Below are 72,089 nucleotides of genomic sequence, written 5' to 3'. Positions count from 1 at the left end.
GATCTTAAATTCGTTAAACCATTCAAAAACACGACCCTAAGTTAACTTACACCTTCTACATTAGAAAGTTAAAAGTAAATTTAGGCCCCGCACAATATAAATTAAACGAAACCTCTGTGTGCTACCTTGTTCCACCAAATCTGACATCCTGCAACCTAACGACACCGCACGAATAAAACTGTCCATTTCAACCGTCCATTGTAGTCATATCAGAGTGAAACTTCTTGGCTCTCCGTAGTCAGCCTGACCACCTAGATACTCAGTAATCTGTAAGGAATCCTATCAATTGGAATATCGATAAGGTTAGCGATCGAATTTCAAGAATAATTGTTTTTATTAAATTATCAATCCTTCTAGTCAATTAATATTTTCTAAAAGTTACTTTTGAGTCTTTTTAAAATAGAAAATCATAAAAATGGAGCAACAAAACACCCTTGCTTCTATGCAAAAATCATGCTTAGAGGAAAGAGGAGGACCAATAAACTTAGGAACCGAAGGAACTCCTGAAATCAGTTCACATATGATCAAGCTGGTCAGTATGATCTGTAAATTTCAAGGATTATCGACTGACGATCCAAACTTTCACTTAAACAAATTTATCAGTCTGGTTGACTCTTTTAAGAAGGAAGAAAACGAGAAAAACCTTTTGAAACTTCATCTTTTCCAATATTCTCTGTCTTCACACGCTTTAACATGGTTTGATGAGCTTAACCTGAATTCAATACATTCATGGGAAAAATTAGCCACTAAGTTTTTAAATAAATTTTATCCACCTTTCCTGCAAACATGTTTAGGAAATTACATCACCAACTTTTCTCAAAAAGAAAATGAGTCATTGTGTCTAGAATGGAATAGAGTAAAAGTGATGCTTAAAAGATGTCCAAATCATTCGTTAAGTCAGGCAGACATAATCTGCATGCTTTACAATAGTTTGACCAAGGATGATAAGTCTCTCCTAGACATAGCCTCGCAAGGCAATTTCATGTCACGAACAACAGACGAAGCATGAGATCTTTTGGACACAATAGCTGCACAACAGGAAGATTGGAATAATGAAACTGCTGAGAAGGATGACATCTTCGCTCATACGGTACAAATGCTGGAAACCAGGTTACAAGATCTCACCCTCGCTCTTCAAAGTTTACCAATTCCTAAAAGTACTGATGCTACTAGAACCAATCTAAGGTATCCTTACCCTAGATGGGCATATAAATAGCAGAATAGCTCGGACTTTAATATACTCCTCCCACTACACCAACCTGCTACCCTCTCCAAGGAAACTTTAGTTGAATTTATGAAAAAGCAATACGAGATAAATCTTCAAGTCATAGAATGCCAAAACAAGTTTGATACCTTGATAAAGACTTTTGAAGAGTTAATAATCAATTTTCAGCTTACGCTTAAACAATTAACCACTAAAGTTGAATTAGAGAGTAGTGAGTTTAATGTCCTAGTAGTAACTAGGGGTGGGAAGGAAACAACTGTTAACATACCCATACAATATTTTTCTGATAAGGAACCTGTGCCAATTGACACAGTTGTCAATCCACCGGAACCTATCTCTCCTAAGGCCCCGAAAATTATTCCGCGCGCCTGCATACCTTTTTCAGGTAGGCTTAGGAAGGAAAAATAAGAAGCGCAATTCGCTAAGTATTGGGATATTATTAAGAATTTACATTTGAATGTACGACTAGTAGATGCTTTAGTAGAAATGCCAAACTGCGATAAATTTTTCAAAGAACTACTTTCAAACAAAGAGAGATTAAGAGAGATAGTTAGCTTGCCCTTAAGTGAAGAATGCTCATTAGTGCTACAACATGGTATTCCCCCTAAGTTAGGAGATATAGGAAGATTTACAGTACCTTGCTATCTGTAAGATGTCCAAATTAGCAATGCGTTAGCAGACTTAGGAGCCAGTGTAAACCTAATGCCCTATCCATTATTCAAAAAGCTAGGATTAAAAGACTTACGACCAACCAGAATGACTATCCAACTCGCGGACAGATCAGTTAAGGTTCCTCGAGGAATAGCTGAGGATGTCCTAGTAAGAGTGGATAAGTTCGCATTCCCCGTCGATTTCGTGATTATGGATATTGAGGAGGACAGAAGGTCCCACTCATACTTGGCAGACCATTCCTAAATACTGCCAAGGCCGTAATCGATGTTTACGAAAAATCATTGAAGTTAAGAGTTGGAAGTGAAGAAGTCACATTTAATGTCGATCGACTCATGAGCCACCCCCGCGAGGAAGATATCTGATAATGCTAAAAATGAACACATATTTCATAGCATTATCCTTCAAGAAAGACAAGCTTTTGGTTGCAATTGTTCTATTTACAAGTGATATCCGTTTAAATAATAAAAGGTGAAGACAAAAGACAGATTCGACGAATTAAAGATGCAAATGATCAAATAGCTAAAAAGTACAAAGTACAATCCAAGTGGTTCAAATTATTGATGAGAAACGTCTAAAAATGGCAAGAGTACAAGCCGCAAAAAGCAAAGTACAAGATATTAAATTATACGAAAAGGCGTTCGAAAATCTGAAACCGAGACATGAACCAACTTTCAGCGCGCAACGCAACGGAACAAAAATTACAAGTCAACTAAGCATAAGAATATAATATAATATATAATTAATTATATATATTATTATATATTATAATTATAAGCAGCCCACGTTTAACTCAAAGGGATGAGCTGGAATCCAAAGCTCCGTGACTGCGGAGCTGTGAAGAGGAAAAGTACCGCACTCGCGGAGTTCAACAGTTCAACGTCGCGCATTCTGATCGATTTCACTCACCTTTTTCTATCTATATATCTACGATATATTTATATTTATATTTTAATTATAATTTTAATTTAAGTTTAATAATAATATGGTTATAGTGGCGAATGTTTTAAGTTTGTAAGTCAAAGTTTTGTCCGTGTAACGCTATGCTATTATTAATCATTGTAAGTTATGTTCAACCTTTTTAAATTAATGTTTAGTAGCTAAGTTATTATTATACTTATTTAAATCGAAGTAATCGTGATGTTGGGCTAAATATTAAGATTGGATAATTGGGCTTTGTACCATAATTGGGGTTTGGACAAAAGAACGACACTTGTGGAAATTAGACTATGGGCTATTAATGGGCTTTATATTAACTAAACGATACCTCGTTAATTTAATATAAATGTTACAATTTGACGTATCTATAAATAACCACATACGCTTAATCGGGTACGGTGGGCGGGATATCTATAAATACCAATAATTGTTCATTTTACCGGACACGGGGATGGATTAATAGTTAATGGATTCATTAAAATAGGGGTGGATTACATTCAAGGGTAATTGGTGTAATTGTTAACAAAGTAGCAAAACCTTGGATTACACGTAGTCGATTACCTGGTGTATTCATTAAACAAAGTATTAAGACCTTGTTACAGTTCGAATCCCCAATTAGTTAAAATATTTGACTTCGGGTATAAGGATAATTTGACGAAGACTCTCGCACTTTATAATTATGACTGATGGTCTATTATGGACAAAACCAGATGGACATATCGAATAATCCAGGACAAAGGACAATTAACCCATGGTAATAAATTAAAATCAACACGTCGAACATCATGATTACGAAAGTTTAAATAAGCATAATTCCTTTATTTTATATCTTATCGCACTTTTAATTATCGTACTTTCTAATTATCGCAATTTTATTTATCGTCATTTTATTTATCGCACTTTAAATTATCGCACTTTTATTATCGTTATTTACTTTACGCTTTAAATTAAGTCATTTGTATATTTAATATTTTACATTAGGTTTTAATTGCGACTTAAGACATAAAATCGACAAACCGGTCATTAAACAGAAAAAACCCTTTTATAATAATAATACTACTTATATATATATATATATATATATATATATATATATATATATATATATATATATATATATATATATATATATATATATACAAATATAGTTTAAAATAAAAATATAGCGTTAAACTTGGCTAGCTCCCTGCAGAACGAACCGGAATTACTAAAAACTATACTACTATATGATTAGGTACACTGCCTATAGTGTTGTAGCAAGGTTTAGGTATATCCACTCTATAAATAAATAAATAAATAAATAACTTGTGTAAAATTGTATCGTATTTAATATTATTTCGCAATAAAAATATAACTATTTCGTATACACCTCGCATAACATCAAGTATTTTTGGCGCCGCTGCCGGGGAACTCAACAACGCCGAAAGCGAAACGCTATAAAAAATATATTTATCTATTTAGGTGTTTTAATTAAAAAGTTTATTTTTTTTAGAATTATAAAAATATAATAAGTAATTGTTAAAATATAAGTTTTTATTTAAGTTATATTTTATAAAAAACTAAAAACAGAAAATATAAATTAAAAGTAAAAAAAAAAATATAAAACGTTGAAACTGCACGAATTTGAACCTACGCTCGTTTGAATTTGCATCCTCCGCACTCGCGGAGTTTTTGGGCAGAAGACATCCGCACTCGCGGAGCCGTCTGACATCTGCGACCTAGTACCTCATTTATTACGAAATTAGGGTTAAAAATTAATTATTATTAATTATAATTAGGGTTTAGTAATTTAATATAAGCAGTTTTAAGTTTTAATTAAATTTGTAATTTTAAGTTTTAATTAGTTTTAATAATTTATAAAATTAATAGTTTTATAAAATAATAATATAAAAATAATATTTTTATAAAAATAAATAATTTTATCATTTTTTTATATTTTTATAAATTGTATCTTTTTAATCGTTTAATCGTAATTTATATTTTTATCGTTCGTAATTAGTTTTAAGTTAGTTTTTGCCGTAGTTTATTTTTATTGTTAGATTTCTAAGATTTGCCGTAAAATCCCTTAAGTGTTTTTTCTTTAGATTAAGATTTAGACGCCTTAAAATTTACGACATCGCTTATCGATTTAGTTTTAATAGATTTTAGTACTTTTTAAGTTATTGCCGTTTTGGATATAGAATTTCTTTTAAGCTTTAATACCTTTAGACGTAAGTTTTAATATTTAGTTTTTAGACTTTTGAGTTTCGACGCTTTACTTTCTTATTTTTATTTTTCGACCTTTTATTTTTCGACGTTTTTCGACGCACTCTTTATTCTTTCTTATTTCTCGACGCTCTAGTTTTTAGGACATAGAATTTTCTTTATTTTGTTTAAACTTCAACGAAAAATTCTTTTAAGTGGTTAAATTGATAGACATCCAAAATTTTCTGGTTCGTAGTAATAGTTGGATTTGTTAGTGGCGAGTTGTGGGCTTCCAATTTAAAGGGTCCTGGCTACCTGCTGCATCTATTGGCTATTCGAAACGTGGGCAAAATCAGAAAAGTCTATTAATATGATAGCTTTATATAATTTTTATTTTTATAACTAATAGGATATTCAGTGAATGCACCGAGCAAAACGTTCACCACCTTTCATACGTTCACCACCTGTAACTCGATCAAGACATCTAGCCAATATTGTCGTCGTTGATTTTTCTTTTGAATCATCATCTAGTCGACCAAGTAGACCAAGTACACCAATTCAAATTACCGATAATCCATTTTTTGAACCCAACCTCACAATTGAAAATCCGGAGGATATTCAGGGACAATTCAGAGATCCTGAACCACTGATCATTCCTCCTGAACCACAAATCACTCATCCAGATATTGTCGAGGAAGAAACCATTAAGTCAGAATCCTCTAGTAATTCAGATTCAACAATTTCAATCATGGAAAATCTGGAACCTCTAAGTATGGAAGACCGAATGAGAGCTAAACGCACTGGCCAAGGTCATGCAATTACTCAACTAGACATTAATGCTCCAGATTATGAAATCAAAGGATAAATCTTACACATGGTAACTAATCAATGCCAATTTAGTGGTGCGCCGAAGGAAGATCCAAACGAACATCTTCAAACCTTTAATAGGATTTGTCCTCTATTCAAAATCAGAGAAGTTGTGGATGAACAGATCTATCTCATGTTATTTCCCTGGACTTTAAAGGGAGAAGCCAAAGATTGGTTAGAATCGTTACCTGAAGGGGCGATTGATACATGGGATGTCTTAGTTGAAAAATTTCTTAAACAATTCTTTCCGACATCTAAAGCCGTAAGACTTCAAGGAGAAATTGTTACGTTCACACAAAAGCCAAATGAAACTTTATATGAGGCGTGGACAAGATTTGGAAAGTTGTTGAGAGGATGTCCGCAACATGGTTTAGACACTTATCAAATAGTACAAATATTCTATCAAGGATGCGATATTACTACACGAAAATACATCGACATAGCAGATGGTGGTTCCATTATGAAGAAAACCGCAACTGAAGCTTACAAAATTATTGATAACACTGCTTCCCACTCACATGAGTGGCACCAAGAAAAAGATATCGTTAGATCATCTAAAGCGGCTAGAGCCGATTCTAGCCATGATTTTGATTCCATTTCCACAAAGATAGATGCTTTCGAGAGACGAATGGAAAAGATGACTAAAGATATTCACTCAATACAAATTAGTTGTGAGCAGTGTGGAGGACCACATTTGAAAAAAGATTGTCTCAGTATTGAACAAACAATGGAACAAAGAGAGAATGTTTCATACATGAACCAAAGGCCTGGAAATAATTATCAGAATAATTATCAACCGCTAAGACCAAACTACAATCAAAATCAGAATTATAACCGAAATGTTCCATACAACAACCAACAAGGTCCTAGCAATCAACAAGTATCTAATAATACTTACAATCAACAAAGACCTATTTTTCCAATTAAACCACCACAAACCGATGATAAAAAGCCAAATTTAGAAAATATGATGTCGAAGCTAGTTGAATCTTAAACGCAGTTTTTCACATCTCAGAAACAAACCAATGAACAAAATACTCAAGTATTTAGAAATCAACAAGCTTCTATTCAAAATCTGGAACAAGAAGTAAGCAACCTAGCAAGGTTGATAGGTGAAAGAAAACTGGAAAGTCTACCTAGTAATACAAATGCTAACCTCCGGAATGAAATAGCTAAAGCCATTACCACAAGAAGTGGTATTACAATTAAACCAGCTGAAATGCCTGTAATTTCTGATGACTCTATTCCTTCTACACAAGAACCACAATCTGATCAAGAAAAGGAAACATACCCGATAGTTGAAAAGGTTAATGAAGATAACACAGTTAAGGCTAAACTTTATGTTAAACCATACCAACCACCACTTCCTTACCTGAGTAAAATGAGAAAAGAAAGACTTGAAGCTGAGCAATCCAAATTCCTGGACATGTTTAAACAAATAAATGTCAATCTTTCTTTCATTGATGTGATTTCAGGAATGCCAAGATATGCTAAATTCCTGAAAGATCTAATCACAAATAGAAAGAAAATGGAAGAACTCTCGGCTGTTACTATGAATGCTAATTGTTCTGCAGTGTTGTTAAATAAGATACCAGAAAAACTTTCAGATCCAGGAAGTTTCACAATTCCATGTTTTCTGGGTAGTCTTAGTTCAATAGAAGCATTGGCAGATTTAGGTGCTAGTATAAATTTAATGCCGTATTTACTATACGCTAAACTAGACCTTGGAGAATTGAAACCAACACGAATAAGCATACAACTAGCAGATCGTTCAGTAAAATATCCTAGAGGGATAATGGAAAACATGCTAGTTAAAGTTGGTACTTTAGTATTTCCAGTAGATTTTGTTATTCTGGACATGGAAGAAGATTCTCGAGTTCCTCTTATATTAAGAAGACCATTCTTAAACACGGCTAAAGCAATAATAGACGTGTTCGGTAAGAAACTGACCCTAAGTATAGAGGACGAGAGTGTTACCTTTTCTGTTAATAGAGCCATGCAACAACCGCAATCTGCAGATGATACATGTTATTATATTCAAACTATAGATCCACATGCAGAATTGTTAGAAGAATTTCCAAAATTACAAGGAACAGGAGAATGTTCTTTAGGAGAAGGAACTGAACCAATTGATGAAGCTGAAATGTTAGTTGCACTCATGGCTAATGAATACGAACCAACAAAAGAAGAACTTCAAATGTTAAAAGAGGAAGACAGATATCGATACAAATCATCGATAGAAGAACCACCAATATTAGAGTTAAAGCCACTTCCAAACTATTTGGAATACGCTTATTTACATGGTGAATCTAAATTACCTGTAATAATATCGTCTTCTCTTACTGAAAATGAAAAATCTTGACTCATTTCTATGCTAAAAGCTCATAAACCAGCTATTGCATAGAAAATTCATGACATTAAAGGCATAAGTCCTTCGTATTGCACACATAAAATCCTTATGGAAGAAGGTCATAAAACATATTTGCAACGCCAATGAAGACTAAATCCTAATATGCAAGATGTTGTTAAGAAAGAAATTATTAAACTGCTTGATGCAGGATTAATTTATCCAATCTCTGATAGTCCATGGGTAAGCCCAGTTCAATGTGTACCTAAGAAGGGTGGCATGACTGTAATCACAAATGAAAAAAATGAGCTTATTCCTACTAGGACTGTAACAGGATGGCATGTTTGTATTGATTATAGAAAATTAAATGACGCCACCAGAAAAGATCACTTTCCCTTACCTTTCATTGATCAAATGTTGGAAAGATTAGCCGGGAATAGTTAATATTGTTTTCTTGACGGTTTCTCCGAATATTTTCAAATTCCAATAGCACCCGAGGACCAAGAGAAAACCACGTTCACGTGCCCTTATGGTACTTTTACTTACAAACGCATGCCATTTGGACTTCGCAACGCCCCTGCAACCTTTCAAATGTGTATGATGACGATTTTTCACGACATGATAGAAGAATGCATGGAAGTTTTCATGGATGACTTTTCAGTCTTCGGTGATACTTTTGAATCATGTCTAGTTAATCTTGAACGAATGCTTATTAGATGCGAGCAATCAAATCTAGTACTTAATTGGGAGAAATGCCATTTCATGGTTAAAGAAGGCATCGTTCTTGGTCATAAAATTTCAAAGGAAGGAATTGAAGTGGATAGAGCTAAAGTAGATGTAATTGCTAAACTTTCACATCCCACCAATGTTAGAGGAGTTAGGAGTTTTCTAGGGCATGCCGGTTTTTACCGACGTTTCATATAAGATTTTTCTAAAATTGCCACTCCTATGAATAAACTTCTAGAAAAGGATGCTCCATTCATCTTTTCGGATGAATGCATCAAATCTTTTAATATTCTTAAAGAAAAACTCACTAATACGCCGATCATGATAACTCCAAATTGGAATCTACCATTTGAACTCATGTGCAATGCAAATGATTTTGCAATGGGAGCCGTTTTAGGACAAAGGATTGAAAAACGATTTCAACCTATTTATTACGCTAGTAAGACGTTACAAGGAGCACAAACAAATTACACAACTACTGAAAAAGAACTCCTTGCTATTGTCTTTGCTTTTGACAAATTTCGTTCATATCTCGTTCTAGCTAAAACGGTGGTCTATACCGACCATTCTGCTCTTAGATACCTATTTTCAAAACAAGATGCCAAACCACGATTAATCCGTTGGATCTTACTCTTACAAGAGTTCGATATTGAGATCCGAGATAAAAAGGGAGCAGAAAATCTCGCCGCTGATCATCTTTCTCGTCTTGAAAATCCTGAATTATAAGTTCTAAATGAATCGGCCATACAAGATAACTTTCCTGATGAATATCTTTTGAAGATCGATTATAATAAAATTCCATGGTTTGCAGACTATGCAAACTACTTAGTGTGGATTTCTTGAAAAAGGGTTGTCGTACCAAAAACGAAAGAAATTCTTTAGTGATATAAAACACTATTTTTGGGAACATCCACATTTGTTTAAAAGTTGTCCCGATGGAATAATCTACCGATGTGTATTCGGAGATGATGCTAGTCAAATCTTAAACCATTGTCACACAGGACCAACATGAGGGCATTACGGGCCTCAACTTACAGCAAGAAAAGTTTACGACGCTGGATTCTATTGGCCTACAATTTTCAAAGACGCACACCTTCTTTGTAAATCCTGTGATGCTTGTCAAAGGGCCGGAAAAATAAGTCAACGTGATGAAATGCCACAAAATGTCATTCAAGTATGTGAAGTATTTGACGTTTGGGGTATTGACTTTATGGGTCCATTTCCAAAATCTCATAATAATCTCTACATTCTCGTTGCCATTGATTATGTATCTAAATGGGTGGAAGCACAAGCTCTCCCAACTAACGATGCACGATTTGTAGTCAACTTCTTAAAACGTCTTTTTGCTAGGTTCGGAACACCGAAAGCTTTAATAAGTGATCGGGGTACTCATTTTTGTAATAATCAACTTGAGAAAGTTCTCAAAAGATATGGAGTAACTCATAAAATCTCCACTGCTTATCATCCACAAATAAGTGGACAAGTTGAAAATACCAACGGAGCTTTAAAACGTATTCTAGAGAAAACCATAGGATCAAATCCGAAGGAATGGTCCATGAAATTGGAGGATGCACTCTGGGCTTTTAGAACAGCCTATAAAACTCCAATTGGAACCACACATTTTAAACTTGTTTACGGAAAAGCATGTCACCTTCCAGTAGAAATTGAGCACAAAGCATTTTGGGCTTTGAAGACATGTAATCTTGATTTACATGAAGCCGGACATCTACGGTTAAGTCAACTAAACGAATAGAAGAATTGAGACATGAAGCATACGAAAATTCGTTAATCTATAAGAAAAGAACGAAGAAATGGCATGATAAAAGAATCAGAAGTTCAAAAGAATTTAAGGAAGGAGACAGAGTTCTTCTTTTCAATTCACGATTCAAGCTATTTCCTGGAAAATTGAAATCTAGATGGTCTGGACCATTCATAGTCAAAAGAGTTTTCCCATACGGAACAATAGAGTTAATAAATTCAAATGGGATTAAATTTAAAGTTAATGGTCACAAAGTTAAACATTACATACATGATCCAATGGAAGTTGACAATGAAGTCAATCATAATTTCACCACCCAAGAAAACCCTCAGAATGAAAACATAAATATGTTATCAACAACATATGAAAAACAAAAATTGGAAGACGGGGAAGCTTCAAATTGGAGTGATGAAGAAGAATTCTTATACAAACCTCCCATTCCAAGAAACGAAGAAAAATGTGAACAAGAAGTTTAAGTAGAAGTGAAAGAACCAAGAAAAGATCACCCGAAAAAGGTTAACAAACCAACTCTACTTACTAAAGTAGGATACCCTGGAGAATTTATCATTTCTTGCTTGCTTAATGATGGTGCTATATATAATGGACTCGTAGATCTAGGAGTAAGTGCAAATGTTATGCCTCTTTCCTTTTACAAAAGATTAGGTGTGGGTAAATTAAGACCAACAAGAATAGGTGTTCAATTATTTGATCAAACCATAAAATACCCGGTTGGAATAGTCAATAATTTACTTGTTAAAGTGGGAAGTTTGACCTTTGTTGCAAACTTTATAGTTATTAATATAGAGGAAGACCTTGATATTCCTCTAATTTTAGGTCGCCCATTTTTAGCAACAACCGAAGCGTTCATTGATGTAAAAGAAGGTAGAATGACACTTATGGATGGTGACAAATCGGTTACCTTTGTGAACCGAAAGTTTAGAACTTCACCAACCAAAACTGTTGAACCAATAAAAATGCCTAAGTGTGGGGAAGATGAAGAAACACCTAATAATAACCCGATAACAAAGAACCCCGTTGTTGATACGAAATTAGATGAACTCGTTTTTAACAGTTCAACGAAGAAACTTTATAAACGAATTCAAGATGCTAGGATTAAGGGAAACTTTAAGTTATGTAACCGATTAGTATCCAATTTTTCGCCTAAAGAAAAGGCAATGTTAGTTGAATTTGTGGAAGTTACAGAGGAAATCAACAATTGGCTTGAAGCAAAAGTCAGAGATATACAAGTTGTTGATAGTCTAATTGAAAACGAAGTTAATCACAATTTCGACACCACAGCTAACTAAGTGTGGGGAGAATCAAATCTTTTAAGGATAATATAATGCTGTCTAGAGTTAGATTTTCTGTTCTCGTGTAGTTTCCGAGAATGGAATCCGAATAGTCTTTCCCTAGCAGACCCTAAAGAACTAGTCTTCTCCCTCCATTTTGAATTTTTATTTTTTTTAGGTTTTACGAGATGAAGAATTCATTTGATCTGAACTATGGTCTACTACTACACGCTTTGATTACTAAACGTAATAATAACATCTTCCCGAGTGAACTAGTATCATTCATAAGAGGCAAAATGGACGAAGTAAGGAGAGAACTCCGGAACAATCATAATAAGATACATTTTGGTAAAGGAAAATCAAAATCCGCAACAAAAAGAAGAGCACGACACCTTGAAAGATGTCATAAATGCGGAAAATGGTCACACGAAGGTAAATGTTCGAACAATTAAACATATTCAAATACCGACTTTGTTACTCTATGCAGAGAAGGACCATTCTTATGTTTAGAAGAAAAGTTATTGAAGAATCGAGGTTACGCTTATGTAGCTATGGAAAACCAAATCACACGACTCTCCTATGAGTCGGCTAAAGCAGGTCTCTGAGAATTCTTTCTCACAGGTAAGTATGTACAGTTTTGATTTGTTTTTATTTATTGCTTTTAACCTTTTGATAATAAACGTTGAATCATTCGCTATAAAGTATTAAATTGATATTCAATAAAATTTGGTATGCGAAACCGAAATTATTGATATCATACAAAAATTTATTACATCACTGCGAAATTTACCGTTTATTCTTAAGGTATAAATATCTTTAATCAATCAATCCAAAATATTTCAGAAATTCGTCAGGAGTAAAACTAGGTAAAAAAGCTAAAATTACTTTACCCAAAAGAGGGGCGTATATTTTTGATAATATTTGATTGATTAAAGTGGGATAAAAGACCAAAAATATTTTTAATTTTACTTTTACCTTGTTTTTAAAATTAATATATAAATATTAAATTATTATTGTAAATCTTTATAAATCAATATATTTAAGTTTTTAAAAATTAATATTTTCAATATAAGTTTGAAAAATTAATGTATAAAAATATTAATAATATTAATATGAATTTTTAATTTTATGCATTTTAAATTTAAGTTTGGTGTGAATTTAAAAACAAAAATTTACTTTATTTCATTAAGTTAAAAATTTGATATTTAAAATTCGTCGTGAGTTGAAGACTAGGTCGTTGAACCGAAATTGCTTTACCCGAGGGTGGGACGAGAAATTTTGTTATCATTATTTTTAATCTTATTGATTTAAAGTATGCCAAAAATATTTAAAAAACCCGAAAATCTTTGCTTTTAAAACAATCACTTTAAAATGAAAAATTTTAAAATTTTGTCGAGGAACGGACTAGGTAAATGTTCCGAGACTACCTCTACCTAAAGTAAAAGGAAAAAAAATGTTAAAAATTATTCATTTAAATTGTTTTAATAAATTAAGGTTTTTTAAAAAATAAATATTATGTATATATATGTTTGTAGTTTATCTTATGTACAAAACAGGGTAAAACAGCGCACTTTCAAAGACTGTCATTAAGTTCAGCAAAAGCTATTAATTTTGACGACAAAATGAAAAACAAGTGTGATGTAACAACAGACAGAATGAACAAATGATGTGCACCATTTATCATTCAACACAAATAACAATATGTTTGGAAACTTTGGTAAAATTTAATCATTTTTCTACGCTAATCACCCTCAATAATTTAAATTGCTACTGATTTCTTGCAAATGAGGGCATTGCAAGATCTTAAGTGTGGGAAGGGGTTAAATTTTTTTGGATTTTTAAAATTTTAATTTAAACATTTGGTTACCATTAAAAATACTAGTAACGCAGTAGTTGTATTAGAATCTAGTGCTCTCGGATAATAAAGAACAGCCCTAGTCTTATATACTGACTACCCACTTCTAGTAAAAAAAATTAAATTTTTTTTTTAAATAAATGAATTCAAAATCATGTTTATACATATTTATGAACGATAAAACTAGGTGTTAATACCGAAATTGTCGTTACCTCGTAAAGGACATAAATTGAGAAATAACCCAAAACGCTTGAATTCATTAAAAAATGGAATAGAGGAGAATAAAAAGGCAAAGAAAGAAAAATAAAAGCCAAGTGTGGAAAAAATTTACCAAGTTATTTAGAACATATATCACATATTTTTGTACAAATAATTGAAGATACTTTTGTTTTGGACAATTTTATCAGTTTTACCCGATTTCTTATAATATATTTGAAAGAAATGTGCCACTTGATTTAAAAGGAAGTAAATTCTTTCGAGAAAAAGACACGCACTTCTTGATTTAGGTCAGGAAGTTGTCGTCCAGACCAGTTGTAGAGTCTACGAAAAACCTTGAAAAGTTTTCTCGAAAATCAGCTGGAAATCCACGGACCTCAGCATCAAACAGGGTCGCCAAGTGGTCAGACTTATCCTAACCATGAGAGGATCTGTCTCGTACAATGGGGGGCACCATGCAAATTAGCTTATAAGACTAATAAATCAGATCCCCAGCAAGGATAATCTCCTTAAAGATCAAAAAAATCAGCTTTTAAGCCTGATATTACTCAATCCTTGGGATTAACCTTAAAGATTGAGAATTACAAACTCATAGAATTCGATGATATCTAAACTCGAGCTTGAACGAGAAAATATTTTGATTAAATTACAAACCGATTTGTTTTCTGAAACCCTATTTTCAATGCGTTCATTACCATTGAACGTAAAATCCTAAGAATTCACCGGAATTCATTAGGTCACTTGATCCAAATCGGGTGCCAACCGTAAGAACGGTGGTTGCATAGCATGGTTGAAGACAGGACCTTATGCCAGACCAAAAAACTATAGGGTGAACTTTACTATTGCTCCTACAAAGGATAGTAATTGCATCTGACACGATATAGACCATAATCAAAAGCGTGTCACGGGACATTGCCTTAACAGTTGCTTGTTCAACGCTTTCCTTTACAACTGGACGGTAGTTTACCGAAAGGTAATATACGAAGCAAGTATACTGGACGTGTTGCTTTCCCAATACAAGGTTAGCAAGTGGGTGACACAAAACCATAAGTTTTAAGCTAAAATTTTCAAATCTGAAACCCACAAACCCTACAAAAACATTTTGCAAACACCAGTGAAGGGTTATTCCGGAAAACTTATCTAGGGTAAAAACTAGATTGAATTTTCAAAAGATCAAATATTTTCATAAAGATCCAATTTCCTAACTGATCTAAATTTTATAGTCATGTGGGACTGTAAACTACAACGTTACTATCATTGTTCATACCGCCGTATAGAAATCACTGATGTACAAAGTGTGAAGAATAAAGAAGTGATTCAAGTATGTTTTTATTTCAAGTTCTATATTGCTTGAGGACAAGCAACGCTCAAGTGTGGGAATATTTGATAATGCTAAAAACGAACACATATTTCATAACATTATCCTTCAAGAAAGACAAGCTTTTGGTTGCAATTGTTCTATTTACAAGTGATATTCGTTTAAATAATAAAAGGTGAAGACAAAAGACAGATTCGACGAATTGAAGACGCAAATGACCAAAAAGCTAAAAAGTACAAAGTACAATCCAAATGGTTCAAATTATTGATGAAAAACGTCTAAAAATGGCAAGAGTACAAGCCGCAAAAAGCAAAGTACAAGATATTAAATTATACGAAAAGGCGTTCGAAAATCCGGAACCGAGATATGAACCAACTTTCAGCGCATGACGCAACAAAACAAAAATTACAAGTCAACTATCCACAAGAATATAATATAATATATAATTAATTATATATATTATTATAAGAAGCCCACGTTTAACTCAAAGGGATGAGCTGGAAACCAAAGCTCCGCGACTGCGGAGCCGTGAAGAGGAAAAGTACCGCACTCGCGGAGTTCAACAGTTCAACGTGGGCCTATAAAAGGCCGTGCATTCTGATCAATTTCACTCACCTTTTTCTATCTATCTATCTACGATATATTTATATTTATATTTTAATTATAATTTTAATTTTAATTTAAGTTTAATAATAATATGGTTATAGTGGCGAATGTTTTAAGTTTGTAAGTCGAAGTTCTGTCCGTGTAACGCTACGCTATTATTAATCATTGTAAGTTATGTTCAACCTTTTTAAATTAATGTTTAGTAGCTAAGTTATTATTATACTTATTTAAATCGAAGTAATCGTGATGTTGGGCTAAATTTTAAGATTGGGTAATTGGTCTTTGTACCATAATTAGGGTTTGGACAAAAGAAAGACACTTGTGGAAATTAGACTATGGGCTATTAATGGGCTTTATATTAACTAAACGATACCTCGTTAATTTAATATAAAGGTTACAATTTGACATATCTATATATAACCACATACGCTTAATCGGGTACGGTGGGCGGGATATCTATAAATACCAATAATTGTTCATTTTACCGGACACGGGGATGAATTAATAGTTAATGGATTCATTAAAACAGGGGTGGATTACATTCAAGGGTAATTGGTGTAATTGTTAACAAAGTAGTAAAACCTTGGATTACACGCAGTCGATAACCTGGTGTATTCATTAAATAAAGTATTAAGACCTTGTTACAGTTTGAATCCCCAATTAGTTGGAATATTTGACTTCGGGTATAAGGATAATTTGACGAAGACTCTCGCACTTTATAATTATGACTGATGGACTATTATGGATAAAACCAGATGGACATATCGAATAATCCAGGACAAAGGACAATTAACCCATGGTAATAAATTAAAATCAACACGTCGAACATCATGATTACGGAAGTTTAAATAAGCATAATTCCTTTATTTTATATCTTATCGCACTTTTAATTATCATACTTTTTAATTATCGCAATTTTATTTATCATCTTTTTATTTATCGCACTTTAAATTATCGTACTTTTATTATCGTTATTTACTTTACCCTTTAAATTAAGTCATTTGTATATTTAATATTTTACATTAGGTTTTAATTTTGACTTAAGACATAAAATCGACAAACCGGTCATTAAACGGTAAAAACTCCCTTTTATAATAATAATAATACTACTTATATATATATATATATATATATATATATATATATATATATATACAAATATAGTTTAAAATAAAAATATAGCGTTAAACTTGGCTAGCTCCCTGCGAAACGAACCAGACTTACTAAAAACTACACTACTATACGATTAGGTACACTACATATAGTGTTGTAGCAAGGTTTAGGTATATCCATTCTATAAATAAATAAATAACTTGTGTAAAATTGTATCGTATTTAATAGTATTTCGCAATAAAAATATAACTATTTCGTATACACCTCGCATAACATCAATATAAATCTCACTGATTCTTTTCAAGAACTCGTCAACGAATATCTAGAGGATACAATGGATATATGCGGTCAAGATCAAATTTCTAAGGATCTGTTCTTTACACCTCCTGAAGAAAATCTCGACACCCATTTAGCCATAGATCCTGGTCAAAATAAATCTCCCCTCTCTGAAAGTAACTCTCTCGGCAAAACTATCCAAATAGCACCACTAGGTCAAGGCATTCCCCTACCTCTATTAAGGAGAAGTACGAATGAAGAAACATATTTCATTCCTATATGTCTGAGTATAACCTTTCGCAACCAGTCGAGCTTTATATCTTTCAATAGTACCATCTGGTTTGTGTTTTATCATAAATACCCATCGACATCCCATTGGTTTCTTTCCTAGAAGCATGACATATTTTTCCCAAGTATCATTATCATTCAAAGGTTCCATTTCAACCTCCATTGCTTTTTTTTAGTTTTTTGATTTTAAAGTTTGTACAACAGAACTTGATAGTAATAATGTACCGTCTTTTGGGATTATAACATTGATATCCTTTTGGTTGACACCATAACCTACTATAACACACTTTTCGGCACATGGATCAAGTTTTGTACGCTCATGTTTTGGAACGTGAACAAAGACTGAGCACCCAAAAACTCGAGGTTTAAGATTAAGTGAGGACGGTAGAGTAAAAAAATTGAGATAAAACGTCCCGAGGGGTTTTTGTGCCAAGAATCTTAATGGGTAACCGGTTTATAAGGTAGGTTTAAGTAGCAAGTACTTCAGGCCAGAAAATTTTCGAAACGTTGGATTCAATTATTAAAGCTCTACTCATTTCTAGAAGTATTCGATTTTTTCGTTCGGCTATACCATTTTGGTCCGGGGTATGGCACATGTTGTTTGATGAATAATACCTTTTTCTTCATAAAAAAGTTTCATGGATGTGTTAACAAATTCCCCCCCCCCCCCTCCCCCTTCCCCCTCCCCCATTATCCGATCTTAAAATTTGTATATTTTTGTTAAATTGGGTTTGAATCATTTTATAAAAGTGACAAAAATTTTCAAATACTTCTGATTTGTTTGTTAAAAAATAGATCTGGGTCATCCGAGTACAATCATCAATAAAAGTAACGAAATATCTGAAGTTTTTTCCCCATTAATCGGAGCTGGTCGCCACACATTAGAATGAATTAAGGCAAAAGGTACATCTTTTCTAGTATTAGTGAGTTTAAACGTACTCTGGTGGCTTTTTGCCAAAATACAAGTTTCACAACTTAAAATAACATTAGACGAAAATAACTAGGAAATAAAACACGTACATAGCCGGCCAAAGGGTATCTCAATCTCCGATGCCATAACCAAGCTTCTCTCGTAGGTGTTCCGTGAGCAAGTAACACGGTACCTCATTGAGAAACTTCGTTAATATAATATAGTCCCCCTTTTTCTGTGCCACGTCCAATCATAGTCCTCGTTCGAATATCCTGCAAGATGCAGAATGTCGAATACATGAGGACTTTAAATTTAATTCTTTTTTACATGACTTACCGATAACAACTTATGAGACAAAGCTGGAACATATAGACAATTAGGTAATTTAATCGTTGGTGAAATTTCAATAGTTCCACCACTTTCGACATGAATAATCTCACCGTTAGCGGTTTGAATTTTATTTCTTTTAGGTTTAGTTTTTAAAACAATATCATTTTTATCAAACGTCATAGTAACCGTTGCTCCAAAATCAAGAATCCATGAATCGATTTTAAAACTTTTTGAGACTATATTGGCTTCGGATTAGGACACTTCATCATTTTTTATTTTAGTCAAGACGGAGTGATTATTATGGCAAGGAATAATAAATTCAGGTCTTTTCATACTAGTTTTTAGTTTTGTTTCAGGTCCATGATATGGCCAAAATGGACGGTTTTTATTTGCGCGGTGTCGTTAGGCCGTGGCTCGCCAGGATCAGCCACTCGTGGGAGAGGGTACCGTTTTAAATTTATATTTAGCGGGGCCTAAATCTTACTACTCCTTATAAGTAAGGGAAGTATGACCTAGAGTCATATTTTTGAGATATCAGTAACATCGAACCTATATTGTAGCCTAAGATAGTTAGGGAGTAGTGAATATTTATTTTGGGATTTTCTAATTTATAAGATAGATAAAGTAAATGCGATAAAATTTGTAATTCAGATAAGGTTAAAGTAAGTGCATACTATGACTTCATCGGTTATTCTGCTGAGATTATGGAATGCTGGCTCATGAATATGCAGAGGCCCTGTATTCATTACACTGGTCCTAAACGCCCCTGTTATAAGACATGTCACTGGGTACTGTGTTAGGCTTGAAGATTCTGAATAGACAGCAACGTCCCTTACCCCCGACGCCCGTGCAGTCTGACTATAGGCATACACATTCAGACGGCTCATCCAATTGAGCGACTCAGTTGGGTGACGTATTAACATTCCAAAATGGCCTAAACTTTCTTATGCATAATAGAATACATGGTTTGCCATATCCGAGAGACGTGATGTGTTTTAATGCTTTCGTTAATGATTGGTAAAAGATAGTTAGGCCCTTAAAAAGAGTTCAACCATAAAGAACACCATGGCCAAGTCAAGTCTGACTTCCATGAACACGTTTGGTTATCCTAACGGTCTAATCCTTTATGTGTCTAAACAAACAATTCCTTAATTAACTAAGAATCCCTCAAGCGGGGTGCAATGCTTGAGACCGCGTTATGGTGCAGTGTACTGGTCAACACTAACCGTGTTCCATGGCCTTACTTAGCAGAGGTACAGCTTACAACAACCGATGTGCTTCAGCGTGCACGTACGAAGTTTATATGCTTGGTGACTACACTAGCATGGTCTAGGACCAACAATGTACTAAGGGTCTAGTCAGATGTTTCACTACGAAAGAGTCCTCAATCAGAATCCAAAGCTCGATAGACTTACTACAACCGGTGTGCCTCGATCGATCTTACGTTGTATCTGATAGACTTCTCTTACCAAGGGGTGACACAGATAGTGTACTCTGAATTGGGGTTCGCGACTTCCCAATAACAGAGCCTATAACTACGTTCTATTAGTTGGAAAAGCGATTGAGTTTAAAGCATAAACGGAAAGCATTTCAACAACATACACAAAACATAATATTATTTCGGCATTATAACTGCTTACATCATAGCATACACTAAAGATAACTACTCGCTAATCATGGCAATAATATCATAAAACATTATATAAGATAAAGGATAGAAGTACCAGTAGATTAAACGAGTTCCGAATACAAAAGTGACAACTTCAAGACTCCAGACCGCTCCTAATACAATCTTCAGCGTTCGCCTCCGGGTACTTAATTTCCCGCTCGGAGGTGAGAAGGCCTTGAAAGTATGACTAATATTGTACAAGAGAGAGAAAGAAGTGAATTGAAGTGTGTGTTGGAATGAATGACAAAGATCCTTTAAATAGACTTGAAAATTACCAAATACGCCTGGCAGGCCGTATGGCAGGCCGTATTTGGCAGGCCGTATGCAAGGCAGGCCGTTTGGTGGCTCGTGTGGTGGAACGTATATTGCAGGCCGTTTCCATACTGGCAGGCCATATGGCAGGCCGTATGGCAGGCCGTATGGTAGGCCGTATGGCTTGCTGGTCATCCTCAATTCCCTGGAGCGTAACTTGATTTCTTGTCTTTCACCTTTTTCGCTCTAGAATCTTCGTTTTAGCTCCGATTCTCTTGATTCTTTTTGCACCGTCTTCGTAATTACTTGTTCTTCACTTCTAACCGACGAAGTGGGTATTTTGCCGACAAAGTTCGAATCTTTCTTGTTTTTGGGCCTTAATACCGGGGTGAAAACGTGACTTTTTAGCCGATATCAAATATCCCACACTTAGACTTTGCTTGTCCTCAAGCAAACTCTCATTTTAAAGAATCTTTTCGGTGTTTCTTTTCTAATAGCCTAAGCGGTTTGCTTTTATTATAAGAGCAAAAAGATAAGGTGAGTCATCTATGTTAGGACTGAAATTATCTCTGCAAGCATGCGAGGAGATTACATGACATAGGCTAGCTTTCACGGGTCACTCAAATCACTTAAGTGTTTAGGATTCCCTATAGATCTAAGAAATGAATACACTCATAGCCAGTCATGCTGCACCCATCGTCATAGGCTTGATAAAGACTCAAATCCTTGCTGCTAACGCAAGAAAGGTAGTAATCTCAGCTTTACGGGTTATTTGTCAATGATGGAAAAGAATTTTGGAGTGGTAGTGAAGTTATTTTTGAAGGGTGAGATAAAAGGGTAATGTAGTCTTTATACAGACTTTTATTCGGATAGATAGGAGTGTTGAAGTATTTTGAGAAGCACTTTTGAACTTTTCTTCATTTGATAATCATTTTTGGTTGAGTTCTCTTCGGCATTTCTCTTATTTAGTTCTGCTCCTTTTTTCAGAACTTCATCATTTTTTTTTGGAGACTTCATCTCGAGAAACTTTTTGCCGGTAAACTTTTTCAAGACCTTTGCCATGATACTTGAGCGGTTTATAACATTGGGTTTTCGGAAGGAATCTCATTTTCTGGGTTTTTTGAGAAATAGTAAAGGTGATATGGATGTGGTGGTGGAGTAGGAGTAGTGGAGGTGTGGAATGCTTATGTTTGACAAATGGGTAGCTATTTTGATTACAACCGAACCACGCTTTGCTGCTTGGAGATGTAGATCTAAAGCAAGTTCTGATTCTGAGCACAGACATCGGCACTCTCAACGAAAAATAGTGAAGCATTAAAGATGAATGCTGGTCTTATTTGGGGTGCCTCACCATAATCAATTTAGGTCGATAATGCCTTATTCATGCAATGCTCTATTAGAGATTTTAGTCTAACAAGAATTCCACCTTACTTAAGCCTTATTTTTATTGACAAACGTTTTAGGTTTTCAAAAATACTTTTTCGAAAAGGGTTTCTTTTGCAAAAAATTTGAAATTTGGCTTAAGGACTTGGAATCTTCGTAATGGGTTATTATGATATAGCATAAAAAGATACCAACATCCCACACTTAGACGAACATTGTCCTCAATGTTCCTAGTGTATCCCACACTTAGGAGTTTTAGTTGAATATTTGGGATTGTTTGTCTAGTGTTTTGATTGGGTGTTATCCCACACTTAGTGATAAGCTAGGATGCGGTATAGTTTGAATCTTGAGCTAGTAGCGAAAAGAAAGAAATACCCCTAGCAGATGCGGCTGGTTTCCTTGCTTCTTTATCGGCTCATTTGTCATCCTTTATTCTTCTACTCTACTTTATTGCACGGGTTGCCTCCCGAGAAGCACTTTTGTTTAAGGTCGTTGGCTCGACCGTAGTGATTCTTCAAAAAGCAAACATTCCTCATTGATGGTTGTGATCTTGGTCTTCTTGAGGGAATGTGAGTCTTGGTGGATAAGTTCTGAGAAAGTGTCGGACCAATAGTGGTAACAAGTCCGGTACTTCTCTTGAAGATCTTCTGAACGATAAGTAGTTCGCAGTTTCGGCTCTTAATAAGTCTTGAAGTCCGATGAGAATGTGATCCACAGCTCTGCTGGTTGACCCATGAATGTCAATCATGGTAGCAGTGCTGGTGTTGATTATTTCTCTGACGGGATGCTCATTTCGGAGGTCTTCAAACAATGTCAGAAACTGTATCTTTAGAATTTTGAAGTCTTCGAAACAGTGATCTCCACAGTAAAAGTCTGTAGCTTTGCACAGATTAGTTAAGAGACGAAGCTGGAAAGAAGTGAACAGCAATCCTAATCCGAGTATTAATTTCACCGTCTTTGAGTATATCTCTCGACATCCAGCTTTAAATACGAAACTAGGATCTGTGGATTCGTGGAAGATACGTGATAGCTACTTCATAACATAGGTGGCAATGTTGACTCGATCTGGTTCAAGATGATAGAACAGATTGTTTCGTCTTGCTTCCTCCATAACAGCGTCTTGTAACTCTTTGATAATCAGATCAGCGTGGTGATCAATTGTTAAGTAAATCACTAGTCTATCTGGGGTGCTTTCGAAGTTATCTCTATCCAGAAGAGTGAAAAGGCTGTGAAGATCCTCAATCATTTGCAAATCAGAGTGATAAGTCGGGCGGCCGGTGGAAAGATCCATATGCTTCCGGATGAGAGTCAGTAGTGCTCGTTCTTTTCGTGAGAACGGAAGTGCAGATCCGGCTAAGGCATTATAAACCTTAGAGTAAATGATCTTCTAATCTCGACAGAATCTTGTCTCAAGAATAGTGCGAACCACTGAATTATGCTCTCGTTGCCTTTCTTCGTGATAGATATGATCGTGAAGAGAATTGATAAAGTCTTGAATGCGTTCTTCTAGGATTTCAACATCATTGTCTTCTCTTCGGAGATAGAGGTGGTGCTCTTCTCTGATAGCCATGATTCGTTCTGTTAAGCGTAGCGAAAAATCAATGGTTGACTTTTGGATGGCTTCGAGAATGTCTTCAAATTCATCGGTATCATTAATGAAGGTAATCATGTCTGCATGTGTAGATATAACCGGAATTTGATCTGAAGAAGAGTCCGGCTCCCCATGATCTACTTTGATTGGAGAGTGTGAGTTAGTCAGAATGTCTTCGTGATGCTCTTCCTCGTCATCATCGGTATTCGGTTCCTCTAAGGATGCGTCTGATGAACGGGTTCCTTCAGTATTCTGATTCTCCACTTTGATACTTACAGGATCAATTTCTATATCCTTAACCTCAGCCTTGTCGTTCTTCTTCTTGAAGCGAATGATTAAACTGTGATCTTCCGTTTCAAGCCTCATTATTTCTTCATGACGCTCAGTGCTTGGAACGGGTGTTGTCACAGTTTCTTTTACGTCTTCCATTTCCTCTTCCTCTTCAGATTCCTCCTCATCCTCTATTTCTTCGCTGGGACCCTCTTCATCCATTTCTGGGTTGTCTACAGACTGTGATTCGACACCCATCTCGATATCATCGGCTGATGGTAATGACTCATCATTGAAAGTGATCCGTCTGGTGGAAATAGCAAACATCTCTGCCTGTCCAGAAAGATCGATTGGTCGGTCAATTTTGAAGGTAACGCTCTCCCCATGTGATCGTAAGATCAAGGTTTGATTATACACATCAATGACAGTCCTAGCCGTATTCATGAAAGGTCTTCCTAACACTATTGGGGTGTGTAGGTCTTCCTCATTATCCATTACTACAAAATCCGTAGGATACAAGAATTTTTCGACTTTCACCAAGACGTTCTCAACTATGCCCTTAGGATATCGAATTGTATGAACAGCAAGTTGGATTGTCATTTTGGTTGGTGACAAGTCTCCTAACTCTAATCTCTTGTAGAGAGAGTAGGGGATTAGGTTGAGACTTGCTCCTAAATCTGCTAGCGCATGAATGGTTCCAGATTGGTAGATTGAACACAGGAAAACGAATCGACCCATATCTCCTAGCTTAGGAGGTAGAGAGTTTTTGAGTAATGCAGAGCATTCTTCACTTAGTGGAATTTTGTTAGAGTCTGGTATCCTCTCCTTTGTAGAAAGAAGCCTTCGGATGTATCTCTTCTGGTTGGGAACTTTGGACATGGTGTCCAAGAATCTTCCATCTAGTTTGAAGGAATCAAGCTTGGATGGTTCTTCTTGTAGCCTTCCAGGATAAGGTATGCGAACTGGAGTTTCAGGGGTCAGCTTCTGAGTATATGTTGATTTGTTCTTGAGCCTAGTTGACCTTCTCCGTGGTTCTTCCTCTGAGATTACGGAATCCATTTGCTTTGCTTCTTCTATGTGGGGATTCTGGATAGTATTACTTGGCAATCTTCCCTGCGGTCGGGTTTCAAGGCGTTGTGATAACTGTCCGAGCTGCGTTTCCAAACTTTTAAGCAGAGCCAATTGATTTCTCATTAGTATATCCGTCTGATCTTGTCTGGTTTCAGTTCTCTAATTTAGCTGTTGTTGTCCTTGGATGAACTGAGTTAACTGATCATCAGCTTCGAGAGTGGGGTTAGCTGCTTTTGTAATCTGGGTGGTAGGGGAATTTTCCTCAACTGGGGGACCAGTGAGTGGAAGTGGTTGATCGTAGGTCAATTGAGATTGTTGGGCTGGATAAGGTGGATAGCGATAGCGGAAAGGTTGATTGCTTCACTGAAATTGATTAACCCTTGGTGGTTGATTGAATCCGGGATTTGGTGGACGAGCTGGGTATTGAACGTAACAGATTGAACCGTCAGGGTTTTCGTACTTAACTTGATAGTCTTCAGTAGGTTGTGGGTTGGTACAATTAACACAAGCCTGAGCTTGGTTAACCTGCTGCGGTTGCGTCTTCAATTCTCCGAGTTGCTTGGCAAGAGATTCCATCTTATCCGTGAGGGATTTGATGGCCTGCGTTTGATTGTTAAGTGCAGAGAGTGGGGCAGATGATGAAGTTGTTTCACCACTGTTCCAGTCATGATGATGCATCGTCATGTTCTAGAGCAATTCCCATGCTTCATCTTCGGTTTGGTTCATCAGATTCCCTTGAGCTGTTGCATCAATCGTCGTCCTATGATTTACCGTAAGACCATTGTAGAAGGTACAGATTTGGGCTGACCGTTCTAACTGCTGATTAGGGCACTTCTTCAGCAGGGTTTTGAAACACTCCCATGCAGTGTAAAGAGATTCATCATAACTTTATTTGAAATTAATGATGTCATTCTTCAGTTTGGTTTGTTTAGAAGGAGGGAAATATTTAGTTAGGAATTTAGTCGCCATCTCCGTCCATGACGTGATGGAATATTTTTCCAGTCCTTCAAACCAAGTTTGAGCATGATGAGTGAGAGAATAGGGGAACAAGTATAGCCGGAATATATCTTGTCCTATCCCTGGCTGTTTGTAGGAGTTCGAAAGAGATATGAATTTATCATGGTGAGAATTAGGATCGTCATTCGGTAATCCACGAAACTGACAGCTATTCTGAATGAGCTGGATGATGTGATGTTTTAACTCGAACGAGTGTCCTTGAATCTCTGGAAATCTGATTGGTCCTCCTCGACCTTCAATCGAGGGTTTTGTGTTTTCTGCTAAAGTAACGCGTAATGCTATTTGGTTTTTGATTCATGCTTCCTTGCGTGCTTTAGAGATTATTGCGTCTGGATCAGGTACGAATAACAGCGGCCCTGGTCTAGATCGGGTTTGGGTCATACACTAGGTATGCCTTTTTGTTTTTAATTTTCGCAAATAAGATAAATTATAATAAGCTAAACTAATCTAATTCTAAGGTAATCTAATTTAATCTAAGGCAATCTAAGGTAATCTAAGGTGGTCTAATCTAAGGTAAACTAGAGTAATCTAAAGTAATCTAATCTAATTAACTAACTATCCTATGGTGGAATATGTTTTTGGTTCTGGCTACTGATTCCCTGGTATTTCGGTAACAAAGTTCCGCACAAACTATTCAACAAACCAAGTGGCCAGGCCGACTACGGAGAGGCAGGATCCTTTTGGTCCCAATATAATTGGCGACTGTTCGGAAAATCCAATAACCAAGTCCGTGTATAATTGTCTTTCTTAGACACCACTAAATGCTTGTGAATAAGTTTGATAGAGAGCAGTATTGCCTGATACCAGTTCCCCAGCAGCGGCGCCAAAAACTAGTAGATCTCTTGATATGGCTGAAATGGACGGTTTTTATTTGCGCGGTGTCGTTAGGCCGCGGCTCGCCAGGATCAGCCAATCGTGGGAGAGCGTACTGTTTTAAATTTATATTTTGCGGGGCCTAAATCTTTCTACTCCTTATAAGTAAGGGAAGTATGACCTAGAGTCGTATTTTTGAGATATCAGTAACATCGAACCTATATTGTAGCCTAAGATAGTTAGGGAGTAGTGAATATTTATTTTGGGATTTTCTAATTTATAAGATAGATAAAGTAAATGCGATAAAATTTGTAATTCATATAAGGTTAAAGTAAGTGCATACTATGACTTCATCAGTTATTCTGCCGAGATTATGGAATACTGGCTCATGAATAGGCAGAGGCCCTGTATTCATTACACTGGTCCTAAACGCCCCTGTCATAAGACATGTCACTGGGTACTGCGTTAGGCTTAATGATTCTGAATAGATAGCAACGTCCCTTACCCCCGACGCCCGTGCAGTCTGACTACAGGCATACACGTTCAGACGGCTCATCCAATTGAGCGACTCGGTTGGGTGACGTATTAACATTCCAAAATGGTATAAACTTTCTTAAGCATAATAGAATACATGGTTTACCATATCCGAGAGACGTGATGTATTTCAATGCTTTCGTTAATGATTGGTAAAAGATAGTTAGGCCCTTAAAAAGAGTTCAACCATAAAGAACACCATGGCCAAGTCAAGTCTGACTTCCATGAACACGTTCGGTTATCCTAACGGTCCAATCCTTTATGTGTCTAAACAAACAGTTCCTTAATTAACTAAGAATTCCTCAAGCGGGGTGCAATGCTTGAGACCGCGTTATGGTGCAGTGTACTGGTCAACACTAACCGTGTTCCATGGCCTTACTTAGCAGAGGTACAACTTACAACAACCGCTGTGCTTCAGCGTGCACGTACAAAGTTTATATGCTTGATGACTACACTAGCATGGTCTAGGACCGACAATGTACTAAGGGTCTAGTCAGATGTTTCACTACGAAAGAGTCCTCAATCGGAATCCAAAGCTCGATAGACTTACTACAACCGGTGTGCCTCGGTCGATCTTACGTTGTATCTGATAGATTTCTCTTACCAAGGGGTGACACAGATAGTGTACTCTGAATCGGATTCCCGTGACTTCCCAATAACAGAGCCTATAACTACTTTCTATTAGTTGGAAAAGGGATTGATTTTAAAGCATAATCGGAAATCATTTCGACAACATACACAAACCATAATATTATTTCGGCATTATAACTGCTTACATCATAGCATACACTAAAGATAACTACTCGCTAATCATGGCAATAATATCATAAAACATTATATAAGATAAAGGATAGAAGTACCAGTAGATTAAACGAGTTCCGAATACAAAAGTGACAACTTCAAGACTCCAGACCGCTCCTAATATAATCTTCAGCGTTCGCCTCCGGGTACTTAATTTTCCGCTTAGAGGTGAGAAGGCCTTGAAAGTATGACTAATATTGTACAAGAGAGAGAAAGAAGTGAATTGAAGTTTATGTTGGAATGAATGACAAAGACCCTTTAAATAGACTTGAAAATTGCCAAATACGCCTGGCAGGCCGTTTGGCAGGCCGTATGGCAGGCCGTATGCAAGGCAGGCCATTTGATGGCTCGTGTGGTGGCACATATATGGCAGGACGTTTCCATACTGGCAGGCTGTATGGCAGGCCGTATGGCAGGCCTTATGGCTTGCTGGTCAGCCTGAATTCCCTGGATCGTAACTTGATTTCTTATCTTTCACCGTTTTCGCTCTAGAATCTTCGTTTTAGCTCCGATTCTCTTGATTCTTTTTGCAACGTCTTCGTAATTACTTGTTCTTCAATTCTAACTGACGAAGTGGGTATTTTTCTAACAAAGTTTGAATCTTTCTTGTTTTTGGGCCTTAATACCGGGGTGAAAACGTGACTTTTTAGCCGATATCAGTCCACGTTTACTTAAAGCATTTATAGTTTGTTTAATCCTAGTTTCCTTAAAGATTTTTGGCCCAAACCTATTTGGCCTGAATGGCCCAGAACTTAGTCCACTAAGGTAGCAATGTGTACTAGACTGTATACTAGTCTGATCTGGCCCATTACTTTTATTATTATTTTGTTTTGGCCCATCACGTTTATTTAAACACAATAACTTATTAAATCCATTAACTAATCTACTAGTGGTGTTCCCTAGATCAGATGTGTGAACCTGTTCCCTTTTTCCCAAGTCAGAAAAGTGCAGCTGCTTGTTTTTCCTAAAACCAAACTCGTGACTGAGTTTTCCCTTTCCCAATTTTTGCTCGTGACTTTTCTTCATCTTCCCTAGATTTGTCTCTTGACTTATCTTATTAGGGTTACAATCTTTAAACAACGAGGAAAAGGTTAGAAAACTTATCTTGTTCGATTTTGGGAGCAGCAATATCTCAAAACTATAATTCGGATTAGGTGGTGGTTGATGGTGGTTTAGCTACTGTCGCCGCTGTTTTTCCCAGTTTAGTCCAAAATCTGGAAAACCATTTGATTTCTAAGCATTGTTCCCTTGTGTGTCTCTTTTTTCCACACTTGTTACACACTAGCTTTGATTTATCAGCCTTGGATGTTGATGGTTTAGCATGGTGAGAATAGGAATTGGAGGTTTGCCCTGACCGATCGGGTCTATTTGCTGCCAAAAGATCCGATGCAATTCCTTGATTAGAGTCATTCATTGTTTGCCCTAAAATGTGTTGGTGAGCCACCTCATTTCTCACAGCTGCATAAGCCTCTTCTGATGTTGGTAACAGATCTATTTTCAAGATTTCTGTCTTAATTGTATCATACTTTCGATCAAGAGCATTTAGAAACTGAAAAACTTTCTGCTCTGTTCAGATTTTGTTATATATCATGATGTCAGTGGAACACTTCATGAGATTTGGATCTCGTCTATCGATTTCTCCCTAGATTCCCTGCATCGTGATCCATAAGTCTTTGAGAGACATGTTGGCTTGCTTGATATCATTAGCCTTTACATGTAAATCGAAGTTTTGAAGCTTATCTTTGCCACTACTATAAGTGGTTAAAAGAGCATCTCAAGTGACTTGGCCGTAGGAAATTCAGTCAAGTTGCTTGCTAGGTTTGGCTCAATATTTTGGATCAACCAAGAGAAGACTATTAAGTCTTCTTGTTACCACTAATCAGACTCATCACTACTTTCTGCTGGGGGGTTTGATGTTAAGTGTTTTAGGAGGTTTTTTGATTTACCTCTACAACCACTTTGATCAAGCGGGACCATAAAGCATAGTTTTGACTCAACAAGCTAATGTTGATTTCTAAGCTATCAGATAATTTGGGTTGTGATTGAAGGCTGTTTTTTAAAAGATCAGCCATTTGGTTTGATAATTCATGACTTTGACTGTTGTTGGTTGGGTTAGATCGAGTTTCGCTACCGTCGAAAGACATGGCAGCAACTCAATAGGTAAGTGATGAGATTAAAAACGTGTTGCTATGATCCAAGATCAGCACACCCGCTCTGATACCATGTTTTCAAGTAATTTAAATGATTTGAAGATGTATATTATGTATGAATCTATTATTTCAAACAGAAAAGTGAGTATACAAATGCATATGAACATGCTTTTATACATAAAATGGCCTAACAACTATTTCTAGTTGAAGTACGGATCCAATTAACATTTTGGAACCACTTTTACATAAAAGGGAAATATGCTAGTTCAAGAGCCGTTGACAATGCTGACTTTGTTGTTGTGATGTTGACTATGATGTTGCCTTTGTTTCCTTGTGACCATCTATATTTGAATATGATGAGAAAGAACTTTCTCTAAGCTAAAGTCAAATTACCATAAAAGGAAATTCAGGTATGTTATTATTTTGTTAATAATCTTTAACAAGTTGATGAGCAGATCTTTGTTTTTAAAGTGAAGAAGTTATCGGAGAACGCCATTTTGCCTACTTGAGGCTCCTCACTTTCTTCTGGTTACGATCTCTCGAGGTACTCTAAGTTGATTTGTTTGTTTTATCATTCGAACATTTTATAAAACACTTGTTACGCAAATATGAAACTTACTACTAAACCAGTTTTTATTTGTGTTTTAATTCAATGCCATTGAAATTAATGTACTAGAAAGGGGTCAAGCATTGGTTCCAACTGATTTAAGCATAGCTGTACAATAACGGGCAGGTCATTTGGTTAAACTGTGTGCACCAAATTGGGTTATAATGTGTGTCAAAATGGGTAAAGTTGTTTTCTTTTTTTGTTTGTTTCATTATATACTAAAATGGGTAAATTTGTTTGTCAAAATGGGTTATAATGTTTGTCTTTCATCATATACAAGATGATGCTCATTACAAACAAAAATCCCAGATCGACCCATTTACTCACAAACGGTCAGATTTGTCACCTCTAATGTAATGTTAACAAGAGCCTGGGTGCCATTTACAAAAAACATGTCCAGATATTTCTGTAACCTGACTCAGAGTGTGTTTGCTCATGTGAGTGTGAAAGCATCATACAATATGACTTAAATTTGCAACGCTATGTGAATGTTTTCATAGTATTAAAATAGATAATAAAAAAATGGGTATAATATGTCGTGTTCAACAGTATGTCAACGGTTGCTCCTCCGAATTTGTAACAGTATACATGTATAATATGTCGTATGCAATAGTATTGTTAGGAATTTTATAAATCTGATAAGTCAAATAAGTCTTAGCTGAAAAGTATTTTGAGTCTGTATTATTTGAGTCTATATATTTATAGTCTGTAATATTTAGAGTCTGGAAGATTGAAGAACACAGACTCTGCTCAACAAGAAACACAAATTCGACTGGTGCTGAAAAGAGATAAAGATCAAATTAAATATGCGTTATATAATTAAAGATAAGAATGAACAGATTTCATCTAAACGAATATCTCTGATTTCTAGGAGAAGATCATTGAATAGATATGATATTATTAAGTTTCCTTTTATTTAGCTATGTTTGTTTTGGAATAGATTTGATAAGATTTGAGAAGAATGTTTCTCAAATCTATAAATAGGGATTCATTCCAAATCGCCAATTCAATAACAATTATCTTCTCTATTGTTCCATTCTTTCTGTGTCAATTTAACTTGTAAAGTTCAATTGATTCTGCACTTTATAACTTATTTATTATTCTATTCAATTGATCTTATATAAACGTTCTAGGTTGTTGATTGTGGACCAACAACTGGTATCAGAGCAGTTAAAGATATAAATTCTTTTGATGTTCTTTAAACGATCTATTAAAACCTAGAACAAGAATACACAGTCATCATGTTTACTACAATTACTGCTCCAGTTATGGCAGGAAAAGGTGTTCTCATCTTTTATGGTACTGATTTTACAAACTGGAAACTAAAGTTACATTGGTATCTAGGTTCCATCCATGATGAAATGAAAAGAGTTCTAACTGAAGGATCCATTATTCCAGAAAACTGGACTGAAGCTGTGAGCAATGCAGATGGTACTGTGGTCAAACCTGCTGAGTTTATTCAAACTCCAAGAACTCAGTGGACAGACCAAGATGCTATTATTTATAGATTAGACTGCAAAATTAGAAGTATTATGGGCAATGCTATTTCTGTTCCTATCTTGAGAAAGGTAGGACATGCTAAAACTGCAAAATTCATGTAGGATATTTTTCTAAATAATTTTGAAAATTCAAAAGAAGAAGAATTTTGTAAGGCTGTATGAAAATTTTACTGCTGAACCAAATGAATCATTGTTTGACCTTCATTCAAGATTTTAGATTTTGATCAATGATCTGAAAGGTGCTGGAGTGATAAAGACACATGCTGAATTGTGTCAAAAATTTGTTGATGCACTTCCAGAAACTTTTGAATCTATCATCACCTCAATGGTAGTAAGTAAGAAGTTGGATAATTATGATCTTAGTAGTTCATTTGGAATTCTCACAAATTTTTTGGAAACTAAATTGAAGAAGAAGATCAATGCTAAGAAGATAGCCAAAGATCCTGATGCTGCTCTAGTTGCAACAACCAAAAGAAACAAAGAACTATTCTCAAGTTATTCTACCAAGGCTGAGACAGATGAAGAAAGTGATGATTCTTCAGAAGATGAAGAGGTTCAAATGCTTGAAGAACAAATGGCTCTTCTTACTCAAAGAATTGAAAAGAAAAAGTTTGGACCTAGGAAAGGAAAAAGTTCCTTTGATTCCAAGAAGTACAAGCAGAAGTACAAGAACTTGAAGAAGGAAAGAGTGAAGCCAGTGGTAAAGAAGGATGAGAAGGCTCTTTACACAGAAACTTGGGATGATGAAGATTCATCATCTAATGAAGAGGAAGATAAGTGTTTGATGGCAGTTATTGAACACGAGAAGTCATCTAGTCAATTTGAAGCTGATTTGAAAATTGCTGAGAAACTTAATAGTCAATCAAATAGTGATAAATCTACTGCTTATAAGGTACAAGATTTTTTCACTATGTTGATAATGAAAATATAAGCATGTTTCAGTATTTGTTGAATGACTTTAAATCTTGCTTAAAAGAAAACAAAAGATTAAATTCAGAACTTAACAATCTTAAAGTCATAATTAGAGAAAGAGACATACACATAAGTGAAACAGATCAATGCAGAATTGAACTAGCAGCATACAAATCTAGTTTTAATAAAGAGGTTATAAGATTTGATCATGAGAAAAGGAAAATTAGAGAAAGAGCAGATAAGTATGAGAAGATTTGTAAATCTTGGTGTGTATCATCTAAGAAAAAATCAGATGCTATAGCTAGGCAAATACCTGCAGATATTAGGGTTGTGCTTGGTGTAGGTTTTGATCTTAAGAATGATACAAGAATTGAAAAAGGAAAGGATCCCAATATTTAAGCCTGTGATTTTACATAATACTTTTCTTAAGATTGATGGTGATAAGCAATTCCTAACCAATGCTTTTGTTAGACCAGAATCTGGATCCATTTATAGCACAGAGCATGTATCAGAATTTGTAAATACATACTTTAGATCAAAATCTAGATCATCAGACTCAGATACAGACTCAATTAAACAGAGTGACACTGTGATCTCAGGAAAGATACATGATTCTAAAGGTGGAAAATAGAAATGTTTTGAAATCCAAGCTATTACTAAACTGAAAAAGAGAATTTCAAAACTCTGTAAAAAGCTGAAAGTAAACCTAAGATCAAAACTGAGCTAAACAAACCCAAAAGTCTTGAAAAAGCCAACAAATGGTTAAAATTGGACAAATAATGGTCAAACATTCAGGATCAATTTAAAGAAAAAATTGTTTGGATAGAGAATAAACCATTTGTTTAGAGAGTAAAAAACTCTTCATGTGAACCCACTGCAAAGTGGGTTCCTAAAGGTAACTAATGTTTATTGTTTTTGTGTTTTGTGCAGAATGAAAGAAAATGGTTTTTGGATAGTGGATGCTCAAGACACATGACAGGATGCAAGGAGCATCTTGAAAGGTTTGTAGAAGAAAAAGGCCCCTCTGTAAGATATGAGAATAACTCTGTTGGAAAAATAATTGGGTATGGTTCTGTTAAAGCTGGTAGTGTTTCTTTAAAAAGAGCTGCACTTGTAGAAGGGTTAATGCATAATCTGTTGAGTGTGAGTCAAGTTGTTGATGAAAACTGTGAGATAAGAATCAGAAGAAATGCTGGAATCATCTATGATCCTAAAGGAAAACCTATTTTGGTTGCTTGGAGACAACAAAATGTATATATTGTTGATCTTGATACTGCAGATTCTGGTATTAATACTTGTCTTTATTCACAGACTGTTCTTGAGTTAAATTGATTATGGCATAGAAGACTTTCTCATTTGAATTTCAAGAACATAAATGAATTGTCTAAAAAGAAGTTAGTCAGAGGGCTACCTCAGCTCTCTTACAAAAAGGATAAAGTTTGCCTTGCTTGTATTAAGGGTAAACAAACCAAATCTCATTTTCACTCCAAGACTCTAGCTTCCATTAATGAACCTCTTCACATGCTTCATATGGACCTATTTGGGCCCATGAATATTGGAAGTTTGAGTGGAAAGAAGTATATCCTGGTGATTGCTGATGAATACTCAAGGTTTACTTGGGTAATTTTCTTGTATGCTAAAAGTGATGCAACAGAGGAGATTATCAATTTAATTAAGAAGGAGCAGGTACAAAAGGGCAAGCTGGTTAAACAATTAAGAAGTGATCATGGTACTGAATTCAAGAATGCTACTCTTGTTGACTTTTGTGAAAGTGTTGGTATTGGTCAAAATTTCTCTGTTGTGAGGACACCACAGCAAAATCGTGTTGCTGAAAGAAGGAATATGACTCTCATTGAAGCTGCAAGGACTATGTTGTTTCATGCAAATGTTGGTATCAGGTTTTGGGCAGAAGTAGTCAATATTGCTTGTTATACTCAAAATAGATCTATTATTGTCAAAAAGCATGGAAAGACTCCTTATGAGCTTTATCACAATAAAGTTCCCACTGTTCATTATTTTCACATCTTTGAATGCAAGTGTTATATTCTCAATCAAAGAGATTTGCTGGGCAAAATGGAACCTAAGTCTGATGAAGGAATCTTCATGAGATATTCATCTGTTTCTAAAGCTTATAGAGCTTTCAACTCTAGAAGAAAGAAGGTTGAGGAATCTATTCACATCACTTTTGATGAGAATTCTATTACTACAAATGTTTCCGCTAATACAGATTCCAACATTCTTTTTGAACTCTCTCCTAAGAATGATGAGTCTTGTTTACAGACTTACATTTCAGAACATGACTCTGAAGATGAAGAAGGCTGTGTAAAGGTAAATAATTCTTAGAATACTTCAAATGAAACTTCCTTTACTGAAGTGGAAGCCACTGATGTTCCTATTGAAGAAAATTCTGATGAAGATGAAGTTGGTACTGAACTTGTGAATAATAGTACTGAAAGTGCTAGATGATCTACAAGGTCTATTAATCCTCCAAGATATCTTGAGGATTATGTTGCTAACACTAAAGGTTTACCAAAAGGAGCTTATACTTTATAAACTCCTATGTCTGATGATGCAATGGCTAATTACTGTTTGTATACAAGTTTTCTGTCTCTCATTGAGCCTAAAAAGATTGATGATGCTTTGAAGGATGATGACTAGGTTGAAGCCATGATAGAAGAATTAATGGAGTTTGAAAGAAATGAAGTTTGGACTTTGATACCCAAGCCTGCTGGGAAGACTACTATTGGAACTAGATGGGTGTACAGGAATAAGGTTGATAAAGATGGTATTGTGGTGAGAAATAAAGCTAGGCTTGTTGCTCAAGGATATAGGAAAGAAGAAGGTATTGATTATGTTGAGATTTTTGCACTTGTGGCAAGAATAGAGGCTATCAGACTATTCTTATCTTATGCCTCACACATGGACTTTGAAGTATCACAAATGAATGTAAAGAGTGCATTTTTGAAAGGGAAACTTCAAGAGGATGTGTATGTTAAACAACCTCCAGGTTTTGTAAGTAAGAAATTTCCTAATTATGTTTACAGGCTTGATAATGCACTGTATGGTTTAAAACAAGCACCAAGGGCTTGGTATGATACTCTGAAACCTTTTCTTATGTCAAAGAAATTTGTCAGAGGATCAATAGACAAAACCTTATTCATTAAAAAGGATAGAGGTGATGTCTTGCTTGTCCAGATTTATGTGGATGATATCATTTTTGGATCTACAAATCCACATTTGAGTAAATGGTTTTCTAATAAAATGTCTAAACAGTATAAAATGAGTAACTTGTGTAAGTTAAATCACTTTTTGGGTTTGCAAGTCAAACAAAGTCCTGAGGGAATTTTCATAAACCAGAGCACTTATGTTTTAAACTTAATTAAAAAATATGGTTTTAGAAATTGTTCCACCTTGAAAACTCCTATGAGTGTATCTGAGAAATTGAGTAAAGATGAATCTGGAAAATCTGTGTGTGAAAAGACTTATAGGGAAATGATTGGTTCATTATTATACCTAACTGCTAGCAGACCTGATATCATGTTTGCTACATATTTATGTGCAAGATATCATGCAGACCCAAAAGATTCTCATTATAAGGTTGTTAAAAGAATTTTTAGGTACTTAAAAGGCACTCCTAATTTAGGTCTGTGGTATCCCATGTGACAACCCGGAAATTTTTGACCAAATTTAAACTTGATCTTTATATATTTCTGACACGATAAGCAAGGTCTGAAATGTTGAAATCTCAAAAACTTTGAACTGTGTTCATGTAATCAATTACCCTTTGACTGTGCTCGATGATTCACGAACATTTATGTGTATATAGATATATATAATATAGTTATATTAATTGAAAACGTTAACAAAGTATTAGATGTATAATACTTTACATAAACATATTTGTTTCAATATATGTTTAATATATTTATCGACGGAATTAAAAGATAATATTAAATGATTGAATTATCAGATACATTGTGATATGATTACGAGTCTATGTTATGAGGTCCACCGTGACTTAAGAAATCTATTCTTTTTGACAACATTTGGAAAATGGTAAAGTGATTTATAGGTAAGAACAAATGTATCAATTAACGGAAACTAGACAAGGGTTAGTGGAAATTCCTGATTAATTTCCAATTCATGTTTTATAATATTTTCCTCGTGACCTTGATAAGATAACTATGTTAACTTTCATTTTATTTAATGTGAAAGTAAGAACGTGGAGTGTAAATAACTTAGATGTTGGATATTGACGAGTTAAGTAACTATACATTTTTCATTAAGATGATTTCATACGTTTATTTAACCTTTGGACTTTATCTCATACTTCACCAACAGACTGTAATTTAAAAAATTGAAACCTATTATGAATATATATATAATTCTATTTTTTCTAAAACGTTTTATGATATAACGATTTCCATTATTTTAACCTTTTAACAAAATGATTCTTAAATATATTTAGTTTTGGAAAATAAAATTATCATAATTATTTGATTTAGTTCCAAACGTACAAAAACGTTTTCAGTTTGCAAAGAACCTTATTATTAAAACTTATATAACTTTTATAAATATCTAGAACCACTTTTGACAACTCATTTCTTAACCAGTATGATAAAGATAACTATATTTATATATTATTTTATTAAATATATATAACGATTTAAATTAATATTATATATATTTATACGCATATTATACGTACATAGTTTTATACTTTTACTATACTTTAACTTTACCTTTTACTTTACTTTTACATTACTTTAACTTTAATAATTTACTTTAATAATTCATACTTTAATAATTCACTTTAATAATTCACACTTTAATAATTCACTTTAATAATTCATACTTTAATAATTCACTTTAATAATTCATACTTTAATAATTCACTTTAATAATTCAAAAATTTATTATAAATAGAATTCAATAGGTTTCATTATTTCATAGAAACTTGAAAATATATTTCTCTAAACTCTCTCAATCGATATACATATATATATATATATACTCAGTATTATTTCAAGATATTATTAGTATACATAAAATACTACGACGGAGTTATGTTCAGGCAATTTCAAAATAAGTTTTCAAACGGGATAGAGCTAAGGAAATTATGGGTTATAGCTATGGAGGTTATGGATATTGTACGAGGGTATTGCTCGTGAGGTCAACCTAACGTTTATCATTTTCGTTGCGTCTACGTACTTTCCTGCAATATTGAATCACAATATCGATACGTGAGCATTCATATTTTAACTATTATATATTATTAGTGTATCCCTGACTAGTGCTTGAGTAGATAGGATTATACATGCTTGTACGTTTATTATTGTCGTTAGATAGGTTATGTTGAATCCTGATTTAGATACATATTCTACTGAGATAAGGTATATGATATGCATGTCATTGGAAAGCTGGCGAAAAATTAATAAATTTTCATTTAGAACTCGTGTGATTTCGATGAACGGATTAAAAGATATAGTCAACTGAATTATTATTACTTTTAGTATATTTATTGTTAAAATGATTATTATTACTATCGTCGTTATAATTACTATCTAATTATTATTATTATTATTATCATTATCGTTATTAATAAAATATATTATCATTAAAAATTATTATTTTTTATTATTATTACTATTTATTATCGTTAAAGTTATATTTAGTATTATTATCATTATTATTATTATCATTAAAATAGTTATTAATATTATCATTATCATAATATTTATTATTATTAGTATTATTATAATTAAAACTAATATTAATAACATCTAATTATTATGATTACTATTATTATTATTATTATTATGAACGCGATATAAAAGACGACTAAAAGCTATTAACAAATTAATTAGAAAATAATGAGTATAAGTATCATGATAAAATTAAAATATTGAAAGACATTGATTTAGATAAAAATATCGTTTTCATTATTTTTACTATTAAAAGTTTTATTAACATTAAAACTATCATCTTACTAAGATCATCATTTTTAATAGACATATCATTGTTATTATAAGATATCATTATTATTATCATTTAGTATAATTATTTAATTATCATTTTGAATAGAATTATTATCTTTATAAAATATTATTATTATTATTACTGTTAAAATTAAAAAGTATCGTTGCTATTATCATGAATAGAATTATCATTTATCATACTTAATATCATTTTTAGTAAATACAAATATTGTTATTTTTATTAGTAGAATAATGATAATTATTATTATTATTACAAAATAATACAACTTTTACTCATTATTATTACTATCAATATTATTTTATCAAATAAATATATAATACGGAGACATTTTTACCACACGTAATATAATTACATTAATATTACATATCACTATATTTTTATGATATTAAGTGAACTTGATAAATTTTATTATTTAAGATATATAAAAGTATATTTTTATCATATATAAATTGTAATATAAATTTTTATTATTAATAAATGACTTATACTATTTTCTCTAATAAAATCTGATAAATATATTTAAATATATAAAACGATTATTTAAATTTCATATTGAACATGTATGGACCTTGTAAATCATTTTGGGTCAAATCGACTTTTGTTGACTTTTACATATCGATCTCGAGCATTAGGATTGTGATACACTACGACCTGACCTAAATTGTTAGACAGTTATTGACCAACATATATATATATATATATATATATATATATATATATATATATATATATATATATATATATATATATATATATATATATATATATATATATATATATATATATATAGGTTCGTGAATCGTCCAATGCCAACCTTGCACTTGTTCAATGATGCCATATGTATTTTTACTACGAAATACAGTATTGTGAGTTTCATTTGCTCCCTTTTTAAATGCTTTTGCAATATATATTTTTGGGACTGAGAATACTGAAAGGACCCATCCTAATCCATCTGGACGAAGTCCATATCAATTACGAACGATTCACAATAGTTGATTACATCGCGAGGTACTTGACCTCTATATGATACATTTTACAAACATTGCATTCGTTTTTAAAAGACAAACTTGCTTTACATCGTAAGTTGATGGCATGCACACCATTTCATAATATATCCAACTTTAATTGACTTAATAATAATCTTGGTGAACTCGACGACTCGAATGCAACGTTTTTTGAAATATGCCATTAATGACTCCAAGTAATATCTTTAAAATGAGCAAATACACAGCGGAAGATTTCTTTCATACCTGAGAATAAACATGCTTTAAAGTGTCAACCAAAAGGTTGGTGAGTTCATTAGTTTAACATGAATAATCATTTCCATCATTTAATAGACCACAAGATTTTCATTTCTCATAAATATACGTCCCATGCATAGAGACAAAAATATCATTCCTATGGATTGAACACCTGGTAACCGACATTCACATTATGCATATAAGAATATCCCCATCATGCCGGGATCCTCCTTCGGACATGATATAAATTTCGAAGTACTAAAGCATCCGGTACTTTGGATGGGGCTTGTTGGGCCCGATAGATCTATCTTTAGGATTCGCGTCAAATAGGGTTTCTGTTCCCTAATTCTTAGATTACCAGACTATATAGGGTGATATTCGATTTGATAATCCAACCATATAATGTAGTTTTAAGTACTTGTGTCTATTTTATAACACAGTTATAAAAGCAGCGCATGTATTCTCAGTCCCAAAAATATATATTACAAAAGCATTTAAAAAGGGAGCAAATAAAACTCACAATACTGTATTTTGTAGTAAAAATACATATGACATCACTTATCAAGTGTAGGGTTGACCTTGGATTCACGAACCTATATCATTTATATATACTAACACATATATTCGTAATCGAACAAATTCATTATATCTTAAATTATATATTATATATATTTAATTTGTATGTATCTTTAAATATGACTAATGTTTATATAGTTATGTTAATATTTATATATGATTATTATTATATAAAAAAAAATATACATCATTTTTTATATATGAATATTTATATAAAAAAGAAATATGTTTATAATATGTAATATTATTATAAGTATAATTTTATATTCGTAATATTTATTTGTTGTAAAAATAATAATAATGATAATACTAATAATAAAAATAATAATGATAATAATTTGTAATAATAATACTTATGTTCATAATAATAATAATAATAATAATAATAATAATAATAGTAATAATAATAATAATAATAATAATAATAATAATAATAATAATAATAATAATAAAAATAAATAATAATAATAATAATAAAAATAATAATAAAAATAAATAATGATAATAATAATAACATAACAATAATATCTATACCTAATAAAATAAATTAGGTGGTTTGTTGTAGGCTTCAACTCAGATCGAGTTTAGTAGAATCAGAACGCAGAAGGGTATCACTGCTCAAAGGTTTCTTTGATTCAAAACTCCACTTATCGATCAAGCAACAATTTTTAATGTATAGAGGATCATCGATTCATCTTCATTATTGTTCGATCATCATCATCAGTCTTCATTCTCATAGGTAATCATCTTTCTTATTCAATCGATTATGTAATCGGTTTACAATAAATCAAATAGGTAACTGGTTCATTACTTCTCTTTATTTCTTCATTCATTTATATATATTCCGTTCTTTTAAATGGATTGAATTCCTACAGTAATTAATGGTTTTTGGATTGAGTGTCTTCGATCAGGAAAAAGAACTAACTGGTGGTGGTGTATTCGAACGAAAAACAAACAGGTTATCAATACGTTCATCATTGTTGGCTATCATCATCATTCATCAATTGTAGGTTATTGAAGCAAGGAGATGATCAACAGTAACATTGGTTTGATTTGGTTGAAGGTGATGGTATTTGATTTTAAAGATTAATCGTGTAAATTTGTTGTAGGGTTTCAATTTACAGCAGGAACATAAAAATTAATTGTGGTCTTATGATGGTTTCTTGATGAGTGGTTCAACAACCATGATCAATTTTATTGTAGCAAAAGTGGACTTGTTGATCTATAATAGTAGTAGAAATTTACGGTGGTTCATGGTGGTTTTGCAGGTGGTGATTATATTGGTTGTGATAGTTTTTATAAACTAATATGGATGCCGACATCCAAATAACTTCTTGAGGAATATCTGCATGTAATATGAAAATGAATGACTTTGAATTTGAATAATACTTGAAGCTTTGTAGATTTTTACCTAGTCAGGAACAGGTATCCTATGCCTTAGTGGTAATAACACAGCTGTATGCGGAAGCGGCAGTCTACGAAGATACAGGTAGTAGCTTGTCGATAGGAACTATAATCAAGTAGGTGTAGGAGTTGGTTTGTTGATGGTTGTCTGTCCCAACAGTTGTTTATAGTTTTTGTTTGATGATTTGTTCAGGAAATAGATCGAGTAATATATGGTAGCAAGATGGCTCAATGGTTTATGGAGGTGGTGAACTAGTGGTGATTATTGATGGTGAGTACAACAACAATTTAGTAGCTATTGTGGCTGTTTTTCTTGGACAGAAACAATAAAGGTGATGGGTTTTATAGTTATCTCTAAATCTTTATCGATATGTATAGAAAATTTATATGTATATTACACATGTTATGAATCTGGAAGTTAATCTTTATATGAGTGTTATGTTTATTGTATTTTGAGTTTTTTTATTGTTTGATTCTAGTTTGATGTGTGATGGTCTTCGAATAATAGAAATGGAACAAGGTGATAGTAGGGTTAGGGATGATTATGGGTGGTTGTAGGAACGAAGCAGATGGGTGGAGGTTTTGTTGAGGTTCTGATGGAATTCGAATAAAGATAGGAGTTACATGAGTTGGCAAGTGAACGTTCTTGGTTGGTTTCAAAAAAAAATTGGAAGCAGAAGTTATCATATGGATTTGGTGATGGTGTTTGGTTTGTTGGACAGAGATAGAAATAAGAGAAGAGAAGTGCAGCAGCAAAAATGGTTTCGTGCATAAAAAGAGAGAAAGGAGGAAGAAGGGAAGTGGTGATGGGAGTTATATGTTCTTTGTTCTTTTATCTCTGCACTTGTATATGTATAATTGATATATAGATAAAGTTAATAGGATGACAAATTAGTTTAACCGAAAGCAATAAACACAACAAAAAAAAATTCCACTTGGTCATGAAATGGGTCCATGTTTGAATGTTCATCTTGGTTGTTTCCTACTCAATGATTTACTTTAGATTGGTGGTGATAAGACTCAAAATTTGATATAATAAAAATAGTAGAATTCATGAGGTTAAGAAAAGAAAAAAAAATATAGCAGATGTGGACCGATTAGCTATGGAAGTTCATATTGAAACAATAGCCATTGATGCACCATCGCCGAGCATTTTTGCTTGATTGTTTGCTAGTTTATTAATTATTGTATTAATTTAAATCGAAGAAGCAACTAGTTGTGTAAGTGCATGTGTGTGGTAATAAAGGAAAAAGAAACACAATGAATCTCAAATAATATTTCTCGAATAGTATATGTAAGTATATTTATATACAATCAATTGTTTAAATTTGCCGAAGATGAAATAAAAAGAACACTTACTCCACTAACATCTAGTGATCTTTAATTTGTTGTATAGCAAGGATGTATATTTATAATTGATGCAGTTAAAGAATCAATCACTAATTAGACATAGTACACTTCACTTACTATATATGTTGATTTATTGCACAGGTCACGAGATATATATATATATATATATATATATATATATATATATATATATATATATATATATATATATATATATATACATATATACATATATATATACATATATATATATATATATATATATATATATATATATATATATATATATATATATATATATATATATATATAATGTAATATTAAATAATAAATGTGTGATAATATTAGCCGTCGCCTTTCACGGCTGAATTTCATACTCCATTGTTAAACAGTAACTAATAAAAGTATATGGAAAAAATTTCCAAATATACATATTTATTTTTTAAATAATTGTTTGTGAATCATCGGAACTGGTCGCAGATAATTGAATACATGAACATAATTCCACATTTTCAAGACTCAATATTATAGACTTTGCTTATCGTGTCGGAATCATATAAAGATTAATGTTTAAATTTGATCGAAAATTTCTGGGTCATCACAGTACCTACCCGTTAAAGAAATTTCGTCCCGAAATTTGAGTGGGATGGTCATGTCTAACAATAAAAACGTTTTCATGACGAATATGAGTTGATAAATAGAGTTTTATCATTATTGATTAATATGAATAAAACGATTCGATTATGTGAAGCGTACGAATGAAGTTATCATAAAATAGTGAAATGAGAAAGACAAGTTTCGTCATAACTTTTGACTAGTCATGGTTGAATTTAGAAGATATGGTGCGTCATAGCTTTTGACGTAGAATGTTGAATCCCGGAATTCAAGGGATTTAAAGAAAATCTTATAAATCTAAAAGATTTGATTTCTTCGGCGAATAAGGAACTTAAGAGCTCTTATAATTAAATACGGTGATTTGTCTCGATTACTCTGTCTGATATTCCCATTATAAATTAGACTTTTCCCATTCCATTATTCTCACCATTCCTATACTTTCCTTCTTGTTTCATACCTCCAAAAGATTCTGAAAAATGCTTAATCCAGTTCTGATCCTTGTCCTCATTCTTAGTATCGCAACAATCATTCTCCTTTTCCAACTCCCACCAGAGGAATCTGCCTTCTTCTACTTCGCCCTTAGGATTATAATGTTTTTAATTCTCCCGTGTCTTTATTTTACGTTAAACATTGATATACACGGTTTGTAATTTATGTGTTGTTATCGGGCTTTATATTCTCCCTTATATTTCAAAGCTCCATGCTTTTGTTTTCTCTTCCCGACCTCAAGTCAAGCAAATAATAGTCCAGAATTTGTAAATATAGAGTTTCGAATGATTATAATGTTCTAAGCAGGAAGGAACGTGATAGCACGGTTTGATTTGTCAAATTACCAGAATCACTGAGAATAGAACTATCAAGAATATATTTTCTTGATATGTCCGAAGGTGAAATAGAATGAACGAGTCGTGTAACATGGCACATGATGACGTTATGATTTGTGAATCATCACGTTCCATTAGAAACTCAGCATGACTTACTGTAATATAATCACGTTGATCAAGTGTCATTATATTATACTAACTCATGCATCAGTTCCTAACATTACTTCAATAACATTCATATTTTAAGCTCGAAAGTTTACAGAATATAGAAACTAACGGTTTCTATATGATGTAATACTGATAGCACGAAGAGATTAATGATTTCATATAAGAATAGTTATAAAAATATCTCTAGAAATATGGAGGATATTTATAATGAAAGATACGATAATATCTCGGAATATCTAAGATCAGCGGATGATAGAAACTATTGTCTGCAAAGGTTTAGAGTAAGGAGCAAGATATTCACTAAAGACTTTAGCAGACATTGAATCATTTGGATTCTTTGAAGTCAAACTTATTCTTTGTGATTTGTCCACGGCTTTCTTCATAGTTTTCATAAATCTGCTTTTTGGTACTAAATTTTCTCTTGAATGTTTCCAATATAATGATACACAGGAAGCATGAAGAGGTATATAATTTCGGACGAGAATATTTATGAAAACATCCTCAGAAATATCGAAGATATTGATGATGATATTTTGGAATTTCTAAGTTTCGATGATTGATGGAGAAAGATTTTTTCGCAAGATTTTAACATGACTTCGGAGCAAGATATTCTCTAAAGATTTCATCGGATCCAGAATTACCTGGATTCTTTGAATATAGGGTTTGGTCCTTGTATTTGTCATTGATCTCCTTCATGGTTAGCTCAATCCGTTTTCCAGTTCCAACTTTTCTGAGCTTTTCCAACATACTATTCTTTATCATCAAACTTTCGATGATTATGGTCGTTTACGGTTATCTACAGTTTCTGCTGCTTCATTCAGCTTTTTCAACATTCAGAGTATTGATTTGTGAGTGAGTGCTTTTCAGAATTTCAGAATGAGAGATCATAATTCTAAGAGATAAATGTCTTATATATAACTGTTGATGTAGATATGCTGTGAGTTTTCAAAGTACTGATTGCTGATTCCCGGTAATTGTTATGGCAGTTCTCGTTACAAGATGCGGATGAGTATATGATAGGGTTTCAATGAAGAAATATAATGATTTATCGGAGAGATTTAAACCAAGAAGCAACGAGGTTGCTGGTACGTCTGCTAGTAATATGGTAAAATATGGAAGGTTCCCCGGTAACAATAAAAGAACATACATAATAATCAAGGTGATAATAAGGTTGTTTCGAACGAAAAGTCGAAGTTGATTTGCTGAAGCTGTGACAAAATTTGCTACTTTGAAAAAAGATCGCAAAGTTATTTTTGCTAATAAATGCCAAAGGATCTGACACGGCTACGTGTTAAACTTTTACTCAGTTGTCGAGAGTTCCAGGTGCATAACTAAATGCATAAATCTTTCCCTCCGTAGATGAAGTGCGGTTGGTTCATCCTCTTGATTGAGGTGTTTTCAAGAATCATGAAAGGTTTGAACGCATATTGTAATTGTCAAGATACAATGAGGTTTAAGATGAAATCAAGTGGCAAACTTGAAGAATTGTTTAGTTTCATATGTTATAATCAATATTTTAATTCATTTTAATTGTCCATTATTGGTAGTCCTCAGTTGATTAATCCACAATTAGCTAGAAACAGTTAGCTAGGATTTTGTTAGCGTGGATTCTTAACAAAATTTCTCATAGTTAATTTGTTTGTTTCTAACAAATTTTTATTTTGTCCAATGTTTCCTCATTATGCCACTTGTCGGATTCTGATAGGTCAAAATTCAAATATGAAATTGAAGGAAAATGGTTATTCTGTGGTGAACGAATACGTATGTCTGTGGATGTAAGTAGGATAGTAATGACTGTTGAATCAGCTTCGAAGAATGTACAGTGTAACTTATTAAAGTGAAATTTAAATATTCCTCAGGTATTACCTACCTGTTAAAATATTTTCACCATTAACAGTTTGCACAAAAGAATTTTTAATTACAATCTTTATGAAAACATATATACATATATATATTTTATTCAGATGTAATCATGGATTTAATGAGTTAATATGATATTAAACTCATTTGATTTACCATTATAACTAGAATACATAATCTCTAAAACATTAGAGATTACATAATCGCCATGAAGAACGAAGATAATTGATGTAGAACGATACGTAGAACGATGATTGTACTCGAGGTACTGAATGTGATATTGAGGCAAGAATTGTTGATGATACAGGTGCTGTTACTGATGGTACTGTTGGTGTCGGTGATGTTGCTGAAGCTGGTAAGTTTTGCACCATGTTCTCCAAATTGATTACTCGAGCGCGAAGCTCGTTGACTTCTTCGATTACTCCGGGATGATTGTCCGTCGGAACGAGCGGATGAATAAGGTTTAGAATCTGAGTTATGATATAATCGTGGCGAGATATTTGGGAAATGAGGGTGAAATGGTGTTACGAACAGGTTCGCCGGTAAGTGCTTCAGGTTCTTCGCCAAAAGGTGAATTCGGTTAGTGGATGGGATCGCCTTCTGCGCGTCTCCATTGATTAAGTCAACTACGAACCCATCAGATGAATTGGGGGTGGCTGATTGATGGATTCATTCGGGTGACACCGCTTTCGGAGCTTAGGTGAATATCCATATCGGAATAGCTGTCGGAATAACTATCGGAATAGCTATCGAAATTTGAGGGACTCGAACTGGTTGAGGGATTCATCTCGTATGATTAGATGAAGGATTTTCGATAAGATATAGATTATAGGATGTAGATTAGTACCCTACAATACATAATTTTCATATGCATACATAATACTAAAATCCCATAAGTTACGGAAGAATCTAGGAAAGCTGTCAGGCAAAGGTAACAATAACAGATACACTAAGATATGAATTAGCAGATACGCTAAGATATGAATTTATCTATACACTGTCTATGCAATAGAGGCAGTAAGACGTGTCTAGACTTTAAGGATGATAAGCAAATAATTTTCGACACTAAATGATAAGCAAAACTTTTGACATGCAGACACGGTCGGAGTCCAGACTCACTAATGCATCCTAACGACTTATCAGTTAGACACACTAATGCAGACCTGGTTCGCTAAGACCACCGCTCTGATACCAACTGAAAGCTTCAGTTTAACTGAAAGCTTCAGTTGGGGACACCACATGTCCCACCCAGTGCCTTCCCAGCTAACCGCCTGGTGACCACTGAGTGTACCTCAGATACTGATTCTAGGGCCTGCCTCTCGGCAATTGCCAACCCTCGTAAGGGATCTCAAGGAGTAAGAGCCAATGCTTCGTCACAGGTAACACTGTGAGAACCTCCTTTACGACTAACCCGCCACACATGGACGGCATTATACCAGCTCTGATGCCAACTGAAAGGACCCGTCCTAATCCATCTGGACGAAGTCCATATCGATTACGAACGATTCACAATAGTTGATTACATCGCGAGGTACTTGACCTCTATATGATACATTTTACAAACATTGCATTCGTTTTTAAAAGACAAACTTTCTTTACATCGTAAGTTGACGGCATGCACACCATTTCATAATATATCCAACTTTAATTGACTTAATAATAATCTTGGTGAACTCGACGACTCGAATGCAACGTCTTTTGAAATATGCCATGAATGACTCCAAGTAATATCTTTAAAATGAGAAAATGCACAGCGGAAGATTTCTTTCATACCTGAGAATAAACATGCTTTAAAGTGTCAACCAAAAGGTTGGTGAGTTCATTAGTTTAACATAAATAATCATTTCCATCATTTAATAGACCACAAGATTTTCATTTCTCATAAATATACGTCCCATGCATAGAGATAAAAATATCATTCCTATGGATTGAACACCTGGTAACCGACATTCACAATATGCATATAAGAATATCCCCATCATGCCGGGATCCTCCTTTGGACATGAAATAAATTTCGAAGTACTAAAGCATCTGGTACTTTGGATTGGGCTTGTTGGGCCCGATAGATCTATCTTTAGGATCCGCGTCAATTAGGGTTTTTGTTCCCTAATTCTTAGATTACCAGACTATATAGGGTGATATTCGATTTGATAATCCAACCATAGAATGTAGTTTTAAGTACTTGTGTCTATTTCATAACACAGTTATAAAAGCAGCGCATGTATTCTCAGTCTCAAAAATATATATTGCAAAAGCATTTAAAAAGGGAGCAAATGAAACTCACCCTACTGTATTTTGTAGTAAAAATACATATGACATCACTTATCAAGTGTAGGGTTGACCTTGGATTCACGATGTGACGACCCGGGAATTTCCGACCAAATTTAAACTTAATCTTTATAAGATCTCGACACGATAAGCAAAGTCTGTAATGTTGAGTCTCGAAAATTTTGGAATTAGGTTCAAATATTCAATTAGCTTTTGACCATTCTCGATGATTCACGAACCAATGTATAAATAATTATGTAAATATATATATACATAAGAGTACATCTAATAATTTAAATTAATAAGTATACATTATGCAATTAGAAATAAAAATGTAAGATAACAAACAGAATAATTAAGTTGTTATTACAATAAACATATGTAAATAGATATATAATATTATTATACAGATATATATAGAAGATTTCTATTAATAACTAATATTGTAACATGTATAAAATATATAAATATTAAGTGTTCAATTATGAGATTATATAATATAAGTAGTACGTAATTTACAACATATTAGGACCAATCATATAAATAATTATTATAATAATATTGTCAATACTTTCAATATTAATATTAACATTAGGGTTATTAATATTATATATAGATGCAAATTTGTTATATATAAGTGGTTGCAGTATTATTATTACCCATATTATTAACATTAATAATATTAGCATTAATATAATTAGTATTATCATTATTAACTTTAATAATATTATTATCATTTTCATTATTATTACAATTATTATTATTATTAAATTCATTATAAATTTTTTAATACCAATATACTTAATATTAATATTAGTATTATTATTTTTAGTATTAACTATTAGATACTAATATTAAGAATTATTATTATAACTTACTATCATTATCATTATTATAATTATTAGAAAATAATACAAATCTATTATTATTATTATCATAATAATTAGTATAATTATTATAAATTATTATTGATATTATTCTTAGCATTTTTTTAATAATATTACTATTATTATTATTATTATTATTATTATTATTACTAATTCTATTATTATTATTATTAGAATTTTAATTATTATTAATATAATTATAATTAATTATTAATATATACTATAGAATGTACCCAATTGGAATAAAAGTCAGATTGCCTTCATTATCTGATTGTGAATGTGTTTGTCTTCATCTCAATCTTGTTTCACATCGTTCTCAATTCGTACAAATCAGTTCTTTTCCAATTTATTTTATATTGTTATATTTATTTTATATTCTGATAAAAAAAATCTGTCGACATCGATATTGCTATAAAATTGATAAATTCACGTTGTATTATATTCACACAATTTCCCTTTCACTAGCAACAACAATTACAACCATCAAATACTGATAAATCGATTAAGTTCATTAATTTTTTTTTGAGAAACAGCTCGATACTCTGTATACCCACCTTTTATTCTAAATCACAAAATCGAATTCAATTTCAAATTATATAAATGCAGTTATGTTATAAATCTTCTACCTCAACTATCTTCAAAATCTTAAACTTCAATTTTCTATATTGAATTCTAATTTGGAGGTCAAAGTTTAGGATTGAAAAGTCAAACGATGTGTTCTTTGTAAAATTCGAACTAGTTTTAGCGTTTTGAGTTAAATTAATGATCCAGATAGTTTACAAGGAAGATTTTCAACTGATTTCATGTAGGAATCATGGTCTTAAACAGCCTCAATTTCAAAATCAACTTTGGTGTTCATACGCGTTTTATTTTTTTTTTCTGTTGCAACTGGATATTTAAATTTTGTTGTTTTAATTACCCTCTAATAGTTTTTGAGACCAAAAATTAATTATGTAGAACGTCGTTAGTTGAGTTAATCTCTGGTATTAGTCAATTAAATTTGAGGTTGAAGAAGAAGAACATAGAACAGGAGAATTCGGGTTATATTTAAATGAGGATAATATAATTCAAGAAAGATAAATTTGGTCGAATGGTAGAGGGGTTTGTAGATAAGCTAGAGGTCTCGGGTTCGAGCCTGGACAGCGGCTATAGTTTTTTTTAAAAGCTTAATTAATGAGGTAGCCCATTTTTTTTTCTTTCATTTATTATTATTATTATTATTATTATTATTATTATTATTATTATTATTATTATTATTATTATTATTATTATTATTATTATTATTATTATTATTATTGTTCTATTATTATTAGTACTAATATTATTATTATTGTTATTATCATGATTAATGTTATTATTATTAGAAATATAGTTATTAGTATTATGATCATTATTATTATTTTTCCTAATAATAGAACATATTTAGTATTATGATTATTGATATGATCCATAAGTATTAATATTAAGTATTAGTAGTTTTAATATTACTATTATAATGAAATATAATATATCTCTCATTAATATTAATAGTATCATCACAATTGTAATTATTATTATCATTATTATTATAAATATGATAGGTATTACTGATGTTATTATTATTAATGATTGTTATTATTATTAGTACAAATATTATACTTATTATTATTATTATTATCACTAATAGTTGTATTATTATTATTATCTTTATGATTAGGATTACTAATATGAAAATAATACAAGTTATCATTATTTTAGTATTAGTATCACTTTTGTAACTATTAGTATAATTAGCATTATTATTAAACAAAAGTATCGTTGTTAACAATATCATTAGTATTATTAATATTATCATTTTAATAAAGTTATTATTAATATTAGTAGTAAATCTGTAATATCAAAACTATCAATTTTAGACAAACAAATATTTTGTACATAAAACATATTATTTACATATATATTAATATTCTATATATAAATCATATTAACATTACATATATATAAAACTTACATACAACAAATTATATATTTTCAATATAATGCTAAATATATATAGATATCAAAATAACTATATTAATCACTTTAAATACATACACAATATAAATATATATACAACATATAATTTAAGATATAAAATAAAGTATATTTTTTTTAAAATGAAATCTAGTACAAATCTTATATAACTACAAAATTTATTTAAATAATATATTAATAAATGAAATTTTGAGATTTCAATTACATGCTTTAATATATATAATTGATATAGGTTCATGAATCCGAGATCAACCCTACACTTGTTCAATGATGTCATATGTATTTTTACTACAAAATACAGTATGGTGAGTTTCATTTGCCTTTTTACCCTTTATATTTTTGGGCTGAGAATACATGCGCAATTTTTATAAATGTTTTACTAAATAGACACAAGTAATCGAAACTACATTATATGGTTGAATTATCGAAATCGAATATGCCCCTTTTTATTAAGTCTGGTAATCTAAGAATTAGGGAACAGACACCCTAATTGACGTGAACTCTAAAGATAGATCTATCGGGCCCAACAAGCCCCATCCAAAGTACCGGATGCTTTAGTACTTCGAAATTTATATCATGTCCGAAGGAGGATCCCGGAATGATGGGGATATTCTTATATGCATATTCTGAATGTCGGTTACCAGGTGTTCAATCCATATGAATGATATTTTTGTCTCTATGCATGGGACGTATGTTTATGAGAAATGGAAATATGAATCTTGTGGTCTATTAAAAATCATGAAATGATTATTTATGTTAAACTAATGAACTCACCAACCTTTTGGTTGACACTTTAAAGCATGTTTATTCTCAGGTACGAAAGAAATCTTCCGCTGTGCATTTGCTCATCTTAGAGATATTACTTGGAGTCATTTATGACATATTTCAAAAGACGTTGCATTCGAGTCGTTGTGTTCATCAAGATTATTATTAAGTCAATTATAGTAAAATATATTACGAAATGGTATGCATGTTGTCAACTTTCGATGTAATGAAAGATTGTTTTTTTAAAAACGAATGCAATGTTTGTAAAATGTATCATATAGAGGTCAAGTACCTCGCGATGTAATCAACTATTATGAATCGTTTATAATCGATATGGACTTCGTCCGGATGGATTAGGACGGGTCTTTACAGTTGGTATCAGAGCGGTGGTCTTAGAGAACCAGGTCTGCATTAGTGTGTATAACTGATAAGTCGTTAGAATGCATTAGTGAGTCTGGACTTCGACCGTGTCTGCATGTCAAAAATTTTGCTTATCATTTCGTGTCGAAAATTACCTGATTATAATTCTTAGGGAATCATTTGATTATCATTCTTAGTCTGGACACGTTTTAATGCATTGACTGCATGAATAGTGCATAGACAAAATTCATATCTTAGCGTATCTGACAATTCATATCTTAGCGTATCTGTTATTGTTACCTTTGTCTGACAGCTTCCGTAGATTCCTCTGTAACTTATGGGATTTTAGTAATATATATGCATATGTAAATTATGTATTGCAGGGTACTAATCTACATCCTATAATCTATTTCTTATTGAAAATCCTTCATCTGATCGTACGAGATGAATCCCTTAACCAGTTCGAGTCCCTCAGACTTCGATAGCTATTCCGATAGTTATTCCGATAACTATTCCGACATAGATATTCACCTAAGCTCCGAAGCGGTGTCACCAGAATGAATCAACCAATCATCCATCCCCAATTCATCTGATGGGTTCGTAGTCGACTTAATCAATGGAGACGCGAAGAAGGCGATCCTTTTCACCAACCGAATTTATCTCTTGGCGATGAACCTGAAGCACTTATCAGCGAACCAGTCCGAAACACCACATATACCCTCAATTCCAGGATAACTCACAATGATTGTATGATATCCCAAAATTCCCAACCTTATTCATCCGCTTGTTCCAACCGACAATCATCCCGGAGTAATAAAAGAAGTCAACGAACTTCGCGCTTGAGTAATCAATCTAGAAAATATGGTGCAAAACGTACCAGCTTCAGCAAATCACCGGCACCAACAGTACCATCAACAATCCATGCTTCAACATCTCATTTTGTACCTCGAGTATAATCATCATTCTACGTATCGTTCTACATCAATTATCTTCGTTCTTCATGGCGATTATGTAATCTCTAATGTTTTAGAGATTATGTATTCTAGTTCTAACCATAAACCAAATGAGTTTAATAACATATTAACTCATTAAATCCATGATTACATCTGAAGAAAATATATATGTATATATATTTTCATAAAGATTGTAACTAAAAATTCTTTTGTACAAACGGTTAATGGTGAAAATATTTTAACGAGTAGGTAATACCCGAGGAATATTTAGATTTCACCATAATAAGTTACACTGTACATTCTTCAAAGTTGATTCAACAGTCATTTACTATCCTACTTACAACCACTGATATACGTATCCGTTTACCGCAGAATAACCCTTTTCATTCAAATTCATAATTGGATTTTGATCTATCAGAATCCAACAAGTGGCATAATGAAGAAAATATTTGACAAAATAAAATTTGTTAGAACCAAACAAATTAACTATGGGAAATTTTGTTAAGAATCCACGCTAACTGTTCCTAGCTAATTGTTCCAAGCTAACTAATTAATTCCGTAATACATTTTATTTATTGCAATTTATTTATCGCAATTTATTTATCGCAATTTAAATTCTCGCAATTTTATTTATCGTCATTTAATTTCTGTTATTTACTTTACTCACTTTATTTATCGTCATTTATTTTCTGTTATTTATTTTGCGCACTTTAAATATCGGGACACGTATACAAGGTTTTGACATATCATATCGACGCATCTATATACATTATTTAGAATCACCATAGACATTCTATATGCAGTAATGATCGAGTTCTCTATACAGGGTTGAGGTTGATTCTACAATAATATATATTGTTTGAGTTGTGATCGAGTCTGAGACGAATACGGGTCACGATATGTATTAATTAATTCGAATATTATATATCAAATTATATATGAATTGTTGAATTGCTAACTGTGTACTATCAATCGAGGACTACCAACATTGGACAATTAAAATGAATTAAAATATTAATTATAACATATGAAACTAAACAAATCTTCAAGTTTGCCACTTGATTTCACCCTAAAACCTCATTTGTATCTTGACGATTACAATCTGCGTCCAAACCTTTCGTAATTCTTGAAAACACCTCAATCGAGAGGATGAACCAACCGTATTTCACCTACGGAAGAAAAAGATTGATGCATATAACTTTTCACCTGAGAAACTCTCGGCAACTGAGTAAACGTTTAAAACGTAGCTATGCAAATTTCTTAGTGTTATTATTGCCCAAAATAACTTTGCAATCCCTTTCCAAATTAGCAAATTTTGTCACAGCTCCAGCAAGTCAACTTTGACTTTTCGTTCGAAACAACCTTATTATAACCTTGATTTATATGTGTACTCTTTTATTATTACCGGAGAACCTTTTATTATATTCCATCATATTACCAGCAGATGTATCAGCAACCTCGTCTCTCCTTGGTTTAAAATCTCTCCGACAAATCACTAAATTTATCTATTGAAGCCTCATCATGTACTCATCCGCATCTTGTAACGAGAATTGCCGTACCAAATACCGAGAATCAGCAATCAGTATTTTGAAATCTCGCAGCATGGCTATATCAACAGTTATATGCAAACATATAACATTTATCTCTTAGAATTATGATCTTCCATTCTGAAATTCTGAAAAAGCTGAAATACAGCAGCACAAACTGTACACGACCTTAACTGTCGAAAATTTGATGATAAAGAATGGAGTTTTGGAAACACTCAATAGAAAATTTAGTACCGAAAAGAGGATTATGCGAAACTATGAAGGAAGCCGTGGACAAATCACAAAGAATAAGTTTGATTTCAAAGAATCCAAATGATTCTGTTTCTGATGAAATCTTTAGCGAATACCTTACTTCCGAATCTAAACCCTTGCGGATAAATCTTCTTCATCATCCATCGATATTAGAAATTCCAAGATATCATCGTATCTTTCATTATAAATACCCTCCATATTTCTGAAGATATTTTCATAACTATTCTTATCTGAAATCAATAATCTCTTCGTGCTATCAGTGTTACATCATATAGAAACTGTTAGTTTCTATATTCTGTAAACTTTTGAGCTTAAAATATGAATGTTTTTGAAGTAGTGTTGGGAACTGATGCATGAGTTAGTATAATATAATGACACTTGATCAACGTGATTATATTACAGTAAGTCATGCTGAGTTTCTAATGGAACGTGATGATTCACAAATCATAACGTCATCATGTGTCATGTTACATAACTTTTTCATTCTGTTTAACTTCTAAACATATCAAAAAAATATATTTTTGATAGTTCCATTCTCATTGATTCTAATAATTTGACAAATTAAATCGTACGATTTCGTTCTTCCTTGGTTAGAACATTAAGTTCATTCGAAACTCCATACCTATGAATTCTAGACCATTACATGCAAAAAGAAAACAAAAGCATGAAGCTCCGAAATAGAAAGGGGGTATAAATCGCAGCAAAAAGAGAGAGCATTAACTGTGAATGACGATGATTATAGAAGACGGAAGCGGGGACTTCAAAGTATAAAGGAAAATATAAAATCCAACAACTCAGAAATTACAAACTGTGGATATTAATACGAATAGCAATATAAAGACACAGTAGAATTAAGAATAGTATCATTCCAAGGTAATAGTAGAAGTAACAAAATCTTTCCGGTGAGAGTTGGAAAAGAAGAACGATCATTGCGATAATCAGAATAAGAACAAGGATTAGAACCAGATTAAGCATTATTATAATCTTTTGGATATATGAACTGAGAAAGAAGATAGGGAAGTGGTGGAAAATTATGGAACGGAAGAGTTTAATTTATAATGGAAATATCAGATAGAGTAATCGGGGCAGATCACCGTATTTAATTATAGAGATCTTAATTTCCATAAATCCCAAAGAATAAGATCTTATAGATTTTAAAGATTTTCTTCAAATCCCTTAAACTCCGGAAACCAACCCTATCTACGTCAAAAGTTATGATGAAACTTATTTTATCATTTCACTCTTTTGTTATAGCTTCATTCGTACTCTTCGAATAATCGAATTGTTTTATCCATATTACTCAATGATGATAAAATTCTATTTATCGACTCATATTCGTCAGGAAAACATTTTTATTATTAGCCATGACCATATCACTCAAATTTCGGGACGAAATTTCTTTAACGGGTAGGTACTGTGACGACCCGGGAATTTCCGACCAAATTTAAACTTAATCTTTATAAGATCTCGACACGATAAGCAAAGTCTGTAATGTTGAGTCTCGAAAATTTTGGAATTAGGTTCAAATATTCAATTAGCTTTTGACCATTCTCGACGATTCACGAACCAATGTATAAATAATTATGTAAATATATATATACATAAGAGTACATCTAATAATTTAAATTAATAAGTATACATTATGCAATTAGAAATAAAAATGTAAGATAACAAACAAAATAATTAAGTTGTTATTACAATAAACATATGTAAATAGATATATAATATTATTATACAGATATATATAGAAGATTTCTATTAATAACTAATATTGTAACATGTATAAAATATATAAATATTAAGTGTTCAATTATGAGATTATATAATATAAGTAGTACGTAATTTACAACATATTAGGACCAATCATATAAATAATTATTATAATAATATTGTCAATACTTTCAATATTAATATTAACATTAGGGTTATTAATATTATATATAGATGCAAATTTATTATATATAAGTGGTTGCAGTATTATTATTACCCATATTATTAACATTAATAATATTAGCATTAATATAATTAGTATTATCATTATTAACTTTAATAATATTATTATCATTTTCATTATTATTACAATTATTATTATTATTAAATTCATTATAAATTTTTTAATACCAATATACTTAATATTAATATTAGTATTATTATTTTTAGTATTAACTATTAGATACTAATATTAAGAATTATTATTATAACTTACTATCATTATCATTATTATAATTATTAGAAAATAATACAAATCTATTATTATTATTATCATAATAATTAGTATAATTATTATAAATTATTAATGATATTATTCTTAGCATTTTTTTAATAATATTACTATTATTATTATTATTACTAATTCTATTATTATTATTATTAGAATTTTAATTATTATTAATATAATTATAATTAATTATTAATATATACTATAGAATGTACCCAATTGGAATAAAAGTCAGATTGCCTTCATTATCTGATTGTGAATGTGTTTGTCTTCATCTCAATCTTGTTTCACATCGTTCTCAATTCGTACAAATCAGTTCTTTTCCAATTTATTTTATATTGTTATATTTATTTTATATTCTGATAAAAAAAAATCTGTCGACATCGATATTGCTATAAAATTGATAAATTCACGTTGTATTATATTCACACAATTTCCCTTTCACTAGCAACAACAATTACAACCATCAAATACTGATAAATCAATTAAGTTCATTAATTTTTTTTTGAGAAACAGCTCGATACTCTGTATACCCACCTTTTATTCTAAATCACAAAATCAAATTCAATTTCAAATTTTATAAATGCAGTTATGTTATAAATCTTCTACCTCAACTATCTTCAAAATCTTAAACTTCAATTTTCTATATTGAATTCTAATTTGGAGGTCAAAGTTTAGGATTGAAAAGTCAAACGATGTGTTCTTTGTAAAATTCGAACTAGTTTTAGCGTTTTGAGTTAAATTAATGATCCAGATAGTTTACAAGGAAGATTTGAAACTGATTTCATGTAGGAATCGTGGTCTTAAACAGCCTCAATTTCAAAATCAACTTTGGTGTTCATACGCGTTTTATTTTTTTTTCTGTTGCAACTGGATATTTAAATTTTGTTGTTTTAATTACCCTCTAATAGTTTTTGAGACCAAAAATTAATTATGTAGAACGTCGTTAGTTGAGTTAATCTCTGGTATTAGTCAATTAAATTTGAGGTTGAAGAAGAAGAACATAGAACAGGAGAATTCGGGTTATATTTAAATGAGGATAATATAATTCAAGAAAGATAAATTTGGTCGAATGGTAGAGGGGTTTGTAGATAAGCTAGAGGTCTCGGGTTCGAGCCCGGACAGCGGCTATAGTTTTTTTTAAAAGCTTAATTAATGAGGTAGCCCATTTTTTTATTTCATTTATTATTATTATTATTATTATTATTATTATTATTATTATTATTATTATTATTATTATTATTATTATTATTATTATTATTATTATTATTATTATTATTGTTCTATTATTATTAGTACTAATATTATTATTATTGTTATTATCATGATTAATGTTATTATTATTAGAAATATAGTTATTAGTATTATGATCATTATTATTATTTTTACTAATAATAGAACATATTTAGTATTATGATTATTGATATGATCCCTAAGTATTAATATTAAGTATTAGTAGTTTTAATATTACTATTATAATGAAATATAATATATCTCTCATTAATATTAATAGTATCATCACAATTGTAATTATTATTATCATTATTATTATAAATATGATAGGTATTACTGATGTTATTATTATTAATGATTGTTATTATTATTAGTACAAATATTATACTTATTATTATTATTATTATTATTATCACTAATAGTTGTATTATTATTATTATCTTTATGATTAGGATTACTAATATGAAAATAATACAAGTTATCATTATTTTAGTATTAGTATTACTTTTGTAACTATTAGTATAATTAGCATTATTATTAAACAAAAGTATCGTTGTTAACAATATCATTAGTATTATTAATATTATCATTTTAATAAAGTTATTATTAATATTAGTAGTAAATCTGTAATATCAAAACTATCAATTTTAGACAAACAAATATTTTGTACATAAAACATATTATTTACATATATATTAATATTCTATATATAAATCATATTAACATTACATATATATAAAACTTACATACAACAAATTATATATTTTCAATATAATGCTAAATATATATAGATATCAAAATAACTATATTAATCACTTTAAATACATACACAATATAAATATATATACAACATATAATTTAAGATATAAAATAAAGTATATTTTTTTTAAAATGAAATCTAGTACAAATCTTATATAACTACAAAATTTATTTAAATAATATATTAATAAATGAAATTTTGAGATTTCAATTACATGCTTTAATATATATAATTGATATAGGTTCATGAATCCGAGATCAACCCTACACTTGTTCAATGATGTCATATGTATTTTTACTACAAAATACAGTATGGTGAGTTTCATTTGCCTTTTTACCCTTTATATTTTTGGGCTGAGAATACATGCGCAATTTTTATAAATGTTTTACGAAATAGACACAAGTAATCGAAACTACATTATATGGTTGAATTATCGAAATCGAATATGCCCCTTTTTATTAAGTCTGGTAATCTAAGAATTAGGGAACAGACACCCTAATTGACGCGAACTCTAAAGATAGATCTATCAGGCCCAACAAGCCCCATCCAAAGTACCGGATGCTTTAGTACTTCGAAATTTATATCATGTCCGAAGGAGGATCCCGGAATGATGGGGATATTCTTATATGCATATTGTGAATGTCGGTTACCAGGTGTTCAATCCATATGAATGATATTTTTGTCTCTATGCATGGGACGTATGTTTATGAGAAATTGAAATATGAAATCTTGTGGTCTATTAAAAATCATGAAATAATTATTTATGTTAAACTAATGAACTCACCAACCTTTTGGTTAACACTTTAAAGCATGTTTATTCTCAGGTACGAAATAAATCTTCCGCTGTGCATTTGCTCATCTTAGAGATATTACTTGGAGTCATTTATGACATATTTCAAAAGACGTTGCATTCAAGTCGTTGTGTTCATCAAGATTATTATTAAGTCAATTATAGTAAAATATATTACGAAATGGTATGCATGTTGTCAACTTTCGATGTAATGAAAGATTGTTTTTTTAAAAACGAATGCAATGTTTGTAAAATGTATCATATAGAGGTCAAGTACCTCGCGATGTAATCAGCTGTTGTGAATTGTTTATAATCGATATGGACTTCGCCCGGATGGATTAGGATGGGTCTTTACACACGAACCTATATCATTTCTATATATTAACACATATATTCGTAATCGAACAAATTCATTATATCTTAAATTATATATTATATATATTTAATTTGTATGTATCTTTAAAAATGACTAATGTTTATATAGTTATGTTAATATTTATATATGATTATTATTATATATAAAAAAATATACATCATTTGTTATATATGAATATTTATATAAAAAAGAAATATGTTTATAATATGTAATATTATTATAAGTATAACTTTATATTCGTAATATTTATTTGTTGTAAAAATAATAATAATGATAATACTAATAATAAAAATAATAATGATAATAATTTGTAATAATAATACTTATGTTCATAATAATAATAATAATAATAATAATAATAATAATAATAATAATAATAATAATAATAATAATAATAATAATAATAATAATAATAATAATAATAATAATAATAATAATAATAATAATAATAATAATAATAATAAATAATAATAATAATAATAACATAACAATAATATCTATACCTAATAAAAGAAATTAGGTGGTTTGTTGTAGGCTTCAACTCAAATCGAGTTTAGTAGAATCAGAACGCAGAAGGGTATCACTGCTCAAAGGTTTCTTCGATTCATAACTCCACTAATCGATCAAGCAACAATTTTTAATGTATAGAGGATCATCGATTCATCTTCATTATTGTTCAATCATCATCATCAGTCTTCATTCTCATAGGTAATCATATTTCTTATTCAATCGATTATGTAATCGGTTTACAATAAATCAAACAGGTAACTGGTTCATTACTTCTCTTTATTTCTTCATTCGTTTATATATATTCCGTTCTTTTAAATGGATTGAATTCCTACAGTAATTAATGGTCTTTGGATTGAGTGTCTTCGATCAGGAAACAGAACTAACTGGTGGTGGTGTATTCGAACGAAAAACAAACAGGTTATCAATACGTTCATCATTGTTGGCTATCATCATCATTCATCAATTGTAGGTTATTGAAGCAAGGAGATGATCAACAGTAACATTGGTTTGATTTGGTTGAAGGTAATGGTATTTGATTTTAAAGATTAATCGTGTAAATTTGTTGTAGGGTTTCAATTTACAGCAGGAACATAAAAATTAATTGTGGTCTAATGATGGTTTCTTGATGAGTGGTTCAGCAACCATGATCAATTTTATTGTAGCAAAAGTGGACTTGTTGATCTATAATAGTAGTAGAAATTTACGGTGGTTCATGGTGGTTTTGCAGGTGGTGATTATATTGGTTGTGATAGTTTTTATAAACTAATATGGATGCCGATATCCAAATAACTTCTTGAGGAATATCTGCAGGTAATATGAAAATGAATGACTTTGAATTTGAATAATACTTGAAGCTTTGTAGATTTTTACCTAGTCAGGAACAGGTATCCTATGCCTTAGTGGTAATAACACAGCTGTATGTGGAAGCGGCAGTCTACGATGATACATGTAGTAGCTTGTCGATAGGAACTATAATCAAGTAGGTGTAGGAGTTGGTTTGTTGATGGTTGTCTGTCCCAACAGTTGTTTATAGTTTTTGTTTGATGATTTGTTCAGGAAATAGATCGAGTAATAGATGGTAGCAAGATGGCTCAATGGTTTATGGAGGTGGTGAACTAGTGGTGATTATTGATGGTGAGTACAACAACAATTTAGTAGCTATTGTGGCTGTTTTTCTTGGACAGAAACAATAAAGGTGATGGGTTTTATAGTTATCTCTAAATCTTTATCGATATGTATAGAAAATTTATATGTATATTACACATGTTATGAATCTGGAAGTTAATCTTTATATGAGTGTTATGTTTATTGTATTTTGAGTTTTTTTATTGTTTGATTCTAGTTTGATGTGTGATGGTCTTCGAATAATAGAAATGGAACAAGGTGATAGTAGGGTTAGGGATGATTATGGGTGGTTGTAGGAACGAAGCAGATGAGTGGAGGTTTTGTTGAGGTTCTGATGGAATTCGAATAAAGATAGGAGTTACATGAGTTGGCAAGTGAAGGTTCTTGGTTGGTTTCAAAAAAAAAAAATAGGATGCAGAAGTTATCGTATGGATTTGGTGATGGTGTTTGGTTTGTTGGACAGAGATAGAAATAAGAGAAGAGAAGTGCAGCAGCAAAAATGGTTTCGTGCATAAAAAGAGAGAAAGGAGGAAGAAGGGAAGTGGTGATGGGAGTTATATGTTCTTTGTTCTTTTATCTCTGCACTTGTATATGTATAATTGATATATAGATAAAGTTAATAGGATGACAAATTAGTTTAACCGAAAGCAATAAACACAACAAAAAAATATTCCACTTGGTCATGAAATGGGTCCATGTTTGAATGTTCATCTTGGTTGTTTCCTACTCAATGATTTACTTTAGATTGGTGGTGATAAGACTCAAAATTTTATATAATAAAAATAGTGGAATTCATGAGGTTAAGAAAAGAAAAAAAATATAGCTGATGTGGACCGATTAGCTATGGAAGTTCATATTGAAACAATAGCCATTGATGCACCATCGCCGAGCATTTTTGCTTGATTGTTTGCTAGTTTATTAATTATTGTATTAATTTAAATCGAAGAAGCAACTAGTTGTGTGAGTGCATGTGTGTGGTAATAAAGGAAAAAGAAACACAATGAATCTCAAATAATATTTCTCGAATAGTATATGTAAGTATATTTATATACAATCAATTGTTTAAATATGCCGAAGATGAAATAAAAAGAACACTTACTCCACTAACATCTAGTGATCTTTAATTTGTTGTATAGCAAGGATGTATATTTATAATTGATGCAGTTAAAGAATCAATCACTAATTAGACATAGTACACTTCACTTACTATATATGTTGATTTATTGCACAGGTCACGAGATATATATATATATATATATATATATATATATATATATATATATATATATATATAATGTAATATTAAATAATAAATGTGTGATAATATTAGCCGTCGCCTTTCACGGCTGAATTTCATACTCCATTGTTAAACAGTAACTAATAAAAGTATATGGAAAAAATTTCCAAATATACATATTTATTTTTCAAATAATTGTTTGTGAATCATCGGAACTGGTCGCAGATAATTGAATACATGAACATAATTCCACATTTTCGAGACTCAATATTATAGACTTTGCTTATCGTGTCGGAATCATATAAAGATTAATGTTTAAATTTGATCGGAAATTTCCGGGTCATCACAAATACATGCGCTTTTATAAATTTTTAACGAAATAGACACAAGTAATTGAAATTACATTCTATGGTTGAATTGTTATACCGGATATCGCCCTTGTTGAAGTTGGTAGCCTAAGAATTGGTGTTTATTATAATTTCCACCAATTGACGCGAATCCTAAAGATAGTTCTATGGGCCTTGACAAGCCCCAGTCATAGAATTTGAACTGCTTTAGTACTTCGATGTTTATATGTTTGGGAAAATTCTAGATGCATTTTGTTAACGTCGGTTACCAGGTGTTCAATCCATATGAATGAATTTTAAACACTTACGAGTGTATGATTATTGATTAAATGAAATCTTGTGGTCTATTAAAATTATGGAAATGATTGATTACGATAAACTAATGAACTCACCAACCTTTTGGTTAGCACTTGAAAGCATGTTTATTCTCAGGTTTGAAAGAAATCTTCCGCTGTGCATTTGCTCATTTTAGAGATATTACTTGGAGCCATTCATGGCATATTTCAAAAGACATTGCATTCAAGTCATTGAGTTCAATAAATATTATTACTAAAGTAAATGACAGATTAGGTCATTTATAGTTTGGATGTTATGGAATGGTATGCATGCCTGTCAATTTTCGATGAAATGAAAGTCTGTCTTTTAAAAATGAATGCAATGTTTGTAAAATTTATCATATAGAGGTCAAATACCTCGCGATGTAACCATATGGTATTGTATTCGTTCTTATGGGTTTGGACGGGTCGTCTCATGTGGTATCAGAGCGGTGGTATTAGCGAACCAGGGCTACATTAGTGTGTCTAACTGATAGTCGTTAGGATGTATTAGTGAGTCTGGACTTCGACCTTAGCTGCATGTCAAAAGTTTTGCTTATCATTTCTGTCGGAAATTACCTGCTTATCACTCTTAGTCTAGACACATCTTACTGCATTGATTGCATGAATAGTGTATAGACAAAATTCATATCTTAGCGTATCTGCTAATATCTTAGCGTATCTGTTACTGTAAACTTTGTCTGGCATATTCCGTAAATCCCTCCGTAATCTACGAAATCTTTTGTTCTATATATATATATATATATATATATATATATATATATATATATATATATATATATATATATATATATAGATATAGATATTCTATGTAATTAGAATACCATCCGATAGCCAGAAATCATTTTATATCGAAAAATCCTTTATTCAATCGTACGAAATTGAACTCTCCACTAGTTCAAGTCCCTCGAATTCTGAAATGGAATCCCACTCAAGCTCCGAAAGCAGTGTGACTGGAATGGATCAACCAATCAGCCATCATCTATTCTGGATGAATTGGGGATGGGTTCGTAGCCTTCTCAATCATTGGAGACAAGAAGAAGGTGATCCCTTCCATCCACCACATTGTCCTCTTGGCGATGAACCTGAAGCACTTACCGGCGAACCTGTCTGAGACACCATTTTCTCTCTCATTTCCAGAGTGTCTCATCATGATTACATACTATCTCAGATTCTAGATCTTATTCACCCTATCGTCCGAACCACTAATCGTCCCGGTGTAATAGAAGAAGTCAACGAGCTCCGCGCTCGAGTATTGGCTTTGGAGAATATGGTGCAAAGGTTACAAGCACCAGCAACATCACCGGCATTAACAGTACCACCATCAGCAACACCAACAGTACCATCACCACCACCAACACTAACATCCGCATCCCACACCTCAACATCACAAACGGTACCTCGAGCATCAACATCACACATACCATAGATACCAAGGAGTACCAACAACAACAAATGATGAAATATTGATTCATAATTTCATCGGAGAAATATTCTATGGTGATTATGTAATCTCTAAAAGTTTTAAAGATTATTTATTCTAATCATAACCGTAAACCAAGATGAATAGATGGATAGAGATGATACAGGGAAGAATAGAAACCCTGAAAAGTATGATGCACGAATTATAAGTTAGACTTGTTACCAGCATCATCAACAGTACCATCAGCATCACTAGCACCGTCAGTACCTCCAGCATCACCATTAGTATTACCAATACCAGCAACACCTGTAACACTACAAACTCCACCAGTTACATAACCACAAACGATATCAACACCACAATCACCTATGGATATATTGAAATAATGAGTTATGAAGTATTAACTCATTATTTCCAAAGAATTTATATGAGAGAAAACCTTATTAGGAAAAGATGGGAAGAGTATTTTGCATCCCTTTTCGGCAGGGAAAGAACAGAGCAGAACAGGGAACTCCACGAGGTTCGTGAATATCAAAACAACTGTTTCTGCACGAGGATTAACCAGGAGGCAGTTAGATCGGCCCTACGAAAGATGGGAAGAAACAAAGCTGTAGGACCAGACCAAATTCCGATTGAGGCGTGGAGGTGCCTAGGAGACGATGGGGTTAAATTGTTGACAAATCTTTTCAACACAACGTTTAGAAGCGCAAAGATGCCTATGGAATGGAGACTCAGTGAGGTTATTCCTATTTACAAGAACAAGGGAGATGCGCAAATATGTAGTAATTACAGAGGCATAAAGTTACTTAGTCATACTATGAAGCTTTGGGAGAGAGTGATTGAGACGAGGCTCCGACACGAGACAAAGGTTTCAGAGAACCAATTCGGTTTCATGCCCGGACGTTCGTCGATGGAGGCAATTCACATCGTTAGAAGCCTTATGGAGAAATATAGGGAAAAACAAAAGAACCTACACATGGCGTTCTTAGACTTGGAAAAGGCTTATGACTGTGTCCCGCGCAAGTTAATCTGGAAGACTCTTAATGTTACGGGTGTCCCAAGTAGATATATAAGAACTATCAGAGATATGTACGAGGGGGTGAAGACTCGTGTACGTACGGCGGTAGGAAACACAGAGTTTTTTCCGGTAGAGGTAGGTTTACATCAGGGATCGGCCCTTAGCCCTTATCTTTTCGCTTTGATCCTAGATGAACTAACTCGAAGGATACAAGATAACATCCCATGGTGCCTAATATTCGCCGACGATATTGTGTTAGTTTTGGATTTCCAGGATGAGCTTAACAGAAGGCTAGAGCAATGGAGGATCGCCCTAGAATCAAATGGCCTACGTATTAGCAGACTTAAATCGGAGTACCTTAGATGCAATTTCAAGACGAGCGTAGAAGAATAAGAGGATATAGTGGATGTCTGAATTGGGGACCAGATTTTACCTCCACAAGAGTCCTTTAGATATTTAGGCTCGATGCTGCACGAATCGGGAAGGATAGATGAGGATGTGACGCATCGTATACGGGTAGGATGGTTGAAGTGGAGGGCAGCGAAATGGGTGTTGTGCGATAAGAAGATACCCCTTAAATTGAAAGGGAAATTCTACAAGGTGGCAATCAGACCAGCCATGTTGTACGGCTCAGAGTGTTGGCCAATGACGAAAGCCCAAGAGAGGAGAATGGAGGTGGCAGAAACGAGGATTCTTAGGTGGACGTGTGGTAAGACCATGCTTGATATGATACCAAATGGAGTTTTTAGGGAGAACTTGGAAGTTGGGAATATTACTAACAAGCTAAGGGAGGGACGACTTAGATGGTTCGGGCATGTTATGAGGCACCCACTTTTGGTTAGGAGAGTCGAGACCCTCATTGTTGGGGGTGTAAGGAGGAGGGGCAGACCCAAACGTAGGATGGAGGATAGATTGAAGCTTGACATGAAAGAGCTTCTACTGACAGAGGACATGACTTCTGATAGGAACTTATGGAGGAGTAGAATTAGTATAATCGAATAAGTTTCTTTTATTTTTTTAGGCATATTAGAACTATAATATAGGTGCATGAATTTTTTTTCGTCGAAGCGTAGTATAAATTTATTTTACAACGCATATATAACTACAACTATATTTTCTATAGCTAAACTCTATATATCCATCTACATGATAATTGATTTTACCTACATAGTTGTACGCAATAGTTTTTATATTTCTCCGTCATATCCTCATGTTATTCGATGGTCTGTATATGTATCTGCGTATAGGTTCCTGTACATATGTATATAGGTATACGTATATATGCCGCGGTAGCTAGGTATATGTTTTTAGGTTATATACATATGTATATATTTGTTTCTATATATGTATGTGTGTATGTATCTAAGTGCATGTATTTAGGTGTATGTATGCATGCCTGTATCTGTACCTATGTATATGTTTGTACCTATATATGTGTGTGTGTGTGTGTGTATATATATATATATATATATATATATATATATATGTATGTATCTAAGTGAATGTATTTAGGTTATATCTACGAATGTATCTATACGTATATGTGTTTAGGTACGGGTATTTTATATGCTTATGTGTATGTATCTATGTGCATGTATCTAGGCGTATGTATGTATGTATGTATGAATGTATGTTTATATGTATGTATGTATGTATGTATCCTTACTTAGGTATATATATCTATGAAAATATCTGTATGTATATTCGTTTATGTATTGGTATTTATACCTGCCTATGTGTGTGTGGGGGTATATATATGTGTGTGTATGTGTATGTATATATGGGTGTCTGGGTGTGCGGGTGGGAGGGTGGGTGTTTATTTTGCTTGTTTGTAGGCATACTTGAAATTACATGGCTCTGAGCACTATATTATCCATGCTATTTGTCCTATTGTTATGCTTTACTTGCTATATGTGTCCTCTTTTTATGGCTACTTTGTATGGTTACATCTTCCTAGGCGCACTTAACTCTTACAGGTATGTAACATTTGCCCTCACTTTTTGTTTGTATGAGCATTTCTGGACGGAGGTCCTTTAGGAAGCAATCTCTTTTGCTTCTAGAGTAGAGGGAGGGAAGACCTGATCTAGTCGCGGGTTCTATACCCGAGGGTGGAGTAGTGACTTCCTTCTAATCTAGGGTACGAGGAATGATTGTCTACACCCTACCTTCCCCATACCCTACTTCTGTGGGATTGGGTATTGTTGTTGTTGTTGTTATTGTTGTTGTATAATATATCTTTTAGTACTAAGCTATTATGTATGAATTGAAAAAGGGGTAAATACTACTCGGTTAATTCATATTCATATTAATTCATATTCATATGACTAATATACTATAATGTACATCCTTCATTAGCAACTTAACCATCATTGACTACAATCTCTGTTTCAAATTCAATGAATTATGTTTCATAATAAACTAAGTGTAGTATTCAATTACATATTTGATTTTACACCTTCGATATACTCGAAACTTTCTAGACAACATCATTCGTATTTTATTCCACGAGCACCAACATCATTCACCGAAGAAATATCTATAAAAATGAATAATGAAGTATTGATTCATGATTTCATTTACGTTGAAGAAATAATTAGCGAAGATTACGTAATTTCTAATTCTCTAAAGTTTTAGGAATTATTCAATTCTAGTTCCAACCGTAAATCAATCGAGTTTAATTTAATATTAACTCATTAAATCTATATTACATCTGAAGAAAATATACATACATTTTCATAAAGATTGTAATAGAAATTCTCTTGTACAAAATATTACTTGTGAAACTTTTAACGGGTAGGTAATGCCCGAGAAATATATAAATTCACAATTAATATGATACACTGTACATTCTTCAATTCTAAATCAAAAGTCATCCACTATATTCACTACTTTTACAGCGATACACATTCTTTCATAAAATCAGGACAACCATTTTCATAAATTACATATCCTGATTTTGAACATATCAGAAATCCTAGTCAAGATTTAGCATAAGGTATCACTCTTAGATCCCTACATCTTTCAAAGCTATACTTTGACTTCAAAACTGTGCTAGAACATCATTTCTATTCATAGAACTCAAAAAAGTATTTGTATCATTCAAAATCCTAGAACATCATATGAATATTAACGATTACAATCTATGTCCAAACCCCTCGAAATTCCTGAAGACACTTCAAATAATGAACAATCGAGATGATGATCCAACCACATGTTACCCACAATCATGCACCTGAAAAACTCTCGAAACCAAAGTCATAGTTTAACACGTACCCGCATCAGATCCTTTGGCATTTATTAGAAAAAATAACTTTACAATTCCTTTTCAAAGTAACAAATTCTGTCACAGCTCCAGCAAGTCAATTTCGATTTTCCATCTGAAGTAGCTTTATTATAACCCTGATATATACGATTACCCTTTTGTTACCGAAGAACCTTTTATATTCTACGACATTATCAGCAGATGTACCAGCAACTTCGTTACCCTTTGGAGTAAGTCTCTCCGAAAAATCATTATATGTACTCATTGAAACCCCATCATCTACGCATCTGCATTCTGTAACAATAATTGTCATACCAACTATCAAAAATCATCAATCATCAATCTCGAATCTCGCAGCATTTTCACTTCAACAGTTATATATATATATATATATATATATATATATATATATATATATATATATATATATATATATATATATATATATATATATATATATATATATATAACGTCTATCTCCTAAACTTACATACTTTGAATGTGAAGTTTCTAAAAAACACCTTAAACTGCGAACTAGATCTCCGAATTTTGGAAAAATGCTGATGAAGCAGCAAAAAATGTAAACGACCTTAACAGACGAGAGTTTGATAATAAAGAATAAGGTGTTGGAAAAGCTCAGAAAAAGAGAAGGTTTGGAACTGGAAAACGGATTGAGCAAACTATGAAGGAGGCTGTGGACAAATCACAAAGACTAAACCTGCCTTCAAAGAATCCAAATGATTCAGTATCTGCTGAAGTTATTAACGAATACCTTGCTCCTGACTCTAAACCCTTGCGGAAAATATTCTTCATCATCCTCTGATATTAGAAATTCTAAGATATCATCATATCTTTCATTATAAATATCTTAGATATTTCTGAAGAT

Source organism: Rutidosis leptorrhynchoides, chromosome 6 (assembly GCF_046630445.1).
Source record: "Rutidosis leptorrhynchoides isolate AG116_Rl617_1_P2 chromosome 6, CSIRO_AGI_Rlap_v1, whole genome shotgun sequence".
Classification (NCBI taxonomy): domain Eukaryota; kingdom Viridiplantae; phylum Streptophyta; class Magnoliopsida; order Asterales; family Asteraceae; genus Rutidosis; species Rutidosis leptorrhynchoides.
The sequence above is the reverse complement of the archived record's forward strand: the minus strand, read 5'-3'. Positions refer to the sequence as shown.